At 52.0% G+C, this 69,492-nt stretch overlaps 3 protein-coding genes across 10 annotated transcripts; all 3 read right to left on the bottom strand.

Moving 5' to 3' along the window:
* Positions 1 to 1,521: 1,521 nt before the first annotated feature.
* Positions 1,522 to 7,891, bottom strand: LOC112579540 (proteoglycan 3-like). Its single transcript, XM_025266028.3, has 7 exons — positions 7,625 to 7,891; positions 7,475 to 7,497; positions 7,126 to 7,259; positions 6,392 to 6,690; positions 3,732 to 3,863; positions 2,437 to 2,548; positions 1,522 to 1,681 (listed from the first exon to the last, which is right to left on the bottom strand). The coding sequence occupies exons 3-7, from the start codon at positions 7,184 to 7,186 to the stop codon at positions 1,623 to 1,625; spliced, it is 663 nt and encodes a 220-aa protein (XP_025121813.3). The 5' UTR covers positions 7,187 to 7,259; positions 7,475 to 7,497; positions 7,625 to 7,891; the 3' UTR covers positions 1,522 to 1,622.
* Positions 7,892 to 16,093: 8,202 nt separating this feature from the next.
* LOC102394043 (proteoglycan 3) lies at positions 16,094 to 37,323 on the bottom strand. Of its 7 annotated transcripts, none has more exons than XM_045162907.1 (8): positions 37,137 to 37,179; positions 27,500 to 27,570; positions 23,637 to 23,787; positions 23,417 to 23,550; positions 22,684 to 22,982; positions 18,300 to 18,431; positions 17,020 to 17,131; positions 16,094 to 16,261 (listed from the first exon to the last, which is right to left on the bottom strand). In XM_045162907.1, exons 4-8 carry the CDS (start codon positions 23,475 to 23,477, stop codon positions 16,203 to 16,205), a joined length of 663 nt encoding a protein of 220 aa, XP_045018842.1. In that variant the 5' UTR covers positions 23,478 to 23,550; positions 23,637 to 23,787; positions 27,500 to 27,570; positions 37,137 to 37,179; the 3' UTR covers positions 16,094 to 16,202. The 7 variants fall into 7 exon arrangements, with proteins under 7 accessions (XP_045018842.1, XP_044785035.1, XP_044785034.1 ...); XM_044929100.2 differs by having other exon boundaries at positions 23,765 to 23,787; XM_044929099.1 differs by lacking the exons at positions 23,637 to 23,787; positions 37,137 to 37,179 and adding an exon at positions 37,273 to 37,323.
* An 8,530-nt stretch (positions 37,324 to 45,853) lies between these two features.
* On the bottom strand, positions 45,854 to 65,503 carry SLC43A3 (solute carrier family 43 member 3). Of its 2 annotated transcripts, none has more exons than XM_025266024.3 (13): positions 65,349 to 65,503; positions 64,325 to 64,704; positions 63,814 to 63,943; positions 61,199 to 61,245; positions 57,827 to 57,903; positions 57,513 to 57,605; positions 56,712 to 56,851; positions 55,154 to 55,251; positions 53,945 to 54,112; positions 53,604 to 53,723; positions 48,194 to 48,380; positions 47,319 to 47,442; positions 45,854 to 46,829 (listed from the first exon to the last, which is right to left on the bottom strand). In XM_025266024.3, exons 2-13 carry the CDS (start codon positions 64,506 to 64,508, stop codon positions 46,728 to 46,730), a joined length of 1,470 nt encoding a protein of 489 aa, XP_025121809.3. In that variant the 5' UTR covers positions 64,509 to 64,704; positions 65,349 to 65,503; the 3' UTR covers positions 45,854 to 46,727. The 2 variants fall into 2 exon arrangements, with proteins under 2 accessions (XP_025121809.3, XP_025121810.3); XM_025266025.3 differs by lacking the exon at positions 65,349 to 65,503 and adding an exon at positions 64,953 to 65,089.
* Between the last annotated feature and the right edge of the window lie 3,989 nt (positions 65,504 to 69,492).

Below are 69,492 nucleotides of genomic sequence, written 5' to 3'. Positions count from 1 at the left end.
GAATTTATGGGTTTGAACTGTAGTGTTGGAGAAGCCTCTTGAGAGTCCCTTGGACAGCAAGGAGAGCCAACCAATCCGTCCTAAAGGAGATCAGTCCTGAGTGTTCATTGGAAGGACCGATGCTGAAGCTGAAGCTCCAATATGTTGGCCACCTGGTGTGAAGAACTGACTCACTGAAAAGACCCTGATGCTGGGAAAGATTGAAGGCAGGAGGAGAAGGGGACGACAGAGGATGAGATGGTTGCATGGCATCATCAACCCGATGGACATGAGTTTGAGAGAACTCTGTGAGTTGATGATGGACTGGGAAGCCTGGCATGCTGCAGTCCAGGGGGTTGCAAAAAGCTGGACACGACTGAGTGACTGAAGTGACTGAATGGACATGTCCACCCCTACACCACACACTCACCCCAGGAGAACCCAGGCTCCCACATGAGGTCCTCATGGTTAAGGGCATGAACTTAGGGTCAGGCAGTTGAGGGTTTGGTATTAATTCCATCATCTACTAACTTCCTTTGTTTGAGATCTGGATGCACCACACACATACCTCATGGGGATATTATGAAGATTAAAGGACATAATGCACAGAAAATTATTAGCACAAAACATTCAATGAGCTCACAGCAAAAGATGTGGTCATCATTTGCGTCTTGCAGAAAGGACAGCATTGAGAATGTCACAGTAGGACAAGACTGCAGGCTCGCAGGAGCCTGAGGCATCCCTGCAAGTCCTGCTCTAGAGTCCCTGCTTCTTCATGAGCAGAGATCCTGGAACAGGTGGGTGGCCAGGGAGGAAGGTGGCTCTGTGCCTCTGATCCCAGAAACAATAGAAAGGGGTCAAGTGGAGAAAGAAAAGCTGTAGGCTGAGATTTCCTCAGATGAAAAACTGAATCTGCCCCAAGTTGAAGAGCCGGAACAAGGGGACCAAGGACCGAGGACTGGCTGTAAGGATGACAGCGACTGTCTAGAGAAAGGAGAGAGGGGGAAGCCGTCCTAGAAGCTGGGACCTTTGAGCACAGCCACAGACGGCTAGGAGAACGTTAAAGAGGGCCCAATACCTGAGGCCAGACCGCACAGGGGCTGGAGGAGCGGGCCACCCCGGGAGAGACCCCTTTCTCCTCCACCACGTGGTGACCCCAGGGGGCACTCACGGCTCCATCCAGCCCTCCAGTCCCCCTCGCCGCCTCCACTTGGAAAGCCACCACTTCTGACCACACCCCGCATGCCTTGCTGAATCCGAAGAAAGAGGGCCAGTCCCCCCCCCAACCACCAGACCCTGGGGGGGCCTTTGGGAGCAGGACCCCCGCCCGGTCCCGCCGGCCCCGAGGGGCCACTGCAGTGAAACCCCTCAGTGCCACCCGCTCCCGCCCCACCGGCAGGAGTCCCGCTCCAGCTGTTACTTCTCAAAGTCCCCCTGCCCTGCCTGCAAAGCCAGAACGAGGGCTTCCAGGATTCTCCAACAGAGAGGACTCCTCCAAAGTGCGCAGCAAAGAGACAACAGTCAGGAGATGCTGTGAGAACGTGGCTTTATGACCCAGGGAGGCTGGGGGGCAAGGGGGCCGTGGGTGAGACCAGGCAGGCAGAGGGGCGGGGCGGGGGGGGGCAGGGTCTCCGGCCTCCGGCTTAGTAGGAGCAGACGAAGGGCAGCCGCCACTTGCATGAAGCTCGTCGCCAGTGACCCCCTGCAGGCAGAGAGCACAGTTCTGTCAGTCCACCTGAGTGTGGCCTGTGTCCCCAGTGCCCGGCCAGGCACCTCCCAGCTGACCTTTGCAGGCCAAGCCGAGGGCCATATGTCTCCCCATGTCCCAGCTAGCCACGATCACTGATCTCTTCCCTTGCAGAGGCAGTGTGCTAAGGGCTTCCTTTGGACTGTCCTTCCATCCTCACAGTGACGCCAGGAGGTCAGCGCTGCCAGCACTCCCACTTCACAGATGGGAAAACTGAGGCTCGGGGGAGTGATAACCTGCCGTGATCTCAGCAGACAAGCAGTGAATGGAGCCAGATGTGGAGCTCAGCCATCTGACTGAAGCCCGTGTGGTCTTTGCCCCTGTTCTAAACTCCTGCAGGTTGGGCAGCCGTGCTGTTGGGAGCTGGGGAATCAGCTGTCAGCTGGCCCTAGTTCCCACATCTTTCCCGTGTCCCTCGGCCGCACCTCCCATTCCCGAGTGTCCCTCCCATTTGTCCCACACTCTCTCCTTGTCACCGTCCCATCATAGGAAGGGAAGGAGCCTCGCTGAGTCTGGAAGACACAGAGCCCCCAGCCCCATCCAGGACCCCTCACTGTGGCTCTGAGGATCCCTGCACCTCAGCCCTGCTCACACACAGGGCAGGGTTCTCTAATGGGGGAGGCAGTGTTAGGGGAGGCATGCCTGTGCAGCTCACAGGGGCGTGTGGGCGAGTCCACCACCCCCCTTGTCCGGGCGCCTGGCCCCCTCACCTCTGGTGCTCAGGTCCACGCAGTGGCCTCTGCCATTCCCAGGCTGCCCTCGGGCCCAGTATCCAAAATTCCAGCGACTCCCATCGGTCCAGCGAAATGTCTTGTATATGGACTGCAGAAGAGAGAGGCTGGGTCAGAGGGCAGAGGTCCAGCAAGACAGATGCTGGTGCTCCTGAAAGTCCCCTGAGCATCTCTTCTGGATGTTTATAATCTCCTCTCACCGTGTCACATGGATAGGACCCCACCGTACAGACCCATCCCTGAGCGTTTTCAGGCAGTGACATGTAAGAGCAAACATCACTTCCAGCTCTCACACAGAGCAGGCTTCTCAAACTTCACTGAGCAGACACATCTCCTGGCGATCTGGTGGGAATGTGGATTCTGATTCGGGAGGTCTGGGGTGCGGCCCAGGATCCTGTATTTCAACAAGCTGCGGGGTGGTGTTGATACTCTGGTCCCAGGACCACAGCTGACAGCACTTACTCAGGCACCGCCCCAGGGTCACTCTGAGGGAAGGACCCTCACAGAGGAGGACACCGACATAGGGAGGCAGGCATTCAGCCACTAAGGGACCAAGCTGGGTATGAACTCTTGTCTCCTGACTCCAGGGACGGACTGATAGACATTTCACAGCCAGCTTTGGTGGAAAGTGTGAGGCAGAGGAAAGAAAGAACCCTGTTTATAATAATTGTGCATTTCTCTGGCGTAAATGCACCCACCATGGCAGATTTCAAGCTGCAAGCGTGAAGCCACTGAACACGGGTGAGGAGGAGAAGCGCTCAGTCATCACGTCTCCTCAGTCAGCACAAGCCAGCTTCCTGGGCCAGGATGAGGCTCGATGGGGGCAGGTGGTGCCTTGAGACACTCAGAAACACCCCCGCCCCGGGCCTTCCATGGTGGTCCAGTGGTGAAGAAGCTGCCTGCCCATGCAGGGGCCATGGGTTCGATCCCTGGTCCTGGAAGATCCCACATACCACAGAGCAACAAAGCCTGAGAGCCAAAACTCCTGACCCAGGGCTCCAGAGCCTCTGACAGTAACTGTGAAGCCTGTGCACCCTAGAGCCCATGGTCTGCAACGAGAGAAGCCACCCGGTGAGAAGCCGGAGCATCACAACTGGAGATCAGCCCCTGCTCGCTGCAGCTAGAGAAAGCCTGCTGTGTAGTAACAAAGACCCATCGCAGCCATAAAAAAATAAAAAAAAATTTTTAAGATAGTGAATTGATTTTACAGTATTAAACCAACTTGAAAAAGAAAAGAAAGACCTTCTGATAGCAGGAAATTTGCCTTCATTTACCCAGAGCTTGATGATGACGCCGATCCAGACCTTTGCTTGATTGAGCCTTCTGGCCCAGCGTGAGATGCAATTATCAAAGAGGAGGTTGTGGATGGAGATGAGGTTGCCTCCGTAGCACTTCTTGCAGATGCTCTGCACAGAGAATAGTGGGGTAGAAAATTCACTGTTTCTTGCAAGTCCCTGAGTCTGCAGAAACCCTTCTTAAGGAGCAACGCAAAGAAATCAAGGAAAACGATAAAATGGGAAAGACTGAGAACTCTTCAAGATAATTGGAGATATCAAGAGAATATTTCCTGCAAGGATGGTCACCATAAAGGACAGAAAGAGTAAGGACTTAAGAGAAGCAGAAGAGAGTAAGAAGAGGTAGCAAGAATACACAAAAGAACTATGCAAAAAAACGTCCTAATGATCCAGATAACCATGATGGTGTGGTCACTCACCTCCAGCCAGACATCCTAAGTGTCAAGTCAAGGGGGCCTTGGGAAGCATTACTACAAAGAAAGCTAGTGGAGGCAATGGAATTCCAGCTGAGCTATTTCAAATCCTAAAAGAAGATGCTGTGAAAGTGCTGCACAGAATGCTCCTGCTACTGCTGCTAAGTCGCTTCAGTCGTGCACAGAATATTTGGCAGCAAATTTGAAAAAACTTCAGCAGTGACCTCAGGACTGGAAAAGGTCAGTTTTCATTTCAGTTCAAAAGAATTGCAGTGCCAAAGAATGTCCAAACTGCCGTACAATTGCCCTCATTTCACATGTCAGCAGGTGAAAGCTCAAATCCTTCAACCTGGGCTTCGAGAGTGCACGCCCAGAGAACATTCAGAAGTACTGGCCGGGTTTAGAAAAGGCAGAGAAACCACAGATCAAACCGCCAATATCTGTTGGATCCAGAAAACATCCATTTCTGCTTCATTAACTAAGCTAACGACCTTGACTGTGTGGATCACAACAAAGGACTGTGGAAAATTCTTCAAGAGACAGGAATCCCAGACCACCACCTGACCTGCCTCCTGAGAAGCCTGTGTGCAGGTCAGGAAGCAACAGTTAGAACAGAACATGGAACAACTGACTGGTTCCAAATTGGGAAAGAAGTATGACAAAGCTGTTTATAGTCACCCTGCTAATTTAACTTATATGCAGAATACATCATGTGAAATGCTGGCCTGGATGAATTACAACCTGAAATCAACAATACCAGGAGAAATATCAACAACCTCAGATATGCAGATGATATCATTCTAATGGCTGAAAGTGGAGAGGAACTAAACAGCCTCTTGATGAGGGTAAAAGAGGAGAGTGAAAAAGCTGGCTTAAACTCAACATTCAAAAAACTAAGATCATGGCCTCAGGTCCCATCACTTCATGGGAAGCAGAAGAGGATAAAGTATAAACAGTGACAGATTTTCTTTTCTTGGGCTCCAAAATCACTGTGGAGATGACTGCAGCCGTGAAATTAAAAGACATTTGTTCCTTGGAAGGAAAGCTATGACAAACCTAGAGCTTTTTAAAGCAGAAACATCACTTTGCCAATAAAGGTCCCTTTAGTCAAAGGTATTGTTTTTCCAGTAGTCATGTGTGGATGTGAGAGTTAGAACATAAAGAAGGCTGAGCACCAAAGAACTGATGCTTTCAAATTGTGCTGGAGAAGAGTCTTGAGAGTCCTTTGGACTGCAAGGAGATCCAACCAGTCCATCCTAAAGGAATTCAAACTTGAAGATTCATTGGAAGGACTGATGCTGAAGCTGAAGCTCCAATACTTTGGCCACCTGATTCTAAGAGCTGACTCATTGGAAAAGACCCTGATGCTGGAAGGGATTGAAGGCAAAAGGAGAAGGAGTCTGTAGAGGATGAGGTGGTTAGATAGCCTCAGTGACTCAGTGGACATGAATCTGAGCAAACTCCGGGAGATAGAGAAGGACAGGGGAGCCTAGCGTGCTGAAGTTCATGGGGAAAAAGGAGTCGGACATGACTTAGAGACTGAAGAACAACAACGGACTATTCTAAATGCTTTTCGTGTATTAGCTAACCCTCACCTCAACTCCTATGTGGGACCATACATTGCCATCTGACAAGTGAAGACACAGGAGCCCAGAAAGGTGAAGTGACTTGTCCAAATGAAACAGCTGATGAAGGCAGCTCTGGGATTTAGCACAGGTACACCTCACTCCAAAGCTTTTTATCTAAACCAGTGGATCTCAAAGTGCAGTCCCTAGACCAACAATAACATCAACTGGGAATGGGTTATAAATATAAACCCTTACACCCCAGATTTGCTAAACCTGAAATTGAGGGGATTCGCCCAAGAGAGCTGCGTTCTAATCAGACTTCTGACATGCATCCTGGGACTTCCCTGGTGGCTCAGATGCTAAAGAGTCTGTTTGCAATCTGGGAGACCCAGGTTTGATCCCTGGGTCAGGGAAGAGCCCCCGGAGAAGGAAATGGCAACCCACTCCAGTATTCTTGCCTGCAGAATTCCATGGACAGAGGAGCCTGGTGGGCTATACTCCATACGGTCGCAAAGAGCCAGGCACGGTTGAGTAACTAACATATTCTGATGCATGTTATGCTTAGAGAACCACTTGTCTAAATAATACGGAACAGAAGGTTGAATCCACTCTGTCTGCCCCACACCCAGACCAACACAGCAGCCTCCTTGCCACTTACCAGAGCTTTCCTAAATATGTTTGGTGTTTGTACCATCAGGTAGCGGCAGCTCTTGCATCCAGGGGTCCCCGGAAGTTGCACTGTCTCCTCTTCCTTGGGGCACTGCACGTCCTCATCTAAGTCATCTGGGTCTGACTGTGAGTCCCCCTCATCGTCGTGGGCGTCCTCGGCCTCCTCTCCCCCCGACTCCACCACCTCACCACTCAGGGCCAGCTCTCCTTCCTGCCTCCCTGAGCCTTCAGCACCCTGGCTCAGGTCTGCCTGTGTCTCTGGATTGCCCACATTAGGGGTATCCTTCTCTGCAAAGAAGAAATACCCCGCCATCAGACCAGGTACCACCTTCCTCCAGGACCACGGCCAGCTCTGATGGCTCCACCCAGTCTTCCTAGGGACCCCATCTGGAACCAAAGACGGGAGGGATCCCTTGGGGGTTGGATGAGCCAGAATTCTTGCATCACACACACAATTGCATGAGAACCTGATCCCAGCTGACACCACGTGCGGGTAATTTGGGGGTGAGAGATGTGAGGAGCCCTCATCTTCACAGGGGGTGTTTTTCCTTACAAAGGAGCCCTGGGGGAAAGTTCAGGTCACAGCTCTGGGTCCAGGAGAAATCTAACTAGAGAGGGGCTGGGGCGACTAAACAGGGGCCTGTGGCCCTGGACTCACCAGAGCAAAAAACAACACAGGAAAGACGAGAGGAAGATGGATGAGAAGGGAAGGGGAGCACTCACCCAGATAGAGAGCAGAAACTGTCCCCAGCAGCAGAAGGGGCAGGAGCAGGCAGCCTTTCATGTCCCTGCAGGCTTGTGACAGACACACAGCTCCACGTTCCCTCCTGGGGACTTCCCTTGTGTCTGCACGGCCCCTGGAACACAGTGGAGAGGCAGGGTCTGCTCAACTGGTAGATTAAAAGGCAAAGTAGAGAGCTTCCTTGTCTCCCAGCGAACAGACCCTGAGCTGGAGGATCAGGGGAAGAGCAGGGGGTTGTCAGCTCAAGTCCCTCTTCCTGAGAGCGCATCACTGCTCCCTGGGCCAGCACTCAGCTCAGACTGGCTCTTCTGCAGGAACAGGCGTGCTCACCTTCAGGGCCAGAGTCAGACACACTGGGGAAGAAGGGGAGGACAGGGGTCATTATGGTGCACAGGACCGGAGTCCCCACTGGTTCCCATACAGAGCCTGGGTTATTCCAGCCCTGGGCCTGTCCTCCTGGGGAAGCCGAGGGAGTCTTACCTCCTGAGAGTCTGAAGCCTCTGCTCTCAGCCTCTGGCTGTTGGTCCACAGAAGCTGCCCTTATACCAGGCTTTGGGGAAGTGGGAAGAGGCCAGGAGGATTGCTCCAGGCTCAGGGGTTGGACAGCGGGGCTGATAAGAGGTTGGCTCAGTCCTCCCACCCTTGGGCCCTGCACTCTGTTGGGACATCAGGGACCTGCCTCCTGTTTGGACAGAGATGCCCCAACACCCTAGTAGGCTCCAGAAGCCCCCATGACTACTGTCCAGACTGAATTTTTATCAGTGCCCCTAAAGGGTCCAGGTCTGTACAATCCTCTTCAGTCCTAGAAGCAGCCTTCCTGGGTCAGTTTTCCAGCAAATGCCATGGAGGATCCCAGGGAGCAGGGAGACCAGGGGGAGGAGGGGAGGTTAAGGGGAGGCTCGGCCCTCCTGAGGTCTTGTTGGGCCGTGTGTGCACACTTCCTGTGCGTCACATCCCTGAATCCTCACCTTCCTCACTTCAGTCCCACGAGGACGTGCGATCAGCCTGACTTCCCTGATGTGAAGAATGAGATTCAGAGAGGGCAGGTGCCTTGCCAAGGTTGTGTGGGAAGTGGGGGAGCTGGGATTACTAAGCCTTTGGGGCTGAAACCCTTCTCTGTCTGCCTGTCTCCCCCTTTCCCTTCTTCACTCTCTTCCTGTTTCTCCCTCTCCTCTCGCTCTCTCTCTGTCTTTCTCATCTTTAAGATGAAAAATCGATGTTCTTCCCTTTTCGCTGCCGCTCTAGTGAAGGTTCTCAGCCTTTGCATCTTAAGGTTTGCAGGTCACACGGGTCTATGTTGGAGGCTGGGGGTGTGATCTGTCCTGTGTCTCATAAAGTTTAACAGCATCTTTGGATGTCTGCCCACTGGAAGTCAATCGTGCCTCCCCCAGTCAGGCACTAGGATATGTCCCCACACATTTACAAATAACGATGGAAAGTAAAACTGTCCCTCTCAGGACCACTGATGTAGAACAGGCCATTTCGTCCAGCCTTGAGCCCTATCTGCTGGCAAGGAGACAGCAGGTGGAATGGAGAGCTTCCTACAAGGTCGTTCGGACGCTCCGTGGCCGCCCTCCTGCCCAGCCGCGCTCCCCATCTCCCACCAGCTCCGTGTCACCACCGCGGCGAGCAGTGAGGGGCGGCGAGGGAGACACCGGCCTCGGCTGCAAAAGTTCAGGGGACACAGAAGTATCCAGTAGTCAAGATAAATAAATACTTTGTGCAATTTTTCTTAAGTATCAGCATAAACGCCAAAGTACCGTGATGAACAAAATGTCTAAATACTGATCAAGGTCCAGCCACATTCACTGCAGTCCAAGGAGAGGCCAGCAAGGGCTGAGGCTTGACTCTGCCAGACGTCCCGGCCCTGAGCCCGTGGACCCATCGGGGCGGGGCCTCACTCTGGGATACCCTCGTGGGACAGTGCATCTTTCATCCTGCACTCCTGCCCAGCCGTCCAGTGCTCAGGGCACCAGGGACAGGGCGCCCAGAGGCTGACCAGCCTGGATGCCTGCCCCTGCTCTGCTCTCCCCAGGGCCCTACAAATGGAGAAGTATCTGAGAGGTCCCTTCTGAGCTGATTGCAGAGTAACGGTCTCAGCCGTTATCTCCCGGGGCCAACGGACCCGACCCTCAGCTTATCTACCTGACTTGGGGGTCTGGGTATTGGTCAACTCCAGGATCCTAAAACCTGATCTCTGATTTTACGCTGAAGAATTCCCTTGATGGGGAGCGTGGAAAGCTAGCCCCACTTCGCGTACTCCTCCAAGTCCATAGGGTCCAGGCCAGGAGGATCGTTTCTCTCAGCAGTCACAATGAGCGATAAGGTCAGCTGGTGTCATTAGCCAGCAACATGACAAACTTCTGGGAAGAGTTGTTTCCCAGAGCTACTTGGCATAGGGGAAAAAATCACCCACAAGGTCATATTAGGGAATGTAAGACCAGTTCTCTTATTTCATTTGAAGTTTTACTTAAGGATGTTTAAGATGCAGCCTGTCACCTGCACTGTGTCATAGACTGCTCGGGGAATTGTCACAGAGGAAACGCACCGTGTGATGGAGACACTCTTACCAGGAGCCCAGATGCCTCCATCGGGCCCCCTTCCTGACTTTAATCCCCCAAAGGAGACCTTCAGGGGCTTGAAGTCACACCTCTGCCACCAACACACCACCAACAGAAGAGATTTGTGAAGAACAAGATGAAGTCTCCCTGAGCACAAAGTCAGAGCCCAGCACATATTTAATGCTTAATAAACAAGGGACTTTGTTGCTCTTTATTATTAATTCTGGAACAAAGAGAAGCAATGCCTCCCTGCACCAGAACACAAAGTCCCCGAGGACAGGAGCGAAAGCTCTGCCCTGGCACAGGGCTGAACCCGTGAGTCGTGTCGGAAAACCGCCGTTATGGAAATCTAGACAACAGCAGGTACAGCGGACCTCAGTTTGATTTCTCTCTTTTTCACCTCACTCTGCAAACTTGCTTAAGTAGCCTCTCCTATCGGGGCCACACTCAAAACATTAAGTTTCTTGATTTGCTTAAGGCCCTGAGGTGGGACTTCCCTGGTGATCCATTGGCTGAGATTCCAAGCTCCCAAATCAGGGGCTGGGGTTCCATCCCTGGTCAGGGAATTAGACCCCACTTGCTGCCACAAACAGAGCCTGCGAGACACAGCTACTGAGTGCCTGAGCTCTAGAGACCGGGGGCCACAGCTAGAGAAGCCTTTGAGCTCCAAGGAAGACCCAACACAGCCAAATAAAATACATAAAAAATGAAATAATTTTTAAGTGAGGTTTTTCCTTTGCCTCTAAGACCGTTGGACCTTCTATACTTCTGTGAATTTCAGCAGTTCTGGAGAAAAGGGCTTCACGGCATTGACGCCTTACTTTCTCACGGCAGCCCCAGCAGAGGGTTCAGGATGCCCTCCTTCCTCACGTCGGACTGGGACTCCTTTGGCCCCAGTGAGGGTGGAATCCTGTGCTCCAAGGGGAACACAAGAGTAGAGGACTCGGGGCTTCCCTGATGGTCCAGTGGTTATGAGTCCACTTTGCAAGGCAAGGGACACTGGTTCAGTCCCTGGTCTGGGAAGATGCCAGGTGTCGCGGGGCAACTGAGCCCCTGGGGTGCAACTAGAGGGCAGTCCTCACTTGTTGCAACCAGAGAAAGCCTGCGCACAGCAATGAAGACCAGCACTGCCAGAAGCAAATTATTTTTTTAAAAGGTAGTGAACGGTCTCCTGCCTCCCCTCCATGTTGTATCCCATGTGATCATGTCCAGGAAGCAGCCAACACTTCCAGCCATGAAATCCTGCTGACTGAAAGGACTCACTCTGGAGATCCTTGCATCCCTCCATGGGTCACATTTAGATGCTCAGCCCCAGACAAAAACCAGGTCACCGCTTCTCTAAGCCTGGTTCTGTCAAAGAGACAATAGTTACTGATCACACAAGGCCAATTTTGTAAGCTGCCTGCCATAGCAGGGAATGCTTTGCAGATGCACAATTAGTAGTACCCATAACTAGATTCTGTTGTGCTTATATTACAAACATCCTTATGCTCCTGAAGCTCTGTCTTGTCATAATTCCCAGGCCTTGCACAGAGTTGTACATATATTAACAGCAGTTTTTCTACCACTGAGGGTCCCCAGAAACACAGCCTGAGACAAGGATTTGAGCAAATAGTTTATCTGGGAGGTGCTGGGACACACGTGGCGAAGAAGAGGGTTCATACGGGGAAGAGAAGGCAGCCAATACTCTGTGATAAAGCCAGCCACCTCAGTGGATAACTGCAAGTTGATCCCACTGGGAAGCCCTGGGAAGCGGTGCCCAATACATGCCCCAGAATTACTCCACTTGAGGAGCAAAGGACTGGAGTTCTCACACGCCCACTCCTGGAAGCTGTGGACTGTTCCCAGGGAGCTGCTGCTACACTCTGATGTTGAGGCAACAGCAGGGGCGCAGTGCATTCAGAGTCCACTAGAAAGGCTGGAGGGCTGGGCGTGGTCCTCATAGCAGCTGCAGTGCACGTGCCCAGTGACTGGGCGTCTTGTGGAAAGAGCGCCTGAGTCCTTCCCACGTCCTGAGCAGGCCCCACGGACCCCATTCCCCAGCCCCCTTACGAATGACATCCTCTGACCCTATCGAGGTCAGAGGATGAGATGGTTGGATGGCATCACCGACTCATGGGCATGAGTTTGAGCAAGCTCTGGGAGTTGGAGATGGACAGGAAGGCCTGGTGTGCTGCAGTCCATGGGGACGAAGAGTCAGACACGACTGAGTGACCGCACTGAACTGAACTGACCCTATTGATGAAACCCAGTAGGGTGGAAGGGGCGGTCCTTAAGGGCAGAAAGCTCGTGGGTGGGGCTCAGAAGAGGACATCAATGACAGGAAGAAGCAAGAAATCAGTTTCAGGAAAGCACTTTTATTGCTGGGGGTGGGAGGGGCAGGATGGAGGCTGCTGGTAGGATCCAGCTCAGTAGGAAGAGTGGAACCGGAGGCTTGAGCCTCACTGAGCGAGTCCAGGGCCTCCTGTGAAGACACAGAGGGAAGTGTTCTCAGCCTCTTGCTCCCCGGACTCAGCCCCAGGAGGGTCTTTCCCTCCCCACCCCACACTGCGGTGGAGATGAGTCTAGAGACCCAGGAGGCCCCTCTTGGGAGGTCTGGCTCTTCCTAGAGCCCCTCCTCCAGGCTTGCTGTCGGTCACCCCTCTCCCACCTCCCATCAGGTGCCCAGGGCCACACATCCAGCCGCTGCCCCCGGGATGGCCGGCCGCCCGGGACGCAAATTCCAGGCACTGATGGCAAGCTAGTGAAGGGTATCCAGCGACCCCTGAGGAGGCGGGAGGGAAGGAGAGGGGCTGCGGCCTGGGGCGAAGGGAAGCAGGTGGGCAGCCCTGGCCTGTCCCTGCCTGCTGCTGCTGCTGCCTGCCCGGCATCGACCCTTAAAGAGGGGCTGGACCATGCTGGACACCTGCTGGCCAGCTGAAGTGGAGACCCACAGCGATGGTCACCCTCACATTCTCTGCGCCCCAGGGACACACGCATCCCTCTGGCTCTAACAAGAGGAGGGCAGGCGTGGCCACCCCATCCTACGGATGAGGAGCCAGGCTCATCTTCCTGCCCAGGTCGTACAGTCGGAGACTGAGTGGGACTTCCACACACGTATCTTGATCCTAAACATTTGGCGGGACTTCCCTGGTGGTCCAGTGGTTAAGACTCCAGGTTTCCAATGCCAAGTGTGTGACTGGGTTCAATCCCTGGCCAGGAAACTAAGGTCCCCCATGCACATGTGCAGGGAAGATATTTAACCAAAGAAAAAATGCTTGGCTTTTCCCAGTCCCCCTTCGTGTCTTTTCCAGACATCTATCTGTCCCCAGGTCTCCAGCGGATTGTAGAGAGAAACAGAGACGAACCTGCAGCAAGTTGAGCACATGCTGGGGTCAGGAGGAGTTCCCACTGAGAGCCAGGACCTGTCCTGCCCACTGTGATCGGGGCCCCCATCCTGACTTGGCCCTGGTTGACCCTCTACTGGACACCAGATTTGGTCATTGAGGTTGAAGTCGTGGATGAGTCCTTCCCAGTAGCGCATTTGCCAAGGAACCTCCAAGGCAGGATGAGAGATCGAGAATTGAGCGCCCCTCACAGAAACTCAACCACCTGAGCACTGGGTGTTTAAGTCTCCAAAGCTCAGCCCCGACCTTCCACCCCCACAGACTTCTGAAGGAAGGAGATTACAATGCAGCTTGTGTTTCCACAAGACTCTCACCTTCTACCCCCAACACGTCTTCCAGCCTCAGCCTCTGGTGACACCCCCAGGATCCCCAAGGCGGAAAATGACGGGTGACACAGGCTGTCACCATCTCCATGCTGGGCCTTGCCTCGGCCGCTGGCCACTCAGCTGAGCAGGATTAAAGTTCACGGGGCTCCTCACCAGCAGTAAGTGGCAGGTCTGGCCTGCAGGGACGCCCTCCAGTCCTACTGTGTCCTCTTCCTGAGAATGCTAAAGGTCCTTGGCCACCTCATCCAAACCTGAGATGGACTCAGCAGGCCCTTCTTCCCTGGGGTCACCTTCACTTCCAGAGCCCCCCTCTTCCTCTTTGTCTGGCAGCATCAGCTCTTTCCATAGGGACCACCCCGACTCACTCGCTGGCATCTCCCCAGACTGAGGCAGGGTGTCATCTCCCAAGGGCTCTCAACGTTGGACATTTCAGTCCCTGGTGGGAAAAGGCCAAGTGCCCCTCCTTCATATCCTGCCCCCTTCCTTCCCAGAACCATGGACAGCTCCCCCCTGGCCCTGGACATTTGCCCACTGAGCCCTGCAAATAGAGAACCTGATGGAGGTCACCACCCAGCGCCCTACACACCCCGCCACACACACTCCAGGAGAATCCAGCTTCTCCCTTGAGGCCCTGGTGGTTAAGACCATGAACTTAGGGTCAGACAGTTGAGGGGTTGGTACTGGTTCCATCATCTACTAACTTTCTTTGTTTGAGATACGGATGCACCGCACACATAACTCATGGGGTCGTTATGAGGATTAAAGGACATAATACACAGAAAATGCCTAGCCCAGAACACTCAGTGAGCTCACGGCAAAAGAAGCAATCCTTCAATCATCATTTGCATCTTGCAGAAAGGACAGCATTGAGAATGTCATAGTAGGACAAGACTGCAGGCTCGCAGGCGTCCTGAGGAGTCCCTGCAAGTCCTGCTCTAGAGTCCCTGCTCCTTTACAAGCAGAGATCCTGAAACAGGGGGTGGCCAGGGAGGAAGGTGGCTCTGCGACTCTGATCCCAGAAACTGTAGAAAGGAGTCAAGACAGAAAGGCTAAAGGCCAAGGAGACTGACGCAGATGAAAAGCTGAAGTTGTCCCAAGTAGAAGACACAGAAGTAGAGAGAATTTCACTGGGATTTGTCCTGCAATGGAGAATGCAACTGGACACACACACAAGAGCCACACCTTTCGGTGACCTTGAGAGTGAGGTGGAGAAAGAGAAAGCATGAGTAGATGCACACACTCAGGGATGTACACAGACATACAAGCATCTCCATAGAGATGTAGAAAATGTGCACACAAGCAACACACAAATACACGCTGACTCACACAGATTTGTGCATATTTACAAGCACAGATTCACATATGCACAGACATATACAGGTGTCTAAAGACTGACTCATGCACACACCAAGACACCCACACACCCGTGTACACATGTGCCCCAGACATCCTTGAACACGCTCCCCGGGCCCCATGTAGAGCCACACCCCCAGGAAGTCTCTCTCACTCACTCACCACCCAGGGCTCTCTGCCCTCTGAACACCAGTTTGCAGTCTCAGCCTCTCTCCTCTCAAGCTCCGATCCTTCCTGGAGCCCAGCCTGGAATGAAGCTAAGAGCAGGAACACTGTCTGTCTCAGTGACCACAGGACCCGAGAAGATGGAAGAAGCCGGGAGACCCGGGGCTGGAGAGCCAGCCCTGGAGCATTCTGGCTGCACACGGCCTGACTTGGGCCCTGAGCCCCTCAGGGAGCGAGGCAGCTCCCTGCTGAGACCGCGGCCCCTCCAGTGAGGGGAGGGAGGCTGGGGACAAGAGAGGGGACGCAGGATGGAGGGCAGCGAGGAGGACAGCCTCCCATGAGGGTGTGGTCGGGGAGCCGTCTCGCAGAAAGCTGTGGCCTTTGAACGAACCCACGGAGAAAAGGGGGCCACTACCTGAGGTGAAGGACTGATGCTGAAGCTGAAACTCCAATACTTTGGCCACCTGATGTGAAGAACTGACTCACTAGAAAAGAACCTGATGCTGGGAAAGATTGAAGGCGGGAGGAGAAGGGGACGACAGAGGATGAGATGGTTGGTTGGCATCACCGACTCAATGGACATGAGTTCGAGTAAACTCCGGGAATTGGTGATGGACAAGGAGGCCTGGTGTGCTGCCATCCAGGGGGTTGCAAAGAGTCGGACACAACTGAGCGACTGAACTGAACTGAGCTGAACTGAACCTGAGGTGAAAACGACGCAGAGCTGAAGGAGGCGTCCACCCCTCGAGGAGGTTTCTCCGCGCACCATGTGGAGACCCCTGGTGGGACCTCCCATCTCCACCCAATTCTTAAATCCACCATGTGGCCTCCATTCTGGAAAGTTGTCACTTCCGACCCCGCCCCACACGCCTCTCTCAATCCAGACCAAGAGGGCCAGTTGCCCAACTGCTCACCAAAGGCTTTCTTCCGCGGGACCCTGGGAAAGGGTCTTCTGGAGCCAGACACCCCGTCTTCGCCTGGCCCACCCCCACCCCGAGCTGGCGCTGCAGCCAAACACTCCGGCACCCTAACCCCCCGGCCCTCATCACTCAGCCGTCCTGCTCCAGCTTTTAAACTCCTCAGAGAACTGAGAGCTTCCTAGATTTCCCAACCCCGAAGAGTCCTCCAGCATGCGCAATGAAGAAAACAGTCAGGAGATGCTGTGAGAAGTGTAGTTTTTATGACGTGGACAAGCGAGGGGCAAGGGGGCCAGGGGTGGGGCGGGGCAGCCAGGATGGTGGAGAGGCAGGGTCTCCATGCCTCTGGTTTAGAAGGCGCAGACGAAGGGCAGCCGCCTCTTGCATGAAGCTCGTCGCCAGTGACCCCCTGGTGGCAGAGAGCACAGTGATGTCAGTTGCCCACCTGAGTGTGTCCCTCCATCCCCCACCATCAGGCACCTCACAGGTCAGGCACCTCACCTTTTCCCGGCAATCTGAGGGCCGTATGTCTCCCCATGTCCCAGCTAGCTACAATCACTGATCTCTTCCCTTGCAGAGACAGTGTGCTAAGGGCTTCCTATGGACTGTCCTTCCATCCTCACAGTGACGCCAAGAGCTCAGGGCTGTCAGCACTCCCATTTCACAGATGGGGAAAACTGAGGCTCGGGGGAGTGATATCCTGCTCTGATCTCAGCAGACAAGTGGTAGAGCCAGTTGAGGACCTCGGCCATCTGACTCCAGCCCGTGTGGTCTTCGCCCCTGTTCTAAACTCCCACAAGTCGGGCAGCTGTGCTGTTGGGAGCTGGGGAATCATCTGTCAGCTGGCCCTAGTTCCCACATCTTTCCCGTGTCCTGCAGCCACACGTCCCATTCCCGAGTGTCCCTCCCATCTGTCCCACACTCTCTCCTTGTCACCGTCCTGTCAGAGGAAGGGAAGGAGCCTCGCTGAGTCTGGAGGACACAGAGCCCCCAGCCCTGTCCAGGACCCCTCACTGTGGCTCTGAGGATCTCTGCACCTCAGCCCTGCTCACACACAGGGAGGGGTTCTCTAATGGGGGAAGGTGTGAGAGGAGGGGTGTCTGTGCAGCTCACAGGGGCCTGTGTGCGAGTCCACCCCCACCTTGTCCGGGCGCCTGGCCCCCTCACCTCTGGTGCACAGGGTTACACAATGGCCTCTGCCATTCCCAGGCTGCCCTCGGGCCCAGTATCCAAAATTCCAGCGACTCCCATCAGTCCAGCGAAATCTCCTGCAACGGGACTAGAGAAGAGAGAGGCTGGGTCAGAGGGCAGAGGTCCAAGAAGACAGATGCTGGGGCTCCTGAAAGTCCCCTGAGCATCCCTTCTGGATGTCTATAATCTCCTCTCACCGTGTCACCTGGCTAGGACCCCACCATACAAACCCATCCCTGAGCGTCTTCAGGCAGTGACACGGAAGAGCAAACATCACTTCCAGCTCTCACACAGAGCAGGCTTCTCAAACTTCACTGAGCAGACACATCTCCTGGCGATCTGGTGGGAATGTGGATTCTGATTCGGGAGGTCTGGGGTGCGGCCCAGGATCCTGTATTTCAACAAGCTGCGGGGTGGTGTTGATACTCTGGTCCCAGGACCACAGCTGACAGCACTTACTCAGGCACCGCCCCAGGGTCACTCTGAGGGAAGGACCCTCACAGAGGAGGACACCGACATAGGGAGGCAGGCATTCAGCCAGTCATGCGCAGAGCTGGGTATGAACTCTACTTCCTGACTCCAGGGACGGACTGATAGACATTTCACAGCCAGCTTTGGTGGAAAGTGTGAGGCAGAGGAAAGAAAGAACCCTGTTTATAATAATTGTGCATTTCTCTGGTGTAAATGCACCCACCATGGCAGATTTCAAGCTGCAAGCGTGAGGCCACTGAACACGGGTGAGGAGAAGCGCTCAGTCATCACGTCTCCTCAGTCAGCACAAGCCAGCTTCCTGGGCCAGGATGAGGCTCAGTGGGGGCAGGTGGTGCCTTGAGGCACTCAGAAACACCCGAGCCCCGGGCCTTCCCTGGTGGTCCAGTGGTGAAGAAGCTGCCTGCCCTTGAAGAAGCTGCCTTGCCCAGCCATGGGTTCCATCCCTGGTCCTGGAAGACCCCACGTGCCACAGAGGAGCTAAGCCCTGGGATCAAAGCTACTGAGCGGGGTCTGTCACGCGTTCGGCAGCAGCTGTGAAGGCCGGCACCCTAGAGCCCAGGCTGTGCAGCATGAGAAGCCACCTATGAGAAGCCTGAGCACCGCAAGGAGGCAGCAACCCCCGCCGGTGGCAACTGGAGAAAGCGCGGGTGCAGCGACAAAGACCCAACCCTGTCCTAAACAATGAAAATTAAAAAAATAATGGATTCACTTTGCAGTATTAAACCACCTTAAAAAAAAAGACCTGATAACTGACCCTCACTTACCCTGCCCCTGATAACGCCTCCGATCCAGACCTGTGACTGGTTGCTCCTTCTTGACCAGCGTCTCACGCGATAGTTAAAGCGGTAGTTGTGGATGGAGACGAGGTTGCCTCGGTAGCAACGCCTGCAGATTCTCTGCAGAGAGACAAAGTGGGGTAGAAACTCACTGTTTTCTTGCAAGGCCCTCAGCCTCCACAAGAGACCCCCCACATCCTTTTCCAGCTCAGAAATCAGAGGTCTACAGCCCCCCTGAATCCCATCTCTTGCTTCTTTATTTGACATCAGGAACTTCTTGCAGTAAAGAGTAATAATACTCAGAATAACTAGAAGCACCATTTTAAAATGTTTTCATATTATTTTCATACGGAATTATTTAATAGATGTATACAAAATAACATTCTATTTGAAAGATGTTTAAAGTGGTTATTCACTTGTTCTGGCCTTTACTTTGCATCTTGATCTCCAAGGTCAAATGCTTTCTTATCCTCTTTTAATTTTCAGTTGGAGGATACTTGCTTAACAGTGTTATGTTGCTTTCTGCTGAACAGCAACGTGAATCAGTCACAGGTACACATAAATCCCCCCGCTTCTGAGCTTCTCTCCCACTCCCATGGCCAGCGTTTATGGAGAGCTTACAGTGACCCAAGGACCATTCTCCCTTCATGGATCACAGCACTGTCCTGGCAAAAGAGCTTGTGTAACTCAATGAAGGTCTCAGCGATGCCATGTGGAGCCATCTAAGACGGATGGGTCACATGGAGGGTCCTGACGAAACCTGGCCCACTGGAGGAGGGAATGGCCAACCACTCCAGTATTCTTGCTGTGAGAACTTCATGCACAGTATGAAAAGGCAAAAAGATATGACACTAGAAGATGAGACCCCAGGTTGGAAGGTGTCCTATATGCAGCTGAGGAGGAGTGGAGGGCAATTACAATAGTTCCAGAAAGAACGAAGCAACTGGGCCAAAGCAAAAATAATGCTCAATTATGGATGCATCTGGTGGTGAAGGTCTGATGCTATAAAGAACAATATTGCATAGGAACCTGGAATGTTAGGTCTGTGAATCAGGGTGAGTTAGGCTTGGTCAAGTAGGAGATGACAAGAGTGAACTTCAACACGTTAAGAATCAGTGAACTAAAATGATGGGAGTGGGCAAATATGATTCACATGACCACACATCAACTAGTGAAGGCAAGAATCCCTTGGGAGAAATGGAGTAGCCCTCATAGTCAACAAGAGCCTTAAATGCAGTATTTGGGTGGGACTAAAAAATGACAGGATGATCTGTTTGTCTCCAAGGCAAACCACTCAAAATGACACTAATCCAAGTCTCTGCCCCAGCCACTGATGCTGAAGAAGCCGAAGTTGACCAGTTCTACGAGGACGTATAAGACCTTCTAGAACTAATACACAGAAAATGATGTCCTTTTCATCATAGGGAACTGGAGTGCAAAAGAGAGAAGTCAAGAGGTCCCTGGAGTAACAGGCAAGTTTGGCCTTGGAGTACAGAATGAGCAGGGCAAAGGTTGACAGAGTTTTGTCATGAAAATGCACTGGTCACAGCAATCACTCTCTTCCAACAACAGAAATGATAACGCTACCCATAGACATCACCACATGGCCAACACTGAAATCAAATTATATTCTTTGCAGCCAAAGATGGAGAAGCTTTATACAGTCAGCAAAAACAAGACCAGGAGCTGACTGTGGCTCAGATCATGAACTCCTTATTGCCAAATTCAGGCTTAAAATGAAGAAAGTAGGGAAAACCTCTTAGGCGATTCAAGTAGGACCTAAATCAAATCCCTTTTGATTATACAGTGGAGATGAAAAATAGATTCAAGGGATTAGATCTGAGAGACAAGGGGCCTGAAGAACTATGGATGAGCTTCGTAACATTGTACAGGAAGCGGTGACCAAAACCATCCCCAAGAAAAAGGAATGCAATAAGGCAAAGTGGTTGTCTCAGGAGGCTTTACAAATAGCTGCGGGAAGAAGTGAAGCAGAAGGCAAAGGAGAAAAGGAAAGATATACCCACCTAACTGTGGAGCTCCAGAGAACAGCAAGGAGAGATAAGAAGGTCTTCTTAAATGAACAATGCAAAGAAGTAGAGGAAAATAATAGAATGGAAAAGAGTCAAGATTTCTTCAATAAAATTAGAGATATCAGGGAGCATTTCATGCAAAGATGGGCAAAATAAAGGACATAAATAGTGAAGACCTAACAGAAGTAGAAGAGATTAAGAACAGGAGGCAAGAATACACAGAAGAACTGTACAGAAAAAGTCTTAGTGACTCAGATGACCACTATGGTGTGGCCACTCAACTAGAGCCAGACATCCTGGAGTGTGAAATCAAGTGGGACTTAGGAAGCATCACTACAAAAAAGCTAGGTGAAGTTATGGAATGCCAGCTGTGCTACATAAAATCCTAAAAGATGATGCTACTAAAGTGCTGCACTCAATCGGTTCAGTTCATTAAGTCACTCGGTTGTGTCTGATTCTTTGTGACCCCATGGACTGCAGCATGCCAGGCTTCCCTATCCATCACCAACTGCACTCAGGATGTCAGCAAATTTAGAAAACTCAGCAGTGGCCACAAGACTGGAAAAGGTCAATTTTCATTCTTATCCCAAAGAACAGCAATGCCAAAGAATGATTAAGCTACCATACAATTGTGCTCATCTCACATGCAAGCAGGGTCATGCTCAAAATCCTTCAAGCTAGGCTTCAGCAGTGTGAACCAAGACCTTCCAGATGTACAAGCTGGATTTACAAAAGGCAGAGGAATCAGAGGTCAAATAGCCAACGTTCATTGGATCATAGAGGAAAAAAAAGTGCATTCCAAAAAATATCTACTTCTGCTTCATTGACTACACAAGAGCCTTTGACCGTGTAGATCACAACAAGCTGTGGGAAATTCTTAAAGAGATGGAAATAAGAGACCACCTTACCTGTCTCCTAAAAAACCTGTATGTGGATCAAGAAGCCACAGTTAGAACTGGACATGGGACAACAGACTGGTTCAAAATTGGGAAAGGAGTATGTCAAGGCTATATATTGTCACCCTGTTTATTTAACTCATATGCAGAGTAAATCATGCAAGATGCAGGCTGGATGAATCACAAGCTGGAATCAAGAATACCAGGAGAAATATCAACAACCTCAGATATGCAGACAATATAATTCTAATGACAGAAAGTGAAGAGGAAGTGAAGAACCTCTTGATGAGGGTGAAGGAGGAGAATGGGAAAAGCTGGCTTAAAATTCAATATTCAAAAAGCTAAGATTATGGCATCTGGTCCCATCACTTTTTGGCAAATAGAAGGGGAAAAAGTGGAAGCAGTGATAGATTTATTTTCTTGGGCTCCAAAATCACTGCATATGGTGACTGCAGCCAAGAAATTAAAACATGTTTGCTCCTTGGAAGAAAAGCTGTGACAAACCAAGACAGCATATGAAAAAGAAGAGACATCACTTTACCACCAAAGGTCCATAGAGTCAAGCTATGGTTTTTACAGTAGGCATGTATGGGGGTAAGAGTTGGATCATAAAGAACACTAAGTGCCAAAGATTGATGCTTTCATATTGCAATGTTGGAGAAGACTCTTGACAGTCCCTTGGACTACAAGGAGATCAAATCAGTCAGTCCTAAAGAAAATCAACCCTGATAATGATTTGAAGGACTGAAGCTGAAGCTAAAGCCGAAGCTCCGATACTTTGGCCATCTGATGTGAAGAGCTGGCTCATTGGAAAAGACTGACACTGGAAAAGATTGAAGGCAAAAGGAGAAGGGGGTGGCAGAGGATGAGATGTTTGGATGGCATCACTGACTCAATGGATATGAGTTTGAGCAAGCTCCAGGAGATGGGGAAGGACAGGGAAGCCTGAAGTGCTACACTCTATGGGATCAAAAAGAGTTGGGCACAATTTCGTGACTGAACAACAACAGACTATTCTAAATACTTCCCATGTGTTAGCAAACCCTCACCATAACTCTCTAAGAGGTGGTATCATACATCTCCATTTTACAAATGAAGATACAGGAGCCCTGAAAGGTGAAGTGACTTGCCCAAATAAAATAGCTGATGAAGGCAGAGCCAGGACACAACACAGTGTCTCTTACACCAAAGCTTTTTATCTAAACTAGTGGGTCTCAGAGTGCAATTTCTAGACCAACAATATCATCACCTAGGAATTTGTTATAAACCCTCACACCCCAGATTTACTAATCTAGAAACTGAGGTGATGGGGCCCAGAAATCTGTGCTTTAACAAGACTTCTGGTGGATACTAGGCTTGGAGAACCCCTAGTCTAAATAATAGAGAGAGAAAGCTGAATCCACTCTGGTCTCCCAACTCCTTGGGAGTAGCCTCGCTGCCGCTTACCTGAGCATGCCTAAACCTCCTTGGGGTCCGCACCAACCTGTAGTAGCACCTCTTGCATTCAGGACCTCCAGGAAGTTGCACTGTCTCCTCTTCCTTGGGGCACTGCACATCCTCATCTAAGTCATCTGGGTCTAACTGTGAGTCCCCCTCATCGTCGTGGGCGTCCTCGGCCTCCTCTCCCCCCAAATCAAGCACCTCACCACTCAGAGCCAGTTCTCCTTCTTGCCCCCCTGAGCCTTCAGCACCCTGGCTCAGGTCTGCCTGTGTCTCTGGACTGCCCACATGGGGGGCATCCTTCTCTGCAAAGAAGAAATACCCCGCCATCAGACCAGGTACCACCTTCCTCCAGGACCACGGCCAGCTCTGATGGCTCCACCCAGTCTTCCTAGGGACCCCATCTGGAACCAAAGACGGGAGGGATCCCTTGGGGGTTGGATGAGCCAGAATTCTTGCATCACACACACAATTGCAGAGAACCTGATGCCAGCTGACACCACATGCGGGTAATTTGGGGGTGAGAGATGTGAGAAGCCCTCATCTTCACAGGGGGTGTTTTTCCTTACAAAGGAGCCCTGGGGGAAAGTTCAGGTCACAGCTCTGGGTCCAGGAGAAATCTAACTAGAGTGGGGCTGGGGCGACTGAACAGGGGCCTGTGGCCCTGGACTCACCAGAGCAAAAAACAACGCAGGAAAGACGAGAGGAAGATGGATGAGAAGGGAAGGGGAGCACTCACCCAGATAGAGAGCAGAAACTGTCCCCAGCAGCAGAAGGAGCAGGAGCAGGCAGCCTTTCATGTCCCTGCAGGCTTGTGACAGACACACAGCTCCACGTTCCCTCCTGGGGACTTCCCTTGTGTCTGCACAGCCCCTGGAACACAGTGGAGAGGCAGGGTCTACTCAACTGGTAGATTAAACGGCAAAGTAGAGAGCTTCCTTGTCTCCCAGTGAACAGACCCCGAGCTGGAGGATCAGGGGAAGAACATGGGGTTGTCAGCTCAAGTCCCTTTTCCTGAGAGCGCGTCACTGCTCCCTGGGCCAGCACTCAGCTCAGACTGGCTCTTCTGCAGGAACAGGCGACTCACCTTCAGGGCCAGAGTCACACACACTGGAGAAGAAGGGGAGGACAGGGGTCATTATGGTGCACAGGACCGGAGTCCCCACTGGTTCCCATACAGAGCCTGGGTTATTCCAGCCCTGGGCCTGTCCTCCTGGGGAAGCCGAGGGAGTCTTACCTCCTGAGAGTCTGAAGCCTCTGCTCTCAGCCTCTGGCTGTTGGCACACAGAAGCTGCCCTTATACCAGGCTTTGGGGAAGTGGGAAGAGGCCAGGAGGATTGCCCCAGGCTCAGGGGTTGGACAGCGGGGCTGATAAGAGGTTGGCTCAGTCCTCCCACCCTTGGGCCCTGCACTCTGTTGGGACGTCAGGGACCTGCCTCCTGTTTGGACAGAGATGTCCCAACACCCTAGTAGGCTCCAGAAGCCCCCATGACTACTGTCCAGACTGAATTTTTATCAGTGCCCCTAAAGGGTCCAGGTCTGAACAATCCTCTTCAGTCCCAGAAGCAGCCTTCCCTGGGTCAGTTTTCCAGCAAATGCCATGGAGGATCCGGGGGGCAGGGAGACCAGGGGGAGGAGGGGAGATTAAGGGGAGGCTCGGCCCTCCTGAGCTCTTGTTGGGCTGTGTGTGCACGCTTCCTGTGCGTCACATCCCTGAATCCTCACCTTCCTCACCTTGGTCCCACGAGGACGTGCGATCAGCCCGACTTCACTGATGTGAAGAATGAGATTCAGAGAGGGCAGCTGCCTTGCCAAGGTTGTGTGGGAAGTGGGGGAGCTGGAATTACTAAGCTTTGAGGCTGAAACCCTTCTCTGTCTGCCTGTCTCCCCCTTTCCCTTTTCACTCTCTTCCTGTTTCTCCCTCTCCTTCTCTCGCTCCGTCTCTTTCTCTTAATGTGTGAAAATTTTATGCTCTTTCCTTCATGCCATGGCTCTTGATCAAGGTCCTCAACCTTTGTATCTTTACTACGGAGTGAAATCACTCTGTTTTGGAGGCTGGGGGCGTGATCTGTCCTGCATCTCATAGAAAGTTTAACAGCATCTTTGGGTCTCTGCCCACTGGAAGTCAATCGTGCCTCCCCCAGTCAGGCACTAGGATATGTCCCCACACATTTACAAATAACAATGGAAAGTAAAACTGCCCCTCTCAGAACCACTGATCTAGAGCAGGCCATTTCGTCCAGCCTTGAGCCCTATCTGCTGGCAAGGAGACAGCAGGTGGAATGGAGAGCTTCCTACAAGGTCGTTCGGATGCTCCGTGGCCGCCCTCCTGCCCAGCCGCGCTCCCCATCTCCCACCAGCTCCGTGTCACCACCACGGCGAGCAGTGAGGGGCGGCGAGGGAGACACCAGCCTCAGCTGCAAAAGTTCAGGGGACACAGAAGTATCCAGTAGTCAAGATAAATAAATACTTTGTGCAATTTTTCTTAAGTATCAGCATAAACGCCAAAGTACCGTGATGAACAAAATGTCTAAATACTGATCAAGGTCCAGCCACATTCACTGCAGTCCAAGGAGAGGCCAGCAAGGGCTGAGGCTTGACTCTGCCAGACGTCCCGGCCCTGAGCCCGTGGACCCATCGGGGCGGGGCCTCACTCTGGGATACCCTCGTGGGACAGTGCATCTTTGATCCTGTACTCCTGCCCAGCCGTCCAGTGCTCAGGGCACCAGGGACAGGGTGCCCAGAGGCTGACCGGCCTGGATGTCTACCCCTGCTCTGCTCTCCCCGGGGCCCTGCAAATGGAGAAGTATCTGAGAGGTCACTTCTGAGCTGATTGCAGAGTAACGGTCTCAGCCGTTATCTCCCGGGGCCAACGGACCCGACCCTCAGCTTATCTACCTGACTTGGGGCTTGGGGGGGATTGGTCAATTCCAGAGAGGGAAAAGCTGGTCCCTGGATTTCAAGCTGGACACTTCCCTTGGAGGAGGAGTGGAGGCCTAGGCACTCCTCCATTATTCTCCCAGTCCTGGGCCCAGGCCAGGGACACCATTCCACACAGCAGTTGGGATGACCAATAACATCGGCTGGTGTTGCAAACCAACGCCATGATATGCTTTTCAAGCACTGTTTCATGTAAACGTCCCTGTTTCACACATTAGGAAACGGCCTCTCAGAGAGCTGAAATAAGTTGCCCAAGACCACACGACAAGTCAGAGACAAGCCTTCCGGCTCCTTATCCACCTGCCTACCCTTGGCCTCCTGTCCCTGGAATCCCATCCCTCTGGCCGGCCCCTCCCCTAGGCTGACTCTGGGCAAAGACATCCCAGTGACTTCAGGGACCCCCTCGACATCATGATGATGTGGCCCAGTGTGAAACTGGAAACAGCTTTCTAGGCCTTGCCACGAGGCAGGCAGAGTCTTACTTCCCCAACCAAGGATCGGTCCCACACGCCCTGCAGGGGAAGCTCAGAGTCTTAACCATGGGGCTGGAGTCTGGACATAACATTTCTGGAGCTCCACACCATCCCAACGCTGTGCTTCAGTAAGGCTTTTGTATCCTTATCCTACCTTCTTAATCTTTACATTCACCTGAGGGTCTTAGGCACCGCCGTTCTAGTCGACAGCTTTGGGCATCTGCCCAAAGGCTGACTCCCCCCACCCCTGACAAGCGGGGCGTGAGAGCCTTCATAGACACGGGAAGGGGTGGGGGGCCACATGCAGAAACAGCACCGTCATCTCCGACAGCCATCTTTAAGTCGGCTATCGGTGGTCTGACCAGCGCCATCTTGGTTGTATTAGCTACAATTAATCTTCAGTTCCAAGGGCAGTTGTCCCCATTTCTTTGAAGCCAATTATCGGAACTGTGGCCGCTCATGTCCTGGGTACAGTCGGGTCATCGTGTAGTTAACTTCTCCACCTGGTGTTTCAGTATCGATAAGACAGCTCACAGGATATGGCTCAGAACATGATCTGTAGCCCTTGAGAAAGAACTAAAAGTTCTTGACTATGCTTAATGACTACAGTATTATTATTTATTCTCCTTACATTCTTTTCCTTTGTCTCAGCATTTCTCACTTTTCTGATTGAACTTTTACTTTTTGACTGAAAGTTTCCATGTGCAAAACGCAAGCAGATGACATGGTGGGGGGGCGGGGGCCAAGAACGGCCATATGGTCCTGCTCCATCTCAATATTTTACAAAGGAAAAAACCGTATGCAAGTGTCTATCTGTGAGTTTCCTTTATACCACCACAGACCGTGGGGCTGCCATGCTCAACAGATCCACACCGGCCTGTTGACCTTGGTGGCCTCCAGGAGCAGAAGGAAGAGAGGGAAGATGGTTGTCTTCCTTCTTATTACAGCTGTGCATGTCTCAGTGGTTGTGATCTGTGTGTGCGCCCTCTGAAATTTTGCAAGAGGCCTTAGTAATGACTTTGTGAAATACACAAACCCCACCCTGGGACATTTGGATTGCCTGGTAGATCTAGAGTGGAGGGCATGTGTGCCCTTTCAAAAAGCTTCCCAGCTGACTCTTCTGATGGAAAATGTATCTGAGAATCACAGTCATGGGGATGTCTGAGGACAGGAAATATTCATCTCTGCCTGACCCCACTTCCTTGAGAATGTAACCACTCAATTAGGACATCCCTGGTGGTACAGTGGATAAGAATCCAATTGCCAGGAGACATGGGGTTGATCCGTAGTCCAGGAAGATTCCACATGCCTTGGAGCAACTAAGCCATGCACCACCAGTACTGAAGCCCACGTGCCTAGAGCCTATACTCTGCAGCGAGAGAAGCCACCACATTTAGAAGTCCACGCACCGCCAGGAAGAACAGTCCCCGCTCCACACAACTGGAGGAAGCCCGCACTCAGCAACAAAGACCCAGGGCAACTGAAAACAAACAACAATACACAATAGTTAATTTAAAAATAATAAAACTTAAAAAAAAAAAAGAATGACTTAGTTGGTCAACCTACTAGCCTTCATTATGGTAACATATACTGCTCATTTTAAACCACGGTGCATTGCATACATTACCTCATTTACAACAACCTAGAGAGCTAGTGGCTGATATCTCCATTGTGCAGGTGAGGAAACCAAGGCTCAGTGTGGCTCCTGACCCACTCTGCACTCCTGCTCCCCACATTAGGTTAACTTCCTCTACATACGCTCCTGTAACTCCACGTGCTTGAACTTCAGAGTGCCTGTTGGAGTTAGTCATTTTCTCTTTTTTGAGAGATTGTCTGGTTAGTGGTTAACATCTATCTCCCTTTTAGGCTATAAGCTCCAGAATAGCAAAAACCACATCTGTTTACTCGCGCTCGTATCTTTGGTGCCTCGTACAGTGCCTGCACGTAGTAGGTCCTCAATAAAGATTGTTCAATGAATGGATGGTTAAGTACATTGTTCAGGCAAATAGCGGGGTTGGAACTCAAATTCAGTTCTCCGTGGCACCAAATTTCTGTTCCCTTTCACGTGCTTGATGTATGTCAAAAGCCACGCCATCCGTCTAGGTGCAAACAAAATCACAGAGGAGTACAATCCTTGCCCTCAATTTGTTTACAGTCTGGCTGATAAGAGGAAATACATCCAGGTTAAACAAGAGGAGAAAGATTAAGACCCAAGCTAAGAAGCACTCTCTGCTGATGCTGAAGAAACTCCACAGTGGAAGAAGCAGGGGAAGGCTCCAGGGAAATAAGGAGCTGATGCTCATCTGGACGCATGAGCAGTGAACAGAAGGGAGGGGAACAGGTGATCCAGGCAGAAAGGACAGAGGTGCAGGTGGGGCGACCTTGGCACATGTGCAGGACAGGGCCCTTTCCTTCACTGCTGTTGTTCAGTCACTCAGTCGTGTCTGACTCTTTGTGACCCCATGGACTGCAGCACACCAGGCCTCCCTGTCCATCACCAATTCCCGGAGCTTGCTCAAACTTATGTCCATTGAGTCGGTGATGCCATCCAACCATCTCATCCTCTGTCATCCCCTTCTCCTCCTGCCTTCAATCTTTTCCAGCATCAGGGTCATTTCTAATGAGTCGGCTCTTTGCATCAGGTGGCCAAAGTGTTGGAGCTTCAGTTTCAGCATCATTCCTTCTAACGAATATTCAGGAATGATTTCCTTTAAGATTGACTGGTTGGATCTCCTTGCAGTCCAAGGGACTCTCAGGAGTCTTCTCCAACACCACAGTTCAAACGAAAGTCAATAGTGTACACATTGGAAGGGGTGGGAAAATCAGGGACCAGTACCTCCCATCTTGAGCCAAGGATGGAGGCATCCTTTCTCTGTATCCACTGACTAAGGAGACAGATGCAGGAATCAGAGGATGACTCAGCAAGAGCCAAAACAGGGGACTTCCCTGGTGGTCCAGTGGATGAGGCTCCGTGCTCCCAATGCAGGGGGGCCTGGGTTCAATCCCTGATTAGGGAACTAAGATCCCACATGCCACAACTAAGCCTACGAGCTGCAACTACAGAGTCCATGTGCCCCAGAGAGCCCACGCCCTACCACTAGAGAGAAGCCCCCACACCACAACTAGAGAAGCCTGCTTGCTGCAACAAAGACCCAATTCAACCCTCCCCTCAGTTCAGTTCAGTTCAGTCTCTCAGTCATGTCTGACTCTTTGCAACCCCATGGACTGCAGCACACCAGGTTTCCTTGTCCTTCACCATCTCCTGGAGCTTGCTCAAACTCATGTCCATTGATTCAGTGATGCCATCTAACCATCTCACCCTCTGTCTTCCCCTTCTCCTCCCACCTTCAATCTTTCCCAGCATCAGGGTCTTTTCAAATGAGTCAGTTCTTAGCATCAGGTGGCCAAAGTATTGGAGTTTCAGCTTCAGCATCAGTCCTTCCAATGAATATTAAGGACTGATCTCCTTTAGGATGGACTGGTTGGATCTCCCTGCAGTCCAAGGGACTCGGGACTCTAAAGAGTCGTCTCCAACACCACAGTTCAAAAGCAGCAGTTCTTCGGGGCTCAGCTTTCTTTATAGTCCAACTCTCACATCCATACATGACTACTGGAAAAACCACAGATTTGACTACACGGACCTTTGTTAGCAAAGTTATGTCTCTGCTTTTTAATATGCTATCTAGGTTGGTCATAACTTTTCTTCCAAGGAGCAAGCGTCTTTTAATTTCATGGCTGCAGTCACCATCTGCAGTGATTTTGGAGCCCAGAAAAATAAAGTCACTTACTGTTTCCACTGTTTCCCCATCTATTTGCCATGAAGTGATGGGATTGGATGCCATGATCTTGGTTTTCTGAATGTTGAGCTTCAAGCCAACTTTTTCACCCTCTTCTTTCACTTTCATCAAGAGGCTCTTTAGTTCTTCACTTTCTGCCATAAGGGTGGTGTCATCTGCATATCTGAGGTTACTGATATTTCTCCTGGCAATCTTTATCCAGCTTGTGCTTCATCCAACCCAGCATTTCACATGATATACTCTGCATATAAGTTAAATAAGCAGGGTAACAATATACAGCCTTGACACACTCCTTTCCCAATTTGGAACCAGTCTGTTGTTCCATATCCAGTTCTAACTGTTGTTTCCTGACCTGCATACAGATTCCTCAGGAGGCAGGTCAGGTGGTCTGATATTCCCATCTCTTTAAGAATTTTCCAGTTTGTTATGATCCACACAGTCAAAGGCTTTGGTATATTCAATAAAGCAGATTTTTTTTGGAACTCTCTTGCGTTTTTGATGATCCAACAGATGTTGGCAATTTGATCTCTGTTTCCTCTGCCTTTTCTAAATCTAGTTTGAACATCTGGAAGTTCACAGTTCATGTACTCTTGAAGCCTGGCTTGGAGAATTTTGAGCATTACTTTGCTAGCGTGTGAGATGAGTACAATTATGTGATAATTTGAGCATTCTTTGGCATTGCTTTTCTTTGGGATTAGAATGAAAACTAACTTTTTCCAGTCCTGTGGCCACTGCTGAGTTTTCTAAATTTGCTGGCATATTGAGTGCAGCACTTTCACAGCATCATCTTTTAGGATTTGAAATAGCTCAACTGGAATTCCATCATCTCCACTAGCTTCATTCGTAGTGATGCTTCCGAAGGCCCACTTGGCTTCACATTCCAGGATGTCTGGCTCTAGGTGAGTGATCATACCATCGTGGTTATCTGGGTCATGAAGATCCTTTTTGCAGGCAAAACAGGAGCTTTGAGCTGTGTTCTGCTCACCCCCATCCCAGGCCCCCCTGCAGGACCACTTAGCACATGTATGGAAAGAGCTATTGCAGTCAGACAAGGACAGGATGGATCCGACATTTAGAGCCCAGTTGGTGGCTTGGCATCAGGGCCCCGAGGTTACGCAATCCACAGTCTGAAATCCACAGCTTAGCGACCATAGAAAGTCCATTTCCTCGACATCCAGTTGAGGTACAAAGCGGTGGCTGAGAGTGTGCGTTCTGGAGTCACAGTCCAAGTTTGAATTGCGACTCTGCCAGTTAAAAGCTGTGTGACCCTGGACACTTTTTGTAACTTCTCTGTACCTCATTCTCGTTGTTCAGAAACTGGGGATAACAGCATCTACCTCGCTGAGAATGAACGAGACCCTGCATGTGTAGCAGACATGCTGGGAGCTGCTGAGCCTCGTCCCTGCCTTCCGCTTTCTGGGATCCCACTTCTTATGGCGCTTGGGCCAACAGGGGCAGAGGGGTGGGAAAGGGGCATCTTTTTTTAATATTTATTTTTATTTATTTACTTATTTGAGTATGCTGGTCCTTTCTTTAAAATATTTTTTAAATTGATTTACTTTTGGTTGTGCTGGGTCTTCATTGCTTTGAGGGGCTTTCCTCTAGTTGTGGCGAGTGGGGCTGTTCTCTGGCTGTGGTGCGTGGCTCAGCACACCTGGATTTCACATGAGCAAAGAGCCAGAGGTCTTGGGGTCCTGTGCCTTTGAGCCTCGGGCCTGCACTCTTCCCCCAAGAAGTGTCAGGCAAATGTTGCAAGGTCCCTAGTCTTAGGAATCCCCCTTTCCAGCCCCAAAGTAACTATGGAGCTTGGATGGCCCTAAAGAGCCTCAGTCATCCATTTGTATAACAGCACAGCCATGGGGGGTCCTAGCAGACCCTCTCCCCTCCCCTGCGTTTCATCCTTCCTGGTCTCATTCTCTGGGACTCATCCCAGCTTTGGGCTCGTGGGAGAACTTGCTACAGCCCTAGGACAGCCTGTCCAGGGGCAGCCCTGGTACTCAGGGGTCTTCCCTGCCACCAGCGTGCACGTGGGCCGACCAGGCACCGAGCAGAAGTCAGCTTGGGCACGGCGGCCAATACCTACCAAGTCTGGTTTATGTCCCTCCCATAACAGCTTGAAGACGGAAAGCCCTGCAGGCATATACCCAGCTCGCTCTGCTCAGCTGCCTTCCTGCTTGCACCCTCCCACACCCTGCCCCAGGGTGTATCAACCTGGAAACTACGAATGAGTTCAAGGGGCCTTGAACTCTGCAATCAGACAGTACACACACCTTCCAAGAGACTGTTTCAAGTCCTCCCGAAAGGCAAAGGAAGTGCTAACTTTACCAGATGGTTTGTCCTCAAATTGCCAGGAATTATGCCACCAAACTTCTCCACCAAAAAATGGCCTTCTTGGCTCTTGTGATTGAAATGCTAAGATGTCCCCCAAGATCCTTCTCCCACCCCCGGGCACACATGCTGAATAATCCCTGGGGCCGTCTACAGGATGAATTTTTCTCCTGTGATTGTGCCGTGTATTACAGATCTTATAAAAGGGAGAACAGCCCAGAGGAGTCTAACCTAATGAGGCATACTCCTTTAAAGAGAGTAGGCTCTTTCTAAAGTCAGAGATTACAAACTCGATTGGAATTCACCCCGAGGAAGGTTCTCCATTGCTGGCTTTGAGGATGGAAGGGAGGGCAAGGAATGTGGAGTAGTCCCATCTCACAGTCAGCCAGGAACAGAATTCTGCTACAACCTCAAGAGCTTGGAGGAAGATCCTGAACTCTAGATAAGAACACAGCTCAGTCAACACCTTGATTCTAGCCTTGGGAGACCCAGGAGCTGAAAATATGCAACCATGCTGTTGCAATTCAGTTCAGTTCATACAGTTGCTCAGTCGTGTCTGACCTTTTTGACCCCATGGACTGCAGCACGCCAGACCTCCCTGTCCATCACCAACTCCCAGAGTTTGCCCAAACTCATGTCCATTGAGTCAGTGATGCCATCCAACCATCTCATCCTCTGTTGTCCCCTTCTCCTCTTGCCTTCAATCTTTCCCAGCATCAGGGTCTTTTCCAATGAGTCAGTTCTTCGCATCAGGTGGACAAAGTATTGGAGTTTCAGCTTCAGCATCAGTCCTTCCAATGAATATTCAGAGCTGATTTCCTCTAGGATGGACTGGTTGGATGATATTGCAGGGAGGAAGCCAATTCTGACTTCAGGTTGGAACGGTTTCTTCGACTTGCTTTTCGTTGCTTTTGTTATTATAATCATACAGGATGAGTTGCCTCAGAGAATCCTGCCCCTCTGCCTGACTTTTAAAGTGACTTTGTGCAGAACCTTGTCCACCTGTGGATTGCAGGAAGGAAGAAATGAACACATCCCCTGCCTAAGGCTGGCCATTGTAGGAGTTCGCAAGATCCATGGCCTTTTTACTTTGCCTCTTCACCTCCCCTCATCTCTATAAAAGAACCTGGCATCCAGACCCCAATAAGATGGTTGCTTTGAGGCGCTATCCTGCCATCTTCTCTGTCTGCCGGCTTCCCCATTAGATTAAAGTCTCTTCCTTGCCTCCACACCTCGTCTCTCAGATTCATTGGCCTGTCGTGTGGCAAGCAAAGCAACCTTGGACTAGGTAACAATGCCACACCCACACCTCTGACCTACAGAACTGTGAGCAATTGTATGTTGTTTGAAGTCACTAGATTTGTGCCAATTGTTATATGGCATAGAAGTCACATATAACCCTCAAGGCCCATTTCCTTCTCAGGATGAAGTTTACAGTTGGTACCATTGATGGCAGCGGGGGCGGTGTTGATAGGCATAGAAGAGCACCCCAAACAAATTGGCTGGTGGACCTCCCAAAGAACCCAGGGAGAAGTCAGGAAATATGAACAGGGAGGAAGAGAGGTTTGATTCCAGCCAGAAGCCCTCCCTTCCCCTCAGCCCATAAGAAGCTGGTTAGCCTCCTCTAGCTCCAAGTCCCACCCTCAGAGGAGCAATGAAGGGCAGGAACCAGAACTTCAGGGCTGATCAACTGCCTGCTGCCTGGACTCAGCCAACATCCCCCTGGGGCAGGTAAGAGGTGGGGAAAGGGTTAACATCACCCCAGGAGTGAGCAGCCCAGGAGATACCGACCCAGGCCGTTGCTCTGCGAAATCAACCTTGATTTACAGTTCCTTTGACACTTCCCTATTTGAAAGCTTCAACAACTGAAGTAGACCAAGAGTGCCAGGGTTCGAAGGATCTTTAGAAATGACCCAGTCCAGTGTTCATGCCTTAGATACGAAAAGTGCCCTGGACTGGCCTCAGAAGTTCAGTGCTCTTCCTGCCCCCAAGCTGAGATAACACCCCCTTCCCCTCCAGGCAGCTTCTCTCCCAGGGACTGTGCACACACAGCAAGGCTGGAAGGGATGTCTTTGCAGTCAGCGTCCATTCTCCTACCCCAGCTTCCACCTCAATACCTCCCCAGGCCATCTGTCTCTCTCCGTCTTTGCGGCCACCTCCCTAGCTCAAGCCACCCCACACTGGATAATGTACGTTCAAGCCCATCATGCCCGTGCTTCCCATTCAAAGTGCCGCCTCTGCACCAGCAATTAATTCAAGCTCATGACCACTGCCGGCAAGGCCCTCTATCCGTCGACTGTCTAACCACCCTGGTGTGTGTGACCCTTGTCATACTGATTTCTGCTCCTTTGGCCAAGCTGAAGCTTTGATACTCGCTCCTTCTCATCCAGCAGGCTCAGCTCAGAGGTTGCCTTCTCAGAGAACTCTTTCTAAAAAGAAGCCCACTCAACACACTTCCCATATCTAGTTACTTTGATCCACATTATTCATTTATTTCCTCCAAAGAGATATGGAGAACGAAATGGCAACCCACTCCAGTATTCTTGCCTGGAGAATCCCATGGACAGAGGAGCCTGGGCCTGGTGGCCTACAGTCCATGGGGTCGCAAAGAGTCGGACACGACTGAGCGACTAACGCTTCACACTCAGAGATGCACTCTTGCTCTTTTGCTGGTTTCTTGTTTATTATCTGTCTCTCCCTGGAGGAAGAAAGTTCCAAGAGAACAGGGACCTTGTCTTTCTTACTCACTGCCTAGAACTCTACCCACGTCGTAGAAGGAGCTTTTTGATCAGTTGATTCACCATCTTGAAATTTACTTCCTGGAGAAGGTCCAGCTGAGTTAAGATCAGAGTATATAAGTCCATTAATTTGAATTCCACAGGTGTCTTTCTGAGCCCCAACTGCCATGAACACTATTGTGGGCCAGGTTCTGAGCACTGAATCATACATTCATACATTCAATAAATATCCTGAGTCTCTAATCTCAGGAAGGCCTCATGTAGACGATAAAGCAAGACAAACAAAATGAATCTCTTAGTAAAACAAGGCCCTGTACTGAGTCGACACAGAAGGCTAAAACTTGCACGTGCGGGAAGACACCAATTTTCCGTGCTGCTGAAACAGACCAGGACCCTGTGGGCCTTGTCCCCATGTCCTCAGCCTGCCTTCTGTCACTGGAAAAAAACCTGAGCCACAGAGTAAGTTTAGTGAGAGAAGTGAGAAAAGGCAGAGACAAAGGAAATCAAAGACTAATACTGTCCTCATTAAGCGTTGTCAGGGACCTTACTCCTTCTCAAGGGCTGTGGATAACATTCTGAGCCATATTCTGGGAGCTGTCTTGCAGACGGAAACAATCCCCGCCCCAGGGTGGAGAAGGTAATACATCATGACCGGACCGCAGCCGTGAAAACTCTGCCGCAATTCTGAGAACTGACCTCAGAATGGAAACGAGCTGACCCTGGAACTGAAGACTAACTGTACCCGAAACACCCCAGATGATGCTGGTCAGACTACCGAGGACCAATTTCAAGGCAACCGTCAGGGCTGGCTGTGCTGTTTCTGCATGTAGCCCCTCCCTGTGTCTATAAAAGCTCTTGCCCCCCTGAGTGTTGAGGGGCAGAGGTGTCAGCCTCTGGACTGATGTCTGCCTATGCCTCTAGTTGCCGGCATCTGAAATAAAGCAAGCTTTCCTTCCCACCAAGCTGGCCTGTTTATTGGCGTTTGAGCGGTAAGCAGCCAGAGCCCGCTTCCAGCAACGCTATCAGAGCTGCATTGAGGGCAAGGGCAGGCAGAGAGGGCTTCTTTGAAAAGGCGTTCCTTGGACTTGGCTCTGAAAGATTGACAGACCAGATAGGAGAGGCAGAAGAGGAGAAGCACTTCTAGGAAACAAACCACAGCACTGCTGGAATTTGAGCCAGCATGTGGGTGATTTGGTGTTTCCTGGAGGTAAAGTCAAAGAACAATGTGAATTCTCTTTACACCAAAACCGAGCTCCTCCAATGAGCAGTGTTGACTTAGTGGAAGTCGCTCAGTCGTGTCCGACTCTGTGACCCCATGGAAAGTATAGTCCATGGAATTCTCCAGGCCAGAATACTGGAGTGGGTAGCCTTTCCCTTCTCCAGCGGATCTTCCCAACCCAGGGATTAAACCCAGGTCTCTTGCATTGCAGGTGGATTCTTTGCCAGCTGAGCCACAAGGGAAGCCCAAGAATACTGGAGTGGGTAGCCTATCCCTTCTCCAGTGGATCTTCCCGACCCAGGGATAGAACCAGGTTCTCCTGCATTGCAGGTGGATTCTTTACCAACTGAGTTATCAGGGAAGGCCATAGCATAGAGTTAACTGGCCAGCAACTCAGCCCCCCCACCCCGATTCCTTACACTATATTACCAGACTACTCTGGTTTCTGCCCACCCTGTGATGCTCCACAGAAACTACTCTTACCAAGGTCCCCACTGGCTGCCTGATTGCCAAACCCAACAGACACTCTTCAGTTCGTGTCCTACCTGACCTCTGTGGCGCCTGATATCTCTTTACTTCCTCCTTAAAAACAGCGTCTTTTCTTAACAACCTTTCTAGCCACTCCTTCCCAGCTTCTGTTGAGGGGCTCCTCTTTCTCTTCCAGAAACTTAAATATTGGCCATCCACTGGCTTCTTGGTGCCCTTCTTTCCTAACTCCATACCTGCTCTGTGGGTTAGCCCATCCACCCCCGTGTCTCAAGCTGCAACATATATACTCTCATCACTCCCAAATCTTCATCTCCAGCCCCAGACCTGCCATTCACCAGGTTTGGTCCACAACTACAGACTCACATATCCAGTCACCCGATAAGCTTTCCAACTTGGGTGTCCCACGTGTGTTATGAATTCAACACATGTCCGATTGACTCATCTCACACACACACACACACACCCCTACACAAACCTGCTCCTCCTCGTGTGGTCCCTTCCTCTGGAGAAGCCATCACCTTAACAAAAAAACAACAAAAAAAAGAAAAAGAGAAGGCATCACCTTGCACTCACACCCCCAAGCCAAGACCCTGGGGCCGTCCTCCACCCACCCTCTCCATCACCTGCGCATCCACAGTCTCAGCACCTTAACCATCTTGTCTCCCCACCCAGTCCCACCTCCTCTGCCCCTCTTTTAACCAACTGCTGGCCGTCTTTCACCTGGACCACCTCCCATCTCATCTTCTAACCACCCACTATCCATCTTTCACCTGGACCACCTCCCCATCTCATCTTCTAACCAACCACTAACCATCTTTCACCTGGACCACCTCCCCATCTCATCTTCTAGCCAACCACTAACCATCTTTCACCTGGACCACCTCCCCACCTCATCTTCTAACCAACCACTAACCATCTTTCACCTGGACCACCTCCCCACCTCATCTTCTAACCAACCACTAACCATCTTTCACCTGGACCACCTCCCCATCTCATCTTCTAGCCAACCACTAACCATCTTTCACCTGGACCACCTCCCCACCTCATCTTCTAGCCAACCACTAACCATCTTTCACCTGGACCACCTCCCCACCTCATCTTCTAACCAACCACTAACCATCTTTCACCTGGACCACCTCCCCATCTCATCTTCTAACCAACCACTAACCATCTTTCACCTGGACCACCTCCCCATCTCATCTTCTAACCAACCACTAACCATCTTTCACCTGGACCACCTCCCCACCTCATCTTCTAGCCATCTGCTGGCCATCTGTCACCTGGACCACTTCAATGGCTCTCAAATCACTTTCCCTTCCTCCTCTTCCTATAACCTACCCCCATCTCTGATACATTGTCTGGATGCTGTTAAAATGAGCTCCTAAAACCTGGAGCTCATCACACAAACACTTGTCAAGTACTTCTAACAAATACTGTCTTTCTGATCTGGCCCCTCCTGACCTCAACCTGAGCACTTTTGACACTGGGGACCAGATTCTTCTTCGTTGTGAGGTGTTATCCTGTGCCGGGTTGGGGTTTAGCAGCAATGCCCTCACCCTCTAGATGCCAGTCGTACCTTCCCCCCAAGTTGGGACAATCAAAGATGTCTCCAGATATTGCCAAATGTCCCCCTGGGGGGCAGAACCCCCTGCTAGTTGAGTCACTGCCCTACAACCTCATCTCCCCAAACACACACACAGGCACGCGTGCGCACACACACACACACACACACACACACACACACACACACACTGCTCCCATCATATTGAGCACCCTGCTATTTCCCAAATATACTATGAGCTCTCAGACACCATTCCAACTGTCTAGAGTACCCTTTCCTTGATGCACTTTGCTGTACAGCAGAAATTAACACAACATGTGGGGATTTTCCTGGGTTCAGAAGATCCCTGGAGAAGGGAATGGCAACCCACTGCAGTATTCTTGCCTGGAGAATCCCATGGACAGAGGAGCCTGGTGGGCTACAGTCTGTGGGGTCACAGAGAGTCGGACACGACTGAGTGATGAACACTTTCACTTTCAGTGACAGCTTGCACAATCCAGATCTACACATATAGTGAGCATATCTACGTATATAGAGGTCCCTGGGACCTCTTCCAAGTTTAAGAAGGAAGGTTATCGCCTAAGGAGTTGTGACCCTCTGTGAGATTAAGAAGGAATGTTGTCTCCTCAGGCAGTCTGATTAATGCCTATGCACAACACACATCTTCACTCGCAGAGCGGGGAGGCCAAACGCAAGGAGAAAATTTTTCTGTTTTTTATGCTTCAGTCTTTGTTTTCTTGTCATAAAACATACAGTGATTCCATCTACTTCCCCAGCGTGACACCTTCAACCTTCTCCCAAGCCTCCTGGTTCAAGTCATCCTGCATTTTCCTCAAGCAAGTCCCTGCCAATGGCAAACGGAGATCTCAGGGTGGTGGAGGTGAAAGAGGTGCCCCCTGCCTTCAAACAGTCATTCATTTCCTTCCCTCCCTCTTTCCTTCCCGTCCCTTCCTTCCTTCCTTCATCTCTCTCTCTTCCTGTGTCTCTTATATCCAGTATTTCTTGAACCTCTATTGTGTACCTCCTTGGAAGAAAAGCTATAACAAACCTAGACAGCATATTGAAAAGCAGAGACATTATTTTGCCAGCAAAGGTCCATCTAGTCAAAGCTATATTTTTCCAGTGGTCATGTATGGATGTGAGAGTTGAACCATAATGAAGGCTGAGCGCAGAAGAACTGATGCCTTAAAACTGTGGTTCTGGAGAAGACTCTTGAGAATCCCCTGGACTGCAAGGAGATTCAGCCAGTCCATCCTAGAGTAAACCAGCCCTGAATATTCATTGGAAGGACTGATGCTGAAGTTCCAAACTTTGACCATCTGATGCAAAGTGCCAACTCATTTGAAAAGACCCTGATGCTGGGAAAGATTGAGGGCGGGAGGAGAAGGGGATGACAGAGGATGAGCTGGCTGGACAGCATCACCGACTTGATGGGCATGAGTCTGAGCAAGCTCCGGGAGATGGTGAAGGACAGGGAAGCCTGGCGTGCTGCAGTCCATGGGGTCGCAAAAAGTCAGACACGACTGAACGATTGAACGACAACAATTCAGTGCCAGGTAGTGAAATTCACTCAGTCGGGTCTGACTCTTTGCAACACCATGGACTGTACAGTCCATGGGATTCTCCAGGCCAGAATACTGGAGTAGGTAGCCTTTCCCTTCGTCAGGGGATCTTCCCTACCCAGGGATCAAACTCAGGCCTCCCGCATTGCAGGCAGATTCTTTACCGGCGGAACCAGAAGGGAAGTCCTCTGTGCCACGAAGGGAAGGGGCAAAGCCCTGAGGATACAAGGGGTAATAAAAGACACAGTCATTGGGCCTCCCTGGTGGCTCGGTGGTTAAGCATCTGCCTGCCAATGCAGGGGACACAGCTGTGATCCCTGGTCCAGGAAGACCCAGAAGGTACAGAGCGACCAAGCCCATGGGCCATCACTCCTGAGCCTGAGCTCTAGAGCCTACGAGCTGCAACCACAGAGCCCACACACCTCACCTACTGGAGCACAGTAAGGAAGACCCGGCACAGCCAAAACCAAATGCATTTCTTAAAAATTACTTTAAAAAGATAACTTTATCATTAGGGGAAAAAAGATACAATTACTGCCTACCTGGAATTCCAAGACTAATGGAAGTCTTGCATTATTATTATTTTTTAATCTGTACATTAAATTGCAACTGTAACAAGCTCTATGCTAGACAAGTGCCTGGTGCAATGAAAATCTGTACAGGGTAACAGGCTGGAAAGGAAAGAAGGGAGGTAGGAGCTGAAAGCTGGAGGAACTGCAGGAGTTAACCACGGGTTGGGTGCGATACTTCCAAGCAAGGAGAGTAAAATCGTTTCACTTCTAAAGCATAACACGTTAATGGAAAATAATTTCAAAAATAATACATGTGTGTAAGTATCACTGAATCACCTTGCTATGCATCTGAAACATTGTAAGTCAACTATACTTCAATAAAATATATATTAAGAGAAAACAAACAAACAAAAGCGTGCAGTTGACCTTCAAGGTGATATTGTGCATATATTAACAATGAAATTACTCCGGGACCTGCTATGAGCCAGGGCCAAGTGCTTTTCACGTGGAGCCTCTTTATCCTCAGCAGCAGGGAGGGGCTGTGACCCATTCAAGAACACACAGCCTGAGGACAGAACAGAGTGCAGGGCTGGCTGTCTGCACTCCCAGCTGGACCCCAGCCATCGCTGACCCCTGGCCCCGGAAGGAATCCACAACCCAATCCCTCTGTGCCCACAGATTTCCTCTGCTGAGTACTGCAGAAGCAAAGAGCAGGGCAAGAAATGAATACGAAGGCTGACATGTTTCACTGGCTTAAGATTTGGGATAGTTAGAAAGTTTTTGTTTTTGTCTTGAAGCTTTCCCATTCTACACACTTCAAGAGGATCTGCCCTGCTTTGTCAGACAGAAACGAGTTCCGACAAATGCTTGCGAGCTGGTTTCTGCCCCGAACCAAGGCAGTGACGTTCCAGGCCCCCCCAGGCCTGGAGTTCTCACTCCGTCTGCCCCCCAGGGAATCACAGATGCTGCTGATTGGGTACTTGCCTGCCAGGGCAGTTTATGTCGTGTTCCAAGCGCTTTGAAGTCATTACTTCACTTCATCTTCCCAACCCCAAGATCCAATTCTATTGTTATTCTTAGTTTACAGATGAAGAAACAGAGGCACCTGAACCAAGTCCCGAGCTCTGGTGGGAGAGACCCGGAAGCTGGTCGTGGAGACTCCAGCTGCCTCCAGGTTTTACTCCCCGAGTCCTCTCTAGTCTTTCCAACCAGCCCTGTGCTGTCTATTGTCTCCATCACAGGTGAGGAAACTGAGGTTCCGGGGATGAAGGGGTGCCTTGAGGTCACACAGCTGGACCGTGTCTGGGACGCCCTGAGCCTTTCCCCTGCACCTACAGCTTGAGTCCACCTTCAGGCTTGGGAGGTGACCCTAGGCGCGGGAAAGGGAATGCAGAGGGCCCTGAGCGTACTCCCAGCGAGTCGGCCCCAAGGTGGGCAGCAACGGCCCAGGAGTGGTCAGACGTGGCCCACCTGGGGCTCCTCATCACCAACAGAGGACCGGGGTCTGCACGGGAGCCTGTGGGCTTGGTGCTGGAAAGCAAGCGTTCTTCCCGGAGAACAGTCAAGGAGGGACTCAGGGCTGTGCCCAAGTCACACTCGATGCATTCGGGGATCATCTAGGCCCGGAGGGACCGGCAGGGAAAGGAGCTCCAGGCCATCCCTGCGGGGACCCCAGGTTTCGAATTAGCAGAGGACCAACCGCCCTGTGAAGCAGGCAGCCAGCGCCTTCAGACTGGAGAACAGTCAGCCCTAGACCAATGAAAGTCGCTCAGTTGTGTCTGACTCTTTGCGACCCACAGACTATCCAGTCCATGGGATTCTCCAGGCCAGAAGACTGCAGTGGGGAGCCTTTCCCTTCTCCAGGGGATCTTCCCAAACCAGGGATTGAACCCAGGTCTCCCGCATTGCAGGCGGATTCTTGACCAGCCGAGCCACCAGGGAAGCCCAAGGGAAGAGGATTAAGCACCGTGATGGGGTTCCCCCAGCAACTCCCAAGGGGCTCCTCCGGCTGTTATTGTTCACAGCCCCGACCTGCCGCCCTCCACCCCTCTCCCAAGTCTCTGCCATCTGGGACCCCCGCCCAGGCAGCCCCGGGGGGACAGAAGAGACAGAGGCACATTGCCCAAGACGCAGGGCGGAGCAGGGAGGTCACTGTGCCACGGCCATCAGACGCGGGTGTAAGTGGCCATTTAAAGTCACGCCTGTGACAGCAGCGTGATGCTGTAAAGAAGGGCCTGGGAGACGGTTTCCGTCATTACACCCGCAGCCGCACCTCGGGCGGCACACAGGGCCCCGTGCTAACCGTGGGCATTTCCGGGTGCTGACATGAACGGCGATAACCCTTTATCACGTGGCTCTTTATTCTCTGACCTGCTTTACAACAGCTGTCTCTTTCTGACATAAGAACGAACGCCGAGAGCGTAAAGGAAAGGCCGAGGCGCAGGTGGCATGAGCCGCCTTGCCCTCCACCTTTGGTCTCTGCATCTTTCGCAGAGCTTCTGACAGCGCTGGGTGGGCACAGGGCAGCCAGAGGGTCTCAATCTGTGTGGTCCACAGGAGCCACCGTGAGGAGAGTCTGGGGAAGAATACAGCATGTTCAGTGGGAAGGTGACTAGCTGTGATGACTGTTCTTTGGGTCTGGATCCGCAGCCCTCCTTGATAGTAAGACACCATCTGCTTAACAAATAATCCACGAGACAGACATGAAGAAGCGCAACCTCTAAAAAAAGGATCAAACTCATCCTAGACAGGTTTGTAAATAAACTTACGGCATAAACATAAGAACATAAAGAAAAGGCCACACCTAAAAGGAATGTGACCTTAAGAGTCAGACAGATATAGGTTTTTTTTAATGTTTTATTTATTTACTTGGCACACCAGGTCTCAGTGGCGGCATGCAGGGTCTTTGTTGCAGCATGTAGGACCCCCATTCCCTGGTCAGGGCTTGGACCCCAGCCCCCTGCACTGGGAGCACAGGGTCTGCCACTGGAGCACCCGGGGAGTCCCCGGACGTGGGCTAAGGCAGCAGGTCCACGAGGCACTAGCTGGATGGTCCTGGTGAAGCTTCCCGTCACAGCCTTGCTGTCCTCTTCCGCAAGTTGGTGGTGAAAGCAGACGGCCACACGCAGCCGCTGACTCGCACTGTCCCTGTCCTGGGGGCAGCAGGCGCCCTCCTCTCCCTCCGGGTGGACTGTCCCCTGCCCCAGAGGACCCCGCCTGGCACCGCCTGCAGCGGTCCCCGTCTGCTGAGGCTGGCAGCAGGGAGCAGGGTGGCACTGCCCACCTGCTGCTGAGCGGAACCACCCTTGTGAACCCCCGGCGAGCTCACTTCCTTGTTGCAAAGAGCGGTTGATCGCATCCGAGGAGGAACTCACGGAAGGGTTTCTAGGATGATAAAAACGCTCTAAACTTGACAATAGAGACGGTGGTACAACTCACTAAAACCCAATGCGCTGCGCACGCTACACGGGGGGACTGTATGGTGTACGCATTCTATCCCAACAGAGCCGTTACTAAAAAATTCAAGTGCCTGGATCTCTCAGGAAGTGCAGAGAACACCTCTATCCAGAGAGTCAGGCCTGATTTCTGGGGAAGATGAGTCAGTGAGAAGCAGCTCATGTGCCCAGCCCTAAGAGTTCTCATTTCCCTTCTGTGAAAGTCAGTCGTGTCCGGCTTTTTGTGACTATACAGTCCGTGGAATTCTCCAGCCCAGAATACTGGAGGGGCTAGCCATTCCCTTCTCCAGGGGATCTTCCCAACCCAGGGATCAAACCCAGGTCTCCCGCATTGCAGGCGGATTCTTTACCAGCTGAGCCACCAGGGAAGGCCTCTATGGATTTTTCTGTTCTGGATGTTTCGTATCTGAATGAGAATCGTACTACCCTCGTGGCCCGTCTTCCCTCACTCGGCATGTTTTCAAGGTTCATGCGTGTGGTCGCATGTATCAATACCTCACTCCTCTGTATCACCAAGCAGGAGTCCACTGTACGGTCATACCATTTTATTAATTCGTTTCCCAGTTGGTGGACACGAGGCAACCTTTTCAAAATTTAAGACGTTAACTGTATTGATAGCTTTGATCTGTTAGGTACCCACTGTGTCTAGGCACCTAACTTCTAATCCAGTCCAGAGAAGCAGGTGTATTTCCCCAATCACACTGATAAATAACCGAGAGGTGGAGAAGCGGTCCATCCAAGGTCACACTGGTGACCGAGCCGGGATGCCGAGAGGGTTGCCTTGGCTCCCAGTCGATTGTTGCCCTCCCCACCACACCCCGTGTGCCCTGCTCTGTCCCTTGTTAAAGCTGAAGCCAGAACAAGACTCCACTCATTGTGATCAGTCTTCCAACAGACAGTAACCGGCACCGTGCACCTGGCAAGCAGCCGCTATTCCCTGAGCCAGGGGTGAGACCCAGAGGCTGCCTCCCGGGCCTTTCTGTCCAAATGGGAAAAGGGGCCAAGAGAGGAGGCGGGGGCCAGTCTCCAAGAAGGGTATGACCAAGACCCGGGAACTCAGGGCTGCTCAAAGCCGCAGAAATGCTTTCAGAGGAGATGGCATTTCGAGCTGGACCCCTGTGGACCCAGCAGAGTTCCCTGGCAGAGACGGGCTGGAAGGGAGGAACGGGTAGGCTCACAGATGCTAGAGCGCACACCTGGGCCCGCGGGGATGAGCTGGGCCCCAGGAGGTGAGGAGCGGAGGGGGGAACTGGAATCACGTTGCTGACCGACCATCTGCACTGCCAGGCTGGAATCTAGGCTCCACCCCATGGGCCACAGACAGCCACCGAAAGCTTTTGAGCAAGACAACCGGATGAAAGCATCTGTCAGCAATCATGTCATCTGCACACCCAGGCCCGGCCCCGGAAAATTAGCCCTCGGCAGCTCAGAGAAGAGCTGGCTTCAGACCCTCGGGCACCTCTCTCGATGCCCCAGTGCCTAGAACAGACCCCACAGCAGCTCAGTAATCACGGACTGACCGAAGGCAGGAGTCAGTCCTCAGTCCTCTCCCGGCGAAGAGGAGTCAAACCCCGGGCGTGTTCCAGACTTTCTCCCATCTCGCCCAGCCCGCCCCTCACCCCCTCTCCCTTAACGACCCACCTCCTCTCCGGTCTGAGTAAAACGAATGCTCCAGGGTGCCCAGCACACGCTAGGCAGTGGAGACCACCTTTAGTTCTCACAGGCGCCTCCGGGGTGGAAAGGACTCGCCACAGCCAGCAGTTAAGGACCTCGGGGGCCTGCCCAGCTGCTGTGAGGGTCAGACCTTCTGAGTCCAGCTGGGGGGTGGGGGCGGGCGCGTGTAGCAGCAGGGTAGGGGCAGGGTGGACAGCAAGAGGAGGCGAGGCAGGGCATTCCTGGGGGCCCCCCAGCCCAGGTCTCGGGACCAGGTGGCTGGACCCCAGTCTGAGGCTCTTGCCCCACCCTGGGTCCAGCTGCCATGCCTGGGGCTGCGGCCAGCCACCTCCACACCGCCCACGTCCACGGCCCCGGGCCAGGTCTGGGCTGGAACACACAGGCACGCACACACACACCACCACGGCCCCAGAGCCTGGGAGCAGCAATTGTCTTAGACAGAAAGGCTTTATTTCTTTTAATGAAATGATTTAGGACATAACTCAATGTTATAAAAACAATCATCTCCCTTCTTGAAGAAAACCTCCCTGAAAGGCTTCGTCAGAGACCCCTGGGTCCAGCAAGCCAGGTGGTTCTCACGGCTCTGAGGGTGGGCAGGCTGACACTGTTCTGAAAACCTTCTACTGGCCCAAAACTTTGTTCAGGTTATCTCTGCCCCCTCCTCCGGCCCCCCATAACATCTTATGAAAAATTCAAATGAACTTTTGAGCCAATCCAGTGGAACACGAATGCTGCAGGGAAGGCCGACTCCAAACCCCTTCTCCTTTCACAAATGGGAAACCGGCGCTCCGAGGGGAGAAGGGTCTGCTCAAGGCCACTCGGCATCAACAGCAGACCTGGGACCCCCCGCCCCAACCCACCTGCCTCTCTTTCCCCCAGCGCTCATCCTCTGGGCCGCTGGGGGCAAGCTGGGTGCCACTGCTGAATGCTGAGTAGCGGGACAGCCTCAGCCTTCACCAGGAAGCGTATCTGGCGCACAGGGTCCAGGCAGGCTCAGGCTTCAGGGACAGAGACCCAGAGAAGCAGGAGTCACAGCTCACCATCCCATCGCCCGCCTCAGGCCAAGCGTTCGCCAGGGCCAGCTGTTCCCGCTTCTGACACTGAAAGCCTTTCTGTGCCTTTGCTCCCATTTTGCGGATAAGCAGTCTTGGCAGGCAGGTGAAAACGGCTTTTTGTCTTACGGAAAGAATAATGGTTACTTAATATAAGCAGCCTGGGTGGGCCAAGTCTTCCTGGATGTGGGGTCCTCTGAGGGGGAGGAAGATGACGTATCCTCGGGGAAGCCAAGAGGGGGCTTCTGATCTAGGCGACCTCACGGGGGCTTTCCTTTCCCTGGCACTCCCGGTTCACCAGGAAGGGGTGGATGAATGTCAGGAGAGTCAGCAGCACCAGCATTAAGTTCACCTGGAGGGTGAGGGGTAGTGAGGCCAAGTCCACCACCATGCAGGGACCAGAATCCCGCCTGGAGGGTGAGGGGGCAGTGAGACCAAGTCCACCATCATGCAGGGACCAGAATCCCACTGGGTTTCTCCTCTGCGTCCCACTCAGACCTGACGGTGCCCTATGGGATGGACTTCGGGTGACTTTTCGTTCCACCCGCCTAGGGCAGGGCAAGGAGGAATGCTGTGCCCATTTCACAGGTGGAGAAACTGAGGCCTGCAGAGTCCCCGACAACCTGGGAGGCCATCCACATTAACCCTTTGGCTTCGAGTATCCCCGCCACACGATAGGTTCTCCCACGGACCCCCGTTGGAAAAGCAAGACCCAGGACGTAGCCATGTGCAGAAACGTTCCCGCGGGAACCACACCTAGGGCACCCCGGCCAGGCTTGGAGACTGACAAAGTCGCCCCGATCTGAGTCTAAGGCCAGGGTCCCCAGCCCCCAGTACTCACGTATAATGGGTCATTCTGGAGGGGGCCTTTGATGAGGGTGAAGAGGGGAAACTGCAGCAAAGACACGACGGCCGACAGGGCCATCACGAGTCCAAACAGCTTCCCGAAGTGCTCTGAGGGGAACCTGCGCAGGGGCGGGCAAAGGAGGTTCCAGCGGGCTCTGGGGACCCTCGCTCCCCGGAGGGGCCTGGCTCTGGTGGGTCTTGGTCAACCCCCTGCTCCCATTCCCCTAGTCTAAGCCAGCTGGCACTTACTCACACCCACAGGGCCCCCCCTTGACCTCTGCTGGAACACAGAGATGGCCCCGCGCTCGACCGGGGAAAACAGCAGGGCCCCAGATGCAGGCTGGGCCCCAGGAGGTCTCAGGAAAAAGACACAGATACATCCACCATATGCTAAATGATGCATGCCCCAGCAGAAGCAGCAAGAATAATGACTTCCCTGCTGGTCTAGTGGGTTAAGACGCTGCACTTCCCATGGAAGGGGTGTGGGTTCGATCCCTGGTCAGGGAACTAAGATCTCACAAGCAGTGTGGCAGGGCCAAGAAAATATCCGCCCCCCCCAAAAAAAGAAGAAGAAGAAAGAAAAGTGCCACAAGGAAAGAAAAAGCTTTCTTTCTGTTCTTCCCTGGGAGAGCTACAACAGAAGTGGGCTTTGGAGGGTGAACAGGAGTTCGCCAGGCAGATCACAGAGGCAGAGGGGAGCAGACATGGAGGGCATTCGTGGATATGAAGGCTATGCCCCTCCCACAGCCTCCAGCGCACCTCCCCCTGCATCTGGGTCTCCTCCCCTGACTTCTCCGCCCCCAGCAACCCCCACCCCCCACCCTGTCCCGGGGAATCCCCCATCAGGGAGCGCACACCAAGCCCACGTACGCGAGCGTGAGGAAGGCCGCGTTGCACCCGTACAGGAAGGAGCGGCTGACCACTTGCAGGATGAAGGTGGCGTATTGCAGGGGCAGCACCGGTATGGAGGCGCAGACGGCAAAGCCCAGGCTCAGCAGGGACGTCAGGGTCAGGGAAGGCACCACCGAGCGCAGGGCAGTGGCCTTGGCCAGGGCCCCTGTACCGAAAGGGAAACAGGAGGCTGACAGGACGCCCATGGGGCGGGGGCCACACTGACCCCTTCTCTCCATACACCCCACCTCCAATCCATCAGTACACGTGGATAACTCACTTCCTAAACATTTGGAGGAGACTCTTGAGAGTCCCTTAAACTGCAAAGAGATCCAACCAGTCCATCCTAAGGGAAATCAGTCCTGAATATTCATTGGAAGGACTGATGCTGAAGCTGGAACTCCAATACTTTGGCCACCTGATGCGAAGAACTGACTCATTGGAAAAGACCCTGATGCTGGGAAAGATTGAAGGCAGGAGGAGAAGGGGACGACAGAGGATGAGATGGTTGGATGGCATCAGTGACTCAGTGGACATGAGTTTGGGTGGACTCTGGGAGTTGGTGATGGACAGGGAGGCCTGGTGTGCTGCAATTCATGGGGTCGCAAAGAGTTGGACACGACTGAGCGACTGAACTAAACTGAACCAAAACACCATTCAAACATGTACCCATGCCTCCATCCCCAGTGATTTATCCTAATCACAGGCCAGCGTCAGCCACTCACAGATGATCACAACCCACAGCCAGATACTCCGGGCAGGACCATGGGTTCCAGCGAAAGACTGGAGGTGTCCAAACCGGCAGCAGGAGGGGAGTGACTGTGGCAGAACATGACAGAATGAGGCAGCAGACAAAGGCCGAGGGCTTGCCTGGGGGCTCAGGGGTAAAGAAGCTGCCGCCAACGCAAGAGATGCAGGTTCGATCCCTGAGCCGGGAGGATCCCCTGGAGAAGGAAATGGCAATCCACTCTAGTGCTCTTGCCTGGGAAACCCCATGGACAGAGGAGCCTGGCAGGCTGCAGTCCACGGGGTCACAAAGAACCGGACACGACTGAGCGACTAAACAAGGACAGTCGCGGAAGGATGGAGCCCCGCCGAGGGGCCGTCCCAGGACCGAGCCACACAAAGCAGGCTGCGGGCAGAGGCCTGCAGGCTACCGCCTTTTACCTAAGAAAGGGAAACTGTTCATGCAAACGAGTCTGTCTTTTAGGGGGGAAAAAAATCAAAGCAATTACCGCCTTTTACCTAAGAAAGGGAAACTGTTCATGCAAACGAGTCTGTCTTTTAGGGGGGAAAAAAATCAAAGCAATTACCAAACGAGGGCAGGAAGGGAGGCCAGGGGACCGAGGAGGAAACAAATGCGGTGGGCCGGTTCCTGTTTCCTACTTGTGGCTTCGGAATAATGTCAACGTTTGATACAAAAATGTCCTTAAAAATTAAATCAGAGTAATAGGAAGAAAACAAGCAAAGGCATTCCCCCCCAAAAAGAAAAAAAAAGAAATCCAACGAGATGAAACCAACGAATGCAACTTTTTCTATCAAGTTGCTGACTCTTAAAATACCATAATTTTGACGGACAGATCCTAGGGGACGTATCTTCAGAATGGGAATGGGGGAAAGGAAGGTGCACCAACAGTCAGCACTGGCGCTGTTATTAGTAACAATTGCTAAACCAGTAATCATGCATGAAATATATTTTTAAAAGACTATATACAGAATATATATGTATGTGTGTATATATATAGTACACAGTATATGTACATATAGTATATATGTATAGTATTTTAGGAACCATGATTTTCAGAAGAAAAGAGATACAAATGCAAAAATCAAGTAAAATTTGAACTAAAATATCAGTATTAGATATTCATGATTTATTTTCTTTTCATCCAAAAAATTATCTGTATCTTACCTCTGAGGACTAAAAGCCCTGAGAGCCCAGGAGAATTAGAAACCCCAGCATCCAGACTGCCATCGTTAAACACCATTTCTCATTCAATGGGACCCAGGACTGTTTGAAGGGATGGGTGGTTTCGGGTCTGGGCCAGGAAACCTACCCAGTGAAAGGGACCCGAGCCCTCTCCAAAACTAACTTCCTGTAAAGGACACAGATGCTTGACTGGTCATGCTCCCAGGGGTCAAGGATGAGGGAGTCTGAACCTGAAGAAGGATCGTCACAGAGACGGACTGAAACACGTCAGATATACTTAAAATAAGATTTCAAAAGAGAAACCATGAGTGGTTACCCCTGGGAGTTGCTTAGATACCAACTCACTTTTCTGAAACTAGAAAAGAGGAGGAAAAAGTGTCCACTGCACATTCATGTCTGACTCTTTTGCGACCCGGTGGACTAGCCCGCCAGGCTCCTCTGTCCATGAGATTCTCCAGGCAAGAATGCTGGAGTGGGCTGCCACGCCCTTTCTCCAGGGGATCTTCCCGACCCAGGGATCGAATCTGGGTCTCCAACACTGCAGGTAGATTCTTCACCATACGAGCCACCAGAGAGGCTCAAACAGAGGAAAAAAATATGCATTTATTTCCGGGTAAACAAAATAGTTAATATAGTTTGTCGTTCTAGAGAAAGTTTTAGCTATGAAAAGCAGAAGGAAAAGACAGTAATAGAAATTCTCTGTTTTGCAACCCTAATAAAATCATGGGTCTAGGCATCAAGCATCAGTAGCAGCAAGGCCTGAGCTGATGAGAACCTTTCACAACGGGTGGATCAGACTGACAATGTCTGAGTGCACGGATCAATCCTAACATCGTAAGAACAAGGCAACAGGTACCCAGGGTCTGCAGATGAGACCTCGGAGGAAGCCCACGGGTCCACCTCTCAAGTTATTCTTGCCAAAAGATACCAAACTGAGTCTCCGATCTGCCTGTTTACAGACAGAGCCCAATCAAAAGAACGTTTAAAAATGACACGAAAAGGATGCCAAATGCAAAATGTGGGAAACCTGACCAGACAAGTAACCCAGTCCGGTCAGTAAGTGAACGAAGCGGAAAAAGGGGGTGGGGGATAGAGACTTACTATGCTGTGGCCCCTGTATGGATCCGAATTTGAACAAACAAACCAGTGACAGAAAGACTCAGATGAGACCGTTAGCGAAATCCGAACTGGACCACATGAATGAACAGATGACACTGAGAAATTATCGGAGGCTGTCTCAGGCGTCATAATGATATTCCTCCCGGTGATGCTTCACTTAAACAGAAGAGGCCTTACTTGTTGGCACTACATACTGAAGTGTTTACAAATAAAATGATCTGATGTCTGAGGTTTGCTTTAGAAGCGGCTCAGAGAAGCGGGGCGGGGGAGATGAAACTCCAGGGGTACTGGCAGTCCCTGGGTCCAGCGGTTAGGACTCAGCGCGCTCATTGCCGTGGCCAGGGTCCAACCCCCTGGTTGGGGAACCTAGACCCCACAGGCCGTGTGGCTTGAGGCTGAAACAACAAAACGAGCAGGCCGCCCTGTCCGTCCGTTCTTGTCCCAGGATCAGGCCCCAGCTCCCTGGCAGGACGCCGCCTGCCCTTTCTCCCCTCTCCCCAGCCCCCGCCCCAGCACGCCCTGTGCCTGAACCACCTACTGGGGCTCCTCAGCTTCCTCAAGGTTTCATTCTCTTTCACCACCATGAACAATGACCCCACTGCACCCCTGGGCCACTCCCCCAGGCCCTCGCCTTCATCTTGCCACTTCCTACTCTCCCTTTAGGAGCTCAGAGGCCGCTTCCTCCAGGAACACACAGCGTAGGTGCCCTGCTTTGTGTGGCCACAGCTCCCTGCAGGTTTATTTCAGGGGCCGCAAAGCTTGACTACTTGCATTTCTCTACTCTCTAGACTAGAATAGCGTGAGAACAAGGACGTAACTGTCAGGCCTGTTACCGAATCTGAAACTATGGCTGGCACATAATTGGCACTCAGTGACTAGTGGGTGGATGGATAGATGGGTGATGGATGGATGGTAGATGGATGGATGGATGCATGCATGATGAATGGATAAAAGGACAGATGATGCATGGAAGGATGGATGAGTGATGGATGGATGATAGAAGGATGGATGATGGAAGGATGGATGGGTGATGGATGGATGATAGAAGGATGGATGAGTAAAGGATGGATGAGTGATAGATAGATGGGTGATGGATGGATGAGTGATGGGTGGATGGGTGATGGATGGATGGGTGATGGATGGAAGGGTGATGGATGGATGAGTGATGGATGGATAAAAGGACAGATGATGGATGATGGATGGATGATGGAAGGATGAATGAGTGAAGGATGGATGAATGATGGATGGATGAGTGATAAGTGGATAAAAGGACAGATGATGTATGGATGTATGGATGAGTGATAGATGGATGATGGAAGGATAGATGAGTGATGGATGGATGGATGGATGATAGATGGACGGGTGATGGATGGATGATGGAAGGATGGATGAGTGATGGATGAATGAGTAAAGGATGGATGAGCGATGGATGGATGAGTGATAAGTGGATAAAAGGACAGATGATGGATGGATGATGGAAGGATAGATGAGTGATGGATGGATGGATGATGGATGGATGGGTGAATGGATGGATGAGTGATGGATGGATAAAAGGACAGATGATGGATGATGGATGGATGATGGAAGGATGGATAAGTGATGGATGAATGAGTAAAGGATGGATGAGCTATGGATGGATGAGTGATAAGTGGATAAAAAGACAGATGATGTATGGATGTATGGATGAGTGATGGATGGATGGGTGATGGATGGATGAATAAAGGATGCATGAGTGTTGGATTGATGAGTGATAAGTGGATAAAAGGATAGATGATGGATGATGGGAGAATGATGGATGGATGAATGAGTGATGGGTGGATGGGTGATGGATGGATGATAGAAGGATGGATGGGTGATGGGTAGATGAGTGATGGATGGGTGATGCACAGATGATGGAAGGATGGATGGGTGATGGATGGATGATGGAAGGATGGATGGGTGATGGATGGATGAGTAAAGGATGCGTGAGTGATGGACTGATGAGTGATAAATGGATAAAAGGAGAGATGATGGATGATGGGAGAATGATGGATGGATGAATGACTGATGGATGGATGGGTGATGGATGGATAAAAGGACAGATGATGGATAATGTATAGATGAATGATGGATGGATAAATGAGTGATGGATGGATGGGTGATGGATGGACGGGTGATGGGTGGATAAAAGGACAGATGATGGATGATGTATAGATGGATGATGGATGGGTGAATGAGTCATGGAAGGATGAATGAACAGATGCAAGTAGAAAAGGATTTAAGAAAAAAGACGATGGGCGTGGACATAAACAAAAACCTCCCGCACGCTGGCTCCCTGACCCTCTGGAGTGCAGGGCTCACCTGTCCTTTTCGCTTCCTCCTGGTACTTGTGTTTGAGTCGGTCCATGAGCAGGCCGTTCCAGGGCGCACACAGCACTCCGAAGAACTGAGTCACAGCAAAGGCGTTTGTGTATGTGCTGACTGCAGGGGGCAGAGAGGGGTTGGGCGGCGAGAGCTCTTCAGGACTGCCTTCCAGAGGAAGCCACCCACCCGCCCCTGCCCTGCCTGACCCTCCAGCCCACACCTCAGGCTCAGACCTCCCTCGAAGCACAGAGCCCTGCTGAGCTCAGCGCCCCACCACGTGAGGTGCCAAGTCCCCAGAGGCGATGCACAGAGGGGCTGCCTCCCGGCCCCCCACCTACCTAGCGCACTGTCCTTGCTGGCCAAGTTGTTGAGCAGGGAGTTGAGGGTGCCGATGAAGAGGTAATGCCACAACTGTATCACAGACAGCCACACCACGTGCCAGGCAAAGCGCCGAGAGAAGGTGTGGCTCCAGAAGGAGCCGGGTGCCTGCTGCTGTCCCGGGGTCTCTGATGAGGGGGAAGAAAATTCGGGCAAGAGCTACTATTAAATTGGGGGGGACTGGATGCACAGGTCTTACCGGGAGAGCCCGAGCTCTGAGCTCACCTGTTCTTCACCCCCCCCCCCGGACTCTCCGAGGGCAACACCCCCGCCTCCATGCAACATCCCAGCCCCACTGCCGCGGGGGCACGGCTCTCCCATGCTCTGCTGTCCACTATCTGACCCTTCACACTGGGATGCTTCTCACACTACCAACCTTCCCGATTGTTCTCAGGCAGGATGAGGAAAAGACAGGCAAGGAGAGGAGAAAGTCAGAGGCGACGTACAGGATGGCGGGGACATCAACGATTTCAGCAGCTCGGCACCCCCTCCTCCTCTTTCAGCACCAGTCTCCAAGTCTCCCACGGAAACCTTCCCCGCCCTGATCTTCACGGTCCAGGTGAGCCCGTGGACTGAGTGCTCTGAGCCTCACCCCAGGCTGCCCAATGGGACCGTTCTCCTCGAGGGGCGGAGTGGCGAGGATTTGACCCTGGGGTCCCCAGGGGTATCCTGCTTCGGCTCCTCCTGGATGTGGCCTGGCAAGCGCACTCCTCCCTTCATTCGGTGAACTTCCCAGGGTCTTATTCTTGTTTCTACCTCAGCCGGCAGAGCTCTGGGACATTTGTAACCCAGGACCCAAAACAGACAGAAAGGCGAGGCAAGATGGAGACGGGGCAGTGAGACAGGGCTGACCCACGGGACCTGCAGATACTGGACAGATAAGGCACGCTTAGGAGTGGGCGGGCAAGGCAAGGCGAAGGGTGGAGACTGAGCTCTGGGGAACAGGGCTACGGTGCGCTGGGGATGGAAAGGAGAGATGAAATGAAACGGGTTGCCCCTCTCTGGACCCTCTGTAGGCTGAGGGAGTCAGAAAGATCCTACAGGTCTCTTTGCCACCTGACCTTCTCTGGCCCTGAGTCCCTGGCAAAGCTCTGGAGGTGACAAACCATGCTGGCCGCAGGGGAAGGCCAGTTTCTTGGGGGGGAAATGAGTTAACCAGCAGGTTTCACCTTTCTTCGGGGAAAGGAACTCCTTAGACTGCAGCTCCAGCTTTTCGGACTCAGCTTCCTTCTTGTCTTCCTCTTGGGGGCTGTCTCTGGAGCAGAGACTGTGGAAACAGAAGCTCTATCAGCCCAAGCCAAGGACTGAGAGCTGAGCCTGACACACCCGTGGGATGCAGGGAAAGGAAATGGTCCCTCTCACTGCACACTGGAATCACCTTTTCACAGCCCCAGCGCTGGCGTCCAGGCCCAGACCAGCTGAGTCAGAAGGTCTGGGCGTGGAAGGCAGGCTCCCGTTATCTTTTTTAGAAACATCTCCAGTTAATCCCAGCAATTCTAATCTGCAGCCACGTACGGGAGCAATAGAAGGGTGGGAAGCGTAGAACAGACGTGGGTTCAAATCCCAGTCCTGCCTCTTCCTGGCTGTGGCAACGTGGCTCAGACCTAACTCTTCCGAGCCTCACTGTTCTGATCTGGAAGATGGATATACAGATACGCAGCCGAGTACTACTGTGAAATGAAACCAGAGAGCATGCCAGGCTGCCAGAGAGTAAGCGAGCCGCCAGCAAACGTCCCTGGCACCACTGCTCGTACTGAGCGGACGCAGAGATGGTCCCGTTTCTTCATCTGCTTTCTTCTCTACCCTTTGCAAAGGAACTTGGCAGCTCTGTTTCCCCAACCCCTGAATCTGGGCTGGCCTCGTGAGCGTCTTCAACCAGGACAACCCATCAAAAGTGACGCACCAGGCCTCCCTGGGGGCTCAGCGGTGGAGAATCCGCCTGACGATGCAGGAGCCACAGGTTCAACCTCTGATCCGGGAGGATCAATGTGCCGTGGAGCAACTAAGCCCGTGTGCCACGACTATGGAGCCCGGGAGCCACAGCTCTGAGACCTCAGGCGGCAGTTTCTGAAGCCTGTGTGCCCAAGACTTTGTGCTCCGCAACAACAGAAGCCACAGCAGTGAGAAGCCCGCTCTCCACAACCAGAGAAGAGCCCATGCAGCAACAAAGACCCAGCATGGCCAAAACCCAACAATAATACATAAATTTATTAAAAATAAATAAGTAGTGTGCCAATCCAGCCTTAAACCTGAAGAAAACTTGCGTGTTGCTGCATGCTCTTGGAACCCTGAAACCAAGAAGTGAAGAAGCGCCAGCCAGCCTGCTGGAGAATGCGAGCCACGTGACCCAGATATCCTCGCCACCCCAGACAAGCAGACAAATCCCCTGTGAGTAAGGCCATTAGGCCAGCCGGCCCCCGGCTAGCCCTCCAGACGATCGCAGGCATAAGAAGTCCTGTCAAGAGCAACTAAGTAGCTCCCTGATCAGTAAAAGTAGCCAGCTACCACTAAACTTGGGAAGATAATAAACACCAAAGGTTTTAAGCCCTTAAGTTTTGGGATCATTCGTTACGCAGCAGTAGCTAACTGATACATCCTTGGTCCAGTCCTCCTGTCCAGAGACAGGTTTCCTCTGCCCTACTGTAACCACGTCCGTCCCAAACCCGCTTCCCACTCCAGGTCAGAGGAGGGGCTCTGGCCACACCGTCCCCAGCTCACAGTCCTTACCCGTAGCGGTAGTTGGTGGGCAGCGGGTAGGGGATGTGCCCCCGGGGCATCAGGAGGAGAGTGCGCCCGACATGCCAGGCACTGCAGACAGAGATGAAGATGAAGGAGGCCTTGATGGTGACGCCCTGTTCATAAAGGAGCTGCAGAAGCAAGAGGGGAAGGTCAGTGTGACACTCACGTTCACACCAACACCTCACGACGTCCGAAAGCAGGACGCAAACCCGCGTCCCTCTAAGGACGAACGGGTAACACCTGTGGCATGCACAAGAGAACAGGGGTCAGTCTTAACAGGAAGGGAACCCTGCCGCCTGCTAAAACGAACTTTGAGGACATGATGCTACATGAGATAATACAGTCACAGAAAGAAAAAAAATAGTATGTGATTCTACTTCAGAGGTACCTGCAGTAGCCAAAATCACAGAAATAGAAATTGTAACGGTGGTTGTCAGGGTCTAGCAGGAGGTGGATGGGGCGTGGGGAGTTATTGCTTGATGGACAGTTTCAGCTTCACAGGGTTGAGAAGAGTCTCAGAGATGGGTGCTGATGATGGCTGTACAGCAGCATGAATGAACTCAATGCCACTGAGCTCACACTTAAGCATGGTGGAGGTGCCAAGGTTCATGTTGTCATAAACTGCATGGTACAACAAGTCCAGGTAAGAATCTGGGGCTGACAGTTATTTCTAAGAATGAGTCTTGGTCCAGGCTCTTGCCTTCTACGCTAGAAGCTGATTATGGATGCCTGGGGCCCACCCCAAGGCCCAACCAGCAGCAGGGGACACGGGTGATTGTCACCCTCTACCTTGATGATGAGAAAGACCGCAGAGGAGGAGTCAAATGCTCCGTTGTACATGGTGATGATGGTCGAGCGGTGTTTGCCAAACAGGTTCCCGATCTGGAGAACACAGGACCAGCCCGAGTCACTCACTCGCCTGTGAAACACTTCCCGTGCACCCAGCAAGCGTCAGGCCCTTATACGCAGAGCCCCCTCCACCCCAGGAGCTGCCACTCCGGCTGGGGCCCACCCCATCAGAGGCCGCCAAAGCAGCAGGGCTTGCACCTCCCCTGCCCACCCCAAGGTCCTGCCAGGTGCCCTCAGCCAGGGCGGGCTCACACCTGCAGATTGGTGATCAGGAACAGGATGCCCCCCACGGCAAGCATGGGCATGGCCAGGAAGAGCAGCACAGCTGAGTCTGCAAGCATCCGAGACAGAGGTGGGGTGACACCACCCAGCAACCCAAACACGGAGCCCCGCACTCTGGGGCTCCCCTCTGCTCCCTACAAGCCTGTGCTCAGGTCCCCGATTCTTGGCAGCCCTTCCAGCACCCTCCAAGGGTCTCAGGGGACTGTCAAGGCTCCCTCACATGCTCCTGCAAAGGGACCCTCCTCCCCATCAAAGATGACCCTTGGTCGTCGGCAGGCTGGATGTTTACCGAGAGAGGCAGGACTCAACCCACTGCCCGCTTCCTTCACTAAATCGCACTCAATCCTTTTCATCTTGACACTGCAGGGGAGAGGAGCCTGGACTGAGCCCACACACCCAGCCTCTAACTCAGTGCACTGAGCTGGACTCTGAAGCTGCAACTCAGTCATCTCATCTGATAGATGGGAACAGTCCCTGCTCTTCTGCCTTCCTAAGGCGCTGTGGGATCTGAGAGAGAAAATGCCCGGGAACTGCATTTCCTCCGTTCATTAGACTTTGAGCATTTCTTCTGTGGTGGGTGTTTGCCTGGCGTTAGAAATTCAGGATGAATAAAAAGAATTTCTTGCCCTTGAAATGACCGACATGCAAAAAAAAAAAAATCACTCCAATGGCTCTGGCAGCTGTTGGGCAAGAAGAGCAAGGCTGAGGAAGAACAGCACCAGGAGCTGGGGCTGGGGCTGGTGCAGCCGCTCAGTCACGTCCGACACTGTGCAGCCCCGCGGACTGCGCCCCGCCAGGCTCCTCTGCCCACAGGCTTTCCCAGGCAAGAACCCTGCAGCGGGCTGCCCCTTCCTCCTCCAGGGCATCTTCCCGACCCAGGGATCGAACCCATGTCTCCTGAACTGCCAGTGCCCTTTCAGGTCACTGCCTTCTTTCTGTCCACCTTCATGATCTGGGCCATAGGCTGTGCCTGTCTTATTTGCTAAAAAAAAATTTTTTTAATGTGACTCACTATCCAAAAGGAATGTATTATTTTTGAAGGAAACTTTATACTTGGAGTTGCCTGGTGGCCTTGTGGTTAGGATGCCGACTTTCATTGCCATGGCCAGGGCTCGATCCCTGGGTAGGGGACTGAGATCCCACAGTGAAATAGCGAGGGAGCCAAAAAAAAGGGAATCTTTATATTACGAGTGTCAATGAAAAGTAACTGGCGTTGCTTGTTGTGAATGCGTGTGTTAGTCACTCAGTTGTGTCCAACTCTTTGCAACCCTATGGACTGTAGCCCACCAGGTTCTTCTGTCCATGGGATTCTCCAGGCAAGAGTACTGGAGTGGGTTGCCATTCCTTCTCCAGGGGATCTTCCCAACCCAGGGATCGAACCCAGGTCTCCTGCATTGCAGGCAGACGCTTTACAGTCTGAGCTACTAGGGAAGCCCTAACTATAAAAATAAGTACAATGAAAACAGTGTTAATAAATTGTAACTGAATGCAGTTGCACTTAGAATGTTCAAAGCCTGATTTCTGCTCTTGCCAGTGTTAAAATTACCCCAGCCCTATGTGATTTCCTGAGTGAAACCAGAGGCCTGAATGAGAAATAAAAACAGCGTAACATTTCCACCAAGTGATTCAACCTTAACATAGCATATGTGTGCTTCCCAATATTCTCCAAAGTAACTATTATTCTAGTAACTACTGTTCCCTACCTGGAGACACACGGTGAACTTGCTCATTTTAGAGCATTCACACTCCTTACCATTCAATTTCTGTCTCTGGAAAAGGTGCCTCCCCAAACGCCCTGAAGGTTGGCTGAGGTTCCTTTCAAAAATAGCGTCACTGTGGTCTCAACACTTTTTCCAAAATCAAAAAGCCCCATTTTCTGGGGGAAGGGCAAACTGTGGCTCCAGGGATTCACAGATGGGCGTCAAAACGCAGCCAGCCACCTCCACACCCAGCCACGTGAAGCTCACGGCCACGCTGTACGCAGCCAGCCATTACCTCCACACCCAGCCACGTGAAGCTCACGGCCACACTGTACGCAGCCAGCCACCTCCACACCCAGCCACGTGAAGCTCACGGCCACGCTGTACGCAGCCAGCCACCTCCACACCCAGCCACGTGAAGCTCACGGCCACGCTGTACGCAGCCAGCCACCTCCACACCCAGCCACGTGAAGCTCACGGCCACGCTGTTAGGGATGAAGCCGTGCTAATGAGCAGAGTGGGTTTTAAATAACTGGCTTGAGGTGCCAGGCTACCTCCTGAGGTCTGTTCAGACAGAAACCTCAGTTGGCCTGTGTTCACTGAACACCAATGCAGACCACCAGCATCGGGCGGCCACCACTCACAGCAGAGCAAGGTGCTCTTACCTCCTAAGCCCCAAAACTGAGCCCCAAGACCTGACTCCGGGGAGAAGACCGAAAGGCATCTGTTGGCCTCTATAAGGAGATGCTGCTATAAGGAGATGCTGGTAGCAAAGAGCACAGCAGGGTCCCAGCCCCACTCCCCACTAACTTGCTCTGGGGCCTTTTCTAAGTCTTTGCAAGGGGGTCTCTGACCTCAGTTTTCTCCTCTACACATTCCCCACTTTATTCCCCATGAAGAAAGGGGGGAATAAACCAGACTGGGCATTGAATGGTGGCTCAGATGGGAAAGAATCTGCCTGCAATGTGAAAGACCTGGGTTTGATCCCTGTGTTGGGGAGATCCCCTGGAGGAAGGGAAAGGCTACCCACTCCAGTGTTCTTGCCTGGAGAATCCCATGGACAGAGGAGCCTGGTGGGTTACAGTCCATGGGGTCACACAGATTCGGACACAACTGAGCAACTAAGCATATCACAGCACACAGACCAGTAAAATTTGAAGAGGAAAACTTTTTGACCACCATAGAGTTGTCCGTTTGCACCCTGCTAAGTCAGGATATTTTCAACAATTACCATTTATATTATCGTTTCCTTTCTTTGCTCTTTCTTTGGCCATGCTGCACAGCTTGTGAAATCTTAGTCCTAACCAAGGATCACAAACACAAGCAGAAGTGCACACCGGACTGACTGCCAGGGAATTCCCTATTATTTCATTTTTTAAAAAGAGAGAACATTTTAAGACATAACAGAAGGATGCAATCTTTTGAATTAGTTCTTTCTCTCTGAAGCAATTTCTCCCCTGTCCTTATTATTCACACTTATCACTAAGCTGTTTTTAAAGACCAGCAATAATGCCCTCAAGGGCCCTTTCCAGCTCAGAGTCTGTGGATCTGAGTAGTTGTGGGGCCAGTGTCTCCCCCATGAGCCTTCTGCCCCTGCCCCATCCACTGGGTGCCCGGGGTCACGTCCCTCCCGACAGCACTCACCTGCAGAGGTGAAGGCTATGATGAGCGTGGCGCTGGTGTAGAGAAATCTGGAACACAGAAGGGGAGACGGAGAATGTCATCACGAAGAGAGAAACCTGGGGGACTCCCCTTGCGACCCGGTGACTAGGACTCGGAGCTCCCAACGCAGGGGCCCAGGTTCAACTCCTGGTCAGGGAACTAGACCCCACGCACCGCAACTAAGGCCCAATGCATCCAAACAAACATTTCTTTAAAAAAGAGAGAAGCGTGGAGGGGCAAGGATGTGTGGAGCCAAGGTCCTCCAACCCAGAAGTCCCAAGGTCCTCCAACCCAGAACCCTTTAAGAAGGGCTCTTAAAGACACCCTAACCCTAACCCTAACCCTAACCCTAACCCTAACCCTGTGTCTTTAAGAGCCCTTAAAGAAAGACGTTTGTGCCTGGTCTACAAAACCTTGAGTTCAAACGGCTCTTGCTGTGTGACCCTGAGGAAGGTACTACTCTCTCGTAGAAGCTTGTTTCTGTAAAGGAAAGGACTGGACTGATCCAGACCCCAGGCTTAAAGTTCTAAGGTGCTATGATTTCACGACCAAGATCCCAAGGTTACTGGGCTCTCTTAGAAGTCTGGGCATCTCGTAAGGCAGGGGGTAATAAAAACAGGGCTTATGTGTGATATTCTGATTTATGACAAGAACTACATATTTGGTCCCTGTCCCCAGGCCTTGACACAGGGGTTCAATAATTGTATAAGTTCCTGCAGAGAAGACACTACGAGCGTCTTTTGTTCTACTGTTCTGACGAGTTAACTGTGGAGAGGTGGACAAGCCACAATGAGATGCCTGGAATTTCCACCCCTGTGTCCACTTCTCTACAGAGAGGGGAGACAGCTGGAAGTGGACTCAATAATGGATTGTGCCTATGTGAGGAAGCCTCCATAAAATCCCCTAAGTGTGGAGTTTGGAGAGCTCCCAGGTTGGCAAACACCTCCAGGGACCAGGAGGCTGCTGCACCACAAGCCCACAGGGATGCAAGAGTTCCTGGGCTCGGAACCACCACCCACCTGGCTTTGTGTCTCTTCATGTGGCTGTTTATCTGTATCCTTTATCATGCCCTTTCAGACACTGGTCAATGCATCTCCCTGCGTTCAGCGAGCCCTTTCACAAAGAACTGAATCCAAGGAGGAGGTCAGGGGCATCTCAAGAGTTGTAGCTGACTCAGACAGACGTTGTAGGGAACCTGGGGGCCTACCATTGCTTAGGGGGGCAGGCGCGGTCTGGTGGGACCGAGCCCTTAACCTATGGGGTCTGCTGCAGGGCCTCCAGAGAGAGTGTCAGGATTGAATTAAATTATAAGACCCCCAAGGGCTTCCCAGATGGCTCAGCGGATAAAGAATCCATGTGCAATGCACGAGACAGAAGAGACGTGGGTTCGATCCCTGGCTTGGGAAAATCCACTGGAGGAGGGCATGGCAACCGCTCCAGTATCCTTGTCTGGGAAATCCCATGGATGGAGGAGCCTGGCGGGGTCGCAGAGAGTCGGACACAACTGAACACTTGGCACACACCTAAGACACCCAGCTGGTGCCAGAGAATGGCTTGCCACTTCACTTCTGACACATCTGTTGACCAGAAGTATCTCAGAAGTGACATGTTCTGTGTAAAAGTGGAGGAGCAAACGCAGGTGGGAAGACTGGGTTTTGCTTCACACACTCAAGGCCAGAGAAGAGGGAAAGGGCAAAGGCAGGACAGGAAAGAGGAGGAGACAGGAGACTGGAGCCCAAGAACGACAGAGACGGTCACCCAAGGGCTCAGAGAGCCAAGGACCTGCTGCGCCATCCTGCCACGGCCTGGCCCGGCCACCCTCCAGTCCCTCCAACAGCTGAACGCCCCGGACCTCCAGTGAGACACCACGCTGGGTCCTAATCACGCCCCCCAGGCTGCCGCTTATCACAGAAGCTGGCCAGCTCAGCGGCACCCCTGTGAGCCAGCGTGGCCCTCCTTCTCCTCAACTACTTGGCCTGGGCACCCCCGCGGGAGGGAACCTCAAGTCCCCGCCACCAAAGACACCCCGGGGCACCGTCCTGCCTAACTTCTGGGAAGTGATGGGGTTGGGGGGAGGCCAGGAGGAGGGTGGCGAGGAGGCACTTGGGTGTGATGAAGACACGGGGTCCCCGGCACCAAGGCAGAGACAGTTCAGTTTTTCTCTGTGGCCACGCCACTCGGGATCTCGGTTCCCCGCCAAGGGATCAAACCTGCGCCCCTGCAGTGGGAGCTCGTCTCATGGGTGTCAGTGGCAACTCTAGGCTTTGCTGGTTTCACAAGCCCTGCCCCAGGCCAGCACCCCCTACGGGAAGCAGTCCTGGCCTTCTGCCCAGTTCAGCACGACCAACAGCCCAGTGTCACATGCAACAGAGAAGCGGGGGGAAAAAGGGAAGAAGGGGCTAAGGGAACAGGGAAAGCCGAGACAGGTGTCAACACCCAGGTATGCTCCTGGCGGCACTGCTGGAGCAAAGGTGCCCAGCTGCCTGAGCTGCGGCTCCCTGCAAACTGCGCCTCTGCCTGAGCTGGGGCTCCCTGCAAACTGCGCCTCTGCCCAAAGTCCCCTTGCCCAGCCCTGGCCCGGTGCCCCTGGGACCTACATGGCGATGAGGCGGGCCACGGTGGTCTTGAAACGGTCGAAGATGTAGCCCATGGGGAAGGTCATGAAGTTGATCATGAAGGAGGCCAGGGTGAAGATGAGTGAGAACTGCTCGTCCCGGGCCCTGCAATCTGGAGGAGAGACGGGCCCATCCCAGGAGTCCAGGCAGATGCACCAACCCCCCCACCCGTCCCAGCCTTCCTGGCAGGCAGGCACCCAGCCTGTTCCCAGTCCAGGGCAGCCTCTTCCATCTAGGACAGCCTGCCGAGGGGAAAGTTACCCCTTTCACAGCTAAGCCGTGATGGCTGCTAATCAGCCCTTGGGAGCGGGCACCTCCCTCCCCAGGCACCTCTTAGGTCCAGGTTGAGGGTGGGGGAGGCTGATGCCCCCTTTTTCTCACCATAGAAAGCCTGGCTTTGGGCGGGGGGCTGAGGGGGGCGGCCCTGGCGTCCTGTCTAGCCCTTCTTCCCACCACCTGGGAACCAGATTCAGAGATGGTCCTGCTCCCTTACCATCCAGCCCGGTGGCATTGCCCAGCGACCCGGCATCCGGTTCACACAGCTCCTCAAAGTAATGCTGCTTTTTGAAGACAAACACCAGAGACGTCCAGCCAAAGAGGACACCCGCGAAGCCAAGGCACTCCAGGAGCCCTGTCACCAGCGTGGCCACGCGGAAGGGCAGGCTGCGGCCCTGCATGACGCCAGGGGAGCCGATGCCGCGATCCCACTGCTGGCCTCCGGGCTGTCCAGGCCTGGCGTCTGAGCCCTTGAAGATATTCCTAGGGTCTGGCTGGCTCTCTGGTTTCTGGCTGTTTCAGGCTTGCTCAACAGTCATCCACAGGGCTTCTCTGGATCCTGTGAAGTCAGGCGGAGGCTGCTCGGTCCACAGGGTGCTGTGGGCAAGATAGGGCAGACCAGGGGTTCTTTGTGGGACAGAGGCCAACTGCTAGACACAGTTACAAACCTTCTCCATCCCACAGCTGGCAGCAGCTGGGGAGGCTGGAGCTGAGCCCCAGTTTCAGAGCCGCGGCCGCTAAGGAAGAAGCAGTTCTGGGCCAGGCACAGAGGCTGGGGGACCCCACAAAAGTCCTCCCTGAGCCTGCCAGTAACTTGGTTAAGTGGGTCTTCCCAGTTCACTGACCGAAGCTCCGCGAATCTTGTCAGCTTCCCTAGTCACGTGAGCTGATGAGTCACGCCGCTGGCAGGGCTAATGGAAAAAACATCCCCCCAAGCCCCCTACCCCGCTCAAGATCCCCCGCGATCCAAATCTGGGACCCCCAAAACCTCCACCCCCACCCCGCCGCGCCCCTCTTCCCATCACCATCCGCCGGAAAAACACCCGGGAGCCGCTCCCCGCCCCCACCTCGCTGCCCGCGACCCGCAGCCCCCGGCCCCCGGTCCCCGGCACAGGGTCAGCGCCCTGGGGACAGGGGTGCCCAGTGCTTTGCGCAGCCCCGGAGCGCGCCGCCCCACCGGCCCCGCGCCCCCGGCTCCAGCCCCGCGCCCCCGGCCCCCGGCCCCCGGCCCCGCGCCCTACCGGCCGGCCAGCTCGCCGAGATCCCTAGGCGTGCCGCCGCGCGCCCTCCAGGTTTGCATTCGCGCCGCCCCTCCCCGCCCCTCTCCCGCCCTCCGCGCGCGCCCGGAAGCCCGGGGCGGGGCGGCGGGCGGAGATGCCGCGGTCCCCGCGCTCTCCATCAGTTCCTTCTGCCCCGGCTTTCGCAATCTCGCGGCCTCTTTGACTACGCCCGGGGGCCTTCGCTTCTCGGCCTCTTCTGACCCCAGCGGCGTCTGTTTTCCTTTCTGATCCTCTTTCTCCCTCCCAGCTGCTGTGATCGACATAGTTTTAATGCTGTTGCGCACACGGTCAGCAACCCCCCCCCCCCCAACCCCGCCGGAAAAAGATCACAAATTCACAGCACACAGAGGACTTATCCGCAGACAGACGAAGGGACACACACACACACAACCGCTTCCTTGGGCTCCATTTGGACCACGTTGGCGGGCACAGGTTACATTTCTTCCCATTTGCCCACCAGCTCGATCCTTTCTCCTGAGTTCATGCTCCTCGCACCGTCAGCAAATCCCAGCGGAGTCAGAGAACTGAAAGCAAGAACTAGAAAGTGCAGATCAAATCAGATCAGTCGCTCAGTCGTGTCCGACTCTTTGCGACCCCATGAATCGCAGCACACCAGGCCTCCCTGTCCATCACCAACTCCCAGAGTTCACTCAGACTCATGTCCATCGAGTCAGTGATGCCATCCAGCCATCTCATCCTCTGTCGTCCCCTTCTCCTGCCTCCAGTCCCTCCCAGCATCAGTCTTTTCCAATGAGTCAACTCTTCGCATGAGGTGGCCAAAGTACTGAAGTTTCAGCTTTAGCATCATTCCTTCCAAAGAAATCCCAGGGCTGATCTCCTTCAGAATGGACTGGTTGGATCTCCTTGCAGTCCAAGGGACTCTCCAGAGTCTTCTCCAACACCACAGTTCAAAAGCATCAATTCTTTGGCGCTCAGCCTTCTTCACAGTCCAACTCTCACATCCATACATGACCACAGGAAAAACCATAGCCTTGACTAGACAAACCTTTGTTGGCAAAGTAAGGTCTCTGCTTTTGAATATGCTATCTAGGTTGGTCATAACTTTCCTTCCAAGGAGTAAGCGTCTTTTAATTTCATGGCTGCAGTCACCATCTGCAGTGATTTTGGAGCCCAGAAAAATAAAGTCTGACACTGTTTCCACTGTTTCCCCATCTATTTCCCATGAAGTGATGGGACCGGATGCCATGATCTTCGTTTTCTGAATGTTGAGCTTTAAGCCAACTTTTTCACTCTCCACTTTCAGCTTCATCAAGAGGCTTTTGAGTTCCTCTTCACTTTCTGCCATAAGGGTGGTGTCATCTGCATATCTGAGGTGATTGATATTTCTCCCAGCAATCTTGATTCCAGCTTGTGTTTCTTCCCGTCCAGTGTTTCTCATGATGTGCTCTGCATAGAAGTTAAATAAACAGGGTGACAATATACAGCCTTGACGTACTCCTTTTCCTATTTGGAACCAGTCTGTTGTTCCATGTCCAGTTCTAACTGTTGCTTCCTGACCTGCATACAAATTTCTCAAGAGGCAGATCAGGTGGTCTGGTATTCCCATCTGTTTCAGAATTTTCCACAGTTTATTGTGATCCACACAGTCAAAGGCTTTGGCATAGTCAATAAAGCAGAAATAGATGTTTTTCTGGAACTCTCTTGCTTTTTCGATGATCCAGCGGATGTTGGCAATTTGATCTCTGGTTCCTCTGCCTTTTCTAAAACCAGCTTGAACATCAGGAAGTTCACGGTTCACATATTGTTGAAGCCTGGCTTGGAGAATTTTGAGCACGACCCAGATAATCACGATGGTGTGATCACTGACCTAGAGCCAGACATCCTGGAATATGAAGTCAAGTGAGCCTTAGAAAGCATCACTACGAACAAAGCTAGTGGAGGTGATGGAATTCCAGTTGAGCTATTTCAAATCCTGAAAGGTGATGCTGTGAAAGTGCTGCACTCAATATGCCAGCAAATTTGGAAAACTCAGCAATGGCCACAGGACTGGAAAAGGTCAGTTTTCATTCCAATCCCAAAAAAAGGCAATGCCAAAGAATGCTCAAACTACCGCACAATTGTACTCATCTCACACGCTAGTAAAGTAATGCTCAAAATTCTCCAAGCCAGAAAGTGCAGACCCCCCCAAAAAAAGTACCTCGTATGCCTCCCATTGCAGGGTGTGCCTGCGTGCTCAGTTCAGTCGCTCAGTTCTGACTTTGCGACCCCGTGGACCGCAGCAGGCCAGGCCTCCCTGTCCATCACCAACTCCCAGAGCTTGCTCAAACTCATGTCCATCCATTCGGTGATGCCATCCAGCCATCTCATCCTCTGTCGTCCCCTTCTCCTCCTGCCTTCAATCTTTCCCAGCATCAGGGTCTTTTCCAAGGAGTCAGTTCTTTGCGTCAGGTGGCCAAAGTATTAGAGCTTCAGCATCAGTCCTTCCAATGAGTATTCAGGACTGATTTCCCTTAGCATAATTCTTTGGTGCTCAGCTTTCTTTATAGTCCAACTCTCACATCCATACATGACTACTGAAAAAACCGTAGCCTTGACTGGACGGAAAGATAGCAGAAGCAGAAGATATTAAGAAGAGGTGGCAAGAATACACAGACGAGCTATACAAAAAAGATCTTCATGACCCAGATAATCACGATGGTGTGATCATTCACCTAGAGCCAGACATCCTGGGATTCAAACTCAAGTGGGCCTTAGAAAGCATCACTATGAACAAAGCTAGTGGAGGTGATGGAATCCCCCTTGAGCTTTTTCAAATCCTAAAAGGTGATGCTGTGAAAGTGCTGCACTCAATATGCCAGTAAATTTGGAAAACTCAGCAGTGGCCACAGGACTGAAAAAGGTCAGTTTTCATTCCAATCCCAAAGAAAGACAATGCCAAAGAATGCTCAAACTACCTCACAGTTGCACTCATTTCACATGCTAGCAAAGTAATGCTCAAAATTCTCCAAGCTAGGCTTCAACAGTACGTGAACTGTGAACTTCCAGATGTTCAAGCTGGTTTTAGAAAAGGCAGAGGAACCAGAGATCAAATTGCCAACATCTGCTGGATCATGGAAAAAGCAAGAGAATTCCAGAAAAACATCTATTTCTGCTTTATTGACTATGCCAAAGCCTTAACTGTGTGGATCACAACAAACTGTGGAAAATTCTTAAAAAGATGGGAATACCAGACCACCTGACCTGCCTCTTGAGAAATCTGTAAGCGGGTCAGGAAGCACCAGTTAGAACTGGACATGAAACAACAACAGACTGGTTCCAAATCGGGAAAGGAGTACGTCAATGCTGTATACTGTCACCCTGCTTATTTATCTTATACGCAGAGCACATCATGAGAAACACTGGACTGGAAGAAGCACAAGCTGGAATCAAGATTGCCAGGAGAAATATCAGTAACCTCAAATATGCAGATGACACCACCCTTATGGCAGAAAGTGAAGAGGAACTAAAAAGCCTCTTGATGAAAGTGAAAGAGGAGAGTGAAAAAGACTCAACATTCAGAAAACTAAGATCATGGCATCCGGTCCCATCACTTCATGGGAAATAGATGGGGAAACAGTGGAAACAGTGTCAGACTTTATTTTTCTGGGCTCCAAAATCACTGCAGATGGTGACTGCACCCATGAAATTAAAAGATGCTTGCCCCTTGGAAGAAAAGTTATGACCAACCTAGACAGCATATTAAAAAACAGAGACATTACTTTGCCAACAAAGGTCTGTCTAGTTGAGGCTATGGTTTTCCCAGTAGTCTTGTATGGATGTGAGAGTTGGACTATAAAGAATGCTGAGTGCCGAAGAATTGATGCTTTTGAACTGTGGTGTTGGAGAAGACTCTTGAGAGTCCCTTGAACTGCAAGGAGATCCAACCAGTCCATCTTAAAGGAAATCAGTCCTGAATATTCACTGGAAAGTCTGATGTTGAAGCTGAAACTCCAATACTTTGGCCACCTGATTCAAAAACCGACTCACTGGAAAAGACCCTGATGCTGGGAAAGATTGAAGGCTGGAGGAGAAGGGGATGACAGAAGATGAGATGGTTGGACGACATCACCGACTCAATGGACATAAGTTTGAGTAAACTCTGGGA

The sequence above is a fragment of the Bubalus bubalis genome, chromosome 16 (genome assembly GCF_019923935.1).
Source record: "Bubalus bubalis isolate 160015118507 breed Murrah chromosome 16, NDDB_SH_1, whole genome shotgun sequence".
Taxonomy (NCBI): Eukaryota; Metazoa; Chordata; class Mammalia; order Artiodactyla; family Bovidae; genus Bubalus; species Bubalus bubalis.
This window is presented reverse-complemented; position numbering and strand designations above follow the sequence as displayed.

What these genes read in the sequence shown, in the direction of transcription:
- LOC112579540 (XM_025266028.3), bottom strand. Translation starts at nt 7,186, where the DNA reads ATGAAAGGCTGCCTGCTCCTGCCCCTTCTGCTGCTGGGGACAGTTTCT. An exon ending in AGTTTCTGCTCTCTATCTGG is followed by an intron (nt 6,691 to 7,125) that starts GTGAGTGCTCCC and finishes TCTTCTTTGCAG; the next exon opens with AGAAGGATACCCCTAATGTG. An exon ending in GCGTCATCATCAAGCTCTGG is followed by an intron (nt 2,549 to 3,731) that starts GTAAATGAAGGC and finishes TCTCTTCTGCAG; the next exon opens with TCCATATACAAGACATTTCG.
- LOC102394043 (XM_044929099.1), bottom strand. An exon ending in GGAGGTTTAGGCATGCTCAG is followed by an intron (nt 18,432 to 22,683) that starts GTAAGCGGCAGC and finishes GTCTCTCTGCAG; the next exon opens with AGAATCTGCAGGCGTTGCTA. An exon ending in TGTAACCCTGTGCACCAGAG is followed by an intron (nt 16,262 to 17,019) that starts GTGAGGGGGCCA and finishes CTCTGCCACCAG; the next exon opens with GGGGTCACTGGCGACGAGCT.
- SLC43A3 (XM_025266024.3), bottom strand. Translation starts at nt 64,508, where the DNA reads ATGCAGGGCCGCAGCCTGCCCTTCCGCGTGGCCACGCTGGTGACAGGG. An exon ending in TCCTGATCACCAATCTGCAG is followed by an intron (nt 57,606 to 57,826) that starts GTGTGAGCCCGC and finishes TGTGTTCTCCAG; the next exon opens with ATCGGGAACCTGTTTGGCAA. An exon ending in GGAGGAAGCGAAAAGGACAG is followed by an intron (nt 48,381 to 53,603) that starts GTGAGCCCTGCA and finishes CTTTCGGTACAG; the next exon opens with GGGCCCTGGCCAAGGCCACT.